Here is a 72,089-nt window from a genome sequence, read left to right as displayed (position 1 = left end):
CCCACAGGGCCTCCTGGCTACTGACAGCACCTCGATGGACCTCCCAGATGGTAGCCTGCAGAAAGTGCAGCCAGGCTCAAAGCAATGTGTCCACGAGAAGCACCAGAATGTCCAGGGGCAGCTCTAGCTCAATGTTGCAGAGTGCTGTGGTGTCCCAAGTGAGGGCAACCAAAGCACGCAGAGACAAAATGCTTTGCTGTCCCTCATCGAGGTAGACAAGCAAGCAGGGAAACCTGAGAACTGGCTGTTCAGGGGGGTCCCTTTAATCACAGACCTCAGATAGCCTCAGGCAGCAGCCTCACACAATAAGTCCTGAACTGGTACCCTGCCGGAACTGGTTCTGGCCAGCCTTAAATGTGATTCAGAGTCCACTCAGTGTGGACGTTCTATTTTAAAATAGCAAAATGCTATTTCGAAATGCATTTTGTGTGTAAACGTGTTGTTTCGAAATAAGGTATTTTGAAATAACACTGTAGTATAGACATACCCTGACTGAATATGAAATCTAGAAACAGAATCAGAAACTGATTTCTGCCCAAAAGGTAGGTATTATAGATGGTCAAAGGTCTGATCTTGCATGGCAAATTATTTGAAATGTAATCTTAATATTGACAATTATTTTCAGGCATGATTTTGTACAGCAGAAAGATTTATGTTGTTATATTGGTGCATTTTTCCTAATTTATGGGCCTGATTCTGGTCCTGGTGCCAAAGTAGTGTAACTCTGGAGAAACTTCAATAAAATCAGCCTAAAGATCAGTGCCTGGTATTGTGAGCAGTTTATGACTTTTAGCAAAAAATTGCCATGAGTTCTATTTGAGCTGAAGTCACATAAAATAATAGCTATCTTGGATCTGGACTTCCAATGCTCCTGTCATCTGAAGAAGTGGGCTGTGCCCTCGAAAGCTCATGTTACCATCTACATGTTTTGTTAGTCTTTAAGGTGCTACTAGTCTATTCGTTGTTTTTTAAGTTTTTCATAATAGCATTGTTAGCCTTTAAGGTGCCACCAGACTCCTTATTGTGTTTACTGTTCTAATCATCAGTCTTTACCTCTTCTAGCAGTGTAGATGCTACCATAGTCTGACTCATGTTCCAGCATCTCCTCCAACTCACACAGCCTCTTACAGATCAACCACATTACATATGGGCCAATAAGTGGTTATTTATTGGTTGGAAGTGTCCAAACTAGCAGTTGCTCATGTCTCATTTTTTTGCTGAGAAACCCCCAACAGAGAACTAATTGCAGTTCTTTGAGATGATATAAAGGGGAAAGACTTGCTTAGTATTCTCATTTCAGCACATTATTTTGTTATTTACATTACATATTGTCTAAATCTTATATAAAACTGAGTTCTGCTCTACATGTTTATTATTGTATGTGACATAATTACAGATGCTAAGATTTGTCAGCCAATCAAATTGTTCCCTTAATCAAATCTGTACGTTATATTATGTGCACGCGCGCGCACACGCACACACACACACACACACACACACACACACACACACACACACACACTCTGCTTTATATCGGTTCATCTGGCCTTTCCAGCATACACTTGCACACAATCTATAATAAAATGTTAATGTTCTTTCTAGTGCGAGTGCCTGGGTGCCTAGGTGACTGGAGCTAGCCTCTAAATCCAGATATAGACATTTAAATAAGGTGTCAATCCAAACTCAGCACCTCTGAAAATCAGGTCACTTCAATTTAGGTGCTTAATCATGGGTTTAGATCACTGGTTTTAAATACCCAGGTTTAAGAATGTTGGCCCTAGTGGTTGGGAACATTGCCATGCTGACAGAGCAAGAGAATGGTCTGTTTACCCATGGAACACCTATGCTATGGGGAGCTTTCCCATGCTGCCTTGTTAGTGATCCATCACCCTCTCCAGGAAAGTGATAGAAATGTAGCCGTGTTAGTCTGGTGTAGCTGAAACAAATAGTGGAAGAAAATTGTCACAACCATATATACCAAAGGATACAATTAAAAAAAATGAACACATATGAAAAGGACAAATCAAATTTCAGAACAGAAGGGGGATGGGGGGGAAGGTAAATGTCTGTGAGCTAATGATATTAGAGGTGATAATTGGGGAAGCTATCTTTGTAATGTGTAAGATAATTAATGTCGTTGTTTAAACTTAGGCGTAAAGTGTCGAATTTAAGCATGAATGACAGTTCAGAGGATTCTCTTTCAAGTGTGGTCGTAAAAGGTCTTTGAAGCAGGATGCAGGTAATCAAGTCGTTGAGACAATGTCCTTTCTGGTTGAAATGGCAAGAAACTTTTCTTTGTGATCCTGTCTAATATCTGTTTTGTGGGCATTGATTCTTTGGTGAAGTGTCTGAGACGTTTGTCCAATGTACATAGCAGACGGACACATTTGGCACATGATAGCATAAATTATATTTCTGGATGAGCAGGAATATGTGTTCTTGATTTTATAACTCACTTGGTTAGGTCCATGCTTAAATTCGACACTTTACGCCTAAGTTTAAACAAAGACATTAATTATCGTACCCATTACAAAGATAGCTTCCCCAATTATCACCTCTAATATCATTAGCTCACAGACATTTACCTTCCCCCCGCATCCCCCTTCTGTTCTGAAATTTGATTTGTCCTTTTCATATGTGTTCATTTTTAAAAATTGTATCCTTTGGTATATATGATTGTGACAATTTTCTTCCACTATTTGATCTGAGGAAGTGGGTCTGGCCCATGAAAGCTCATCACCTGATAAACCATCTTGTTAATCTTTAAAGTGCTACATAGTCCTGTTTTTTGTTCCTCTCCAGGAAACTGAGCCTTTAGGGATGAGAGAATAGTTCAGTCTCTGTGCCCACTCAGACTTTAGCCCCTCTTTTAATCCTTATCTGCTTCCATGGAGGCTTTCAACAGTCACTACGAGGGGAAGTGGCTTGAGACCCCCGTATTAACTACTTACCTAACCTGGGGTTAAAATGGTGACCTGCAGGGCAGGTCCCATTCCCCCAAGCCAGTCATTTCTTATTTTAACCAGTGACTCAGTGCACATTTCAGTCCTTCCTTTCCCTGTCATGTTGTGTCCCACAGCTGACATATGGTTGAACTGATATCCTTCCTCTGTTTCCTTTCTTGTTACTAACTGTCCAGTAGTGTTGCATAAAAGCACCCAACAGGACAGGTCAAGCTGTGTTTCAAGCCTGAGGTCTAGGATTACATCAAATTTTTAACGTTCATCTGTCCTTAACATCAACCAAACACTTCCCGGTTTCAGCCTAGTCATATCGAGAGCAACTGAAATGCCTTTGCTCAAGTGTGCCCTATTCTTACCTCTGATTTTTATGCGTAATTCCTACATGAGATTTCCCACATCCATATACCCTCTGACTGCTAATTGCACATATGGAGCATACATACCTAGAGACCTGCAGTGGCTCCTGAAAATGGGCTACCATGAAAAGCAGAGACATAAAGAACTGGCCCCAAAATTGCAGGTTTTAATTTTCTTATGAAATTTTCCATTCAAATATTTTGACTACCAAAAAAAACCTAATCAAAATTATTCTGTTTTTTCAAAACCTAGAAAGCTGCTTCGATTTTCCTGAATTCTGAGTTTTCAATGATAATTGATTTTTATACAAATAAAACTCATGTGTTTGATTAATGTATTTTTGAACAGCTCTAACTTAAAAGAGGTTTTTATAACAATAAATATATGCAGCAATAATACTTTGGAGTTATCTGTGTGCTTCTGTGGCTCACACTACCACAGTATCTGAGTATCAAGAAGCAATGGGCTTAAACTGCAGCAAAGTAGGTTTAGGTTGGACATTAGGAAAAACTTCCTAACTGTCAGGGGGGTTAAACACTGGAATACATTGCCTAGGGAGGTTGTGGAATCTCCATCACTGGAGATATTTAAGAGAAGGTTAGATAGGCATCTGTCAGGGATGATCTAGTTGGTGCTTGGTCCTGCTCTGAGGGCAGGGGACTGGATTTGATGACCTCTTGAGATCTCTTCCAGTTCTATGATTCTGTCTCACAGATTAATATGTTTATTTGAACATTTCCTTGTTGAGGTATAGAAGACTTTCCATGTCAGAGTGGAACCAATACACAGGAAAGTTAAGTGACATGCCTAAGGTCACTCACAAAACCTATACCAGAGCCGAAACTGAATCCACAGGTCCTCAGTCATGCTCCTTCACAACAGGATCATCCATCATCCTACAGTCTTTTACACTGAGGGTGTATCTAGACTACAGGGATTTTTCAAAAAAAGTGGCCTTTTTTCAAAAAATCTTTACCTGCCTCTAGACTGCTGGCGCATTCTTTTGAAAGTAAATTGAAAGAATGCGGCAGTGTTTTTGACCAGGGAAAACCTTGTTTTACAAGGAATAACGCCTTTTTTTCGAAAGTGCTCTTTCGAAAAAAGGCACTATGTAATACAAACTGTGCTTTTTCGAAAGAGAGCATCCAGACTGCCTAGGTGCTCTCTTTTGAAAAAGCGGCTTGCTTTTTCAAAAGTACTGGTTTCGAAAGAGGCTTGCGGTCTAGATGTAGCCTGAAAGATCCTGTTGCTTGGCCCACTAGCTGACTATGTGCATTACTTTTCCTACCATCCATAATTACTGTTACATTGTGTAGCATCAGAACTGGCAAGACCTGAATTCACTAGTAGCCCTGTTGTTAACAAGGGAATGCCGTTCCCTCTGACAGGATCTTCAGAAGGATGTTGAGGGAAAGTTACAGGGAGCTAATGAGTCTTTCGGAAGTCAAGGAAAACCTGTGGGGTGTGAGCTATTGAGGAGTTGAATGGAGAGCCAATGGCATATCAGTTCTGCAGGAAGGTGGAAAGGACTAAGATTATGTAGGAGCTGCTTTGTGGGGGGAGGGGAAGCTATTGGAAAAACAGTTGTGAGGCAGTTGGAAAGAATAAGGACTAGAGGGGCAGCTGAGTAAGAGTATTGGGAGAGGGGACACGGTCCCAGTAATCCCACTTAGTACTACACCATGTGATGTGCCATCCCCTCATCCCATGAGCAGCAAGCCTCACCAGCATCCCTGCACACAGACAGTGCCAATTAGGTGCACCTGTACAGCTTGCTCTACCAGGAGAGAAGCTTTAAAGAGGTGAAGCTGGTCCTAAAGCAAGGGGAGGAGGGAGAGTTTGTCCAAGAGAAGCTGCTAGAGACTGCTAGGGTGCCCAGCCCAAGACAGTGACAGGCCTTTCCAATCACTTGCTTGGGGCAGACAAACACTGCAGCCCTGAGCAGAGCTCTGGTTGTCTTATCTCTGACATTGCCCCGTAGCTGGATCCGAGGAGCATCATCAGGGGCTCAAAATAATTAGATTCCGAAAGGACCCCAGGAGTGAGCTCAGTGGGGATCAGTGACCATGTCCAGGAGTGGAGGTTCTAGAGGGGGCCCAGGAGCATGAGGCATAAAGAGCTGATGGCCGAGCCCAGGTGAGAGCCACACACGTTCCTGATGGCACACCCTACTGGTAGGGATTGAGTGATTACTGTGAAGTAGCTTTACTTAAGATTACTTCTGAGACCATAATGCTTGGGGATATAACACTAGTGTACTTGGGAACCACTGGCTTGCACACTACATTTCTGGGTATCTAGGACTTTTGAATTCTCGACTGCATTCCCAAGTGGGACTTTTACCAGCCTCCACATTGAAAACGTGGATCCACATGAAACTCAGCACATGGTGGAATAGAATCAGTTCAGAGGCTTTTCCACATCTTATTTAGTGCAGTCCTCCCCCCTGACAGAATAGCATCTGAGCAGTATCTTTAAAAATGGCACTGTGGGGTTCTGTATTTCCTGCGTCTCAATGATTTCCAGCTGAAGTGTGCTCAGTGTTTATGTTTTTTTCAGTGGGCTACCCCTTCATCCTCAGATCCTGGGAGCTGAGAGTCAAACTGGGTCCTTTCCTTACCCGATACCACCACTAGTAATAAAAAGTCCCTGGACCCAATTATGCCTTCAGTGAAACCTCCATGACCCCATTTTCTTCAACTGACATTGTATAAGGACAATTTTGGTGCAATTTATTTACTCAGCAAGGTACTTACATATACGCCTAGCGTTAGGTACATGTATGGTTTCATTGAATTCAATGGCACTACTTACACGCTTAAAGTGAGGCATGTATCTTGCTGAATCAGGGCCTACAAGGGTCAGAGAAGTAAAACCTTATCACTAAAGTCAGCAGATGTGGCTGAATACGCCCCCTCCCCTCCACAGAGCAGATCAGCTGTGTGCTGGCAGGTGTCATTTTTATATGGTCACTTCCAAACTACCACAAACCCATCACATTGTCCATTGTCCCTGAGCTGCACATTATTGTCAGCACCTATCTAAGATGGTGCCATCTGCCTAGTTCTCAATCTATGCCTGCAGCTGATTCATTCTGGGTGGACATCCAGCTCTTCAGCAGGTGTAAATCAGCTATGTGGAGGTCAAAGAAGCCACACTGACTTTAGGGGAGCCAACAGCCTGCGCTAATCCCTGAGCAAATTGATGGGGGCCCAGCTCCACATTCCCAGAAGTCTCAGGAAGAAGGGGCGGGGCCACAGGCAGCCAGCCCTAAGTGCCACCGAGACCGTGGCCCCTCCAGCCATCAAAGCTGCATGGAGTGTGCAGCGTATTGTTCCAGCAGCGATTTAAAGGGCCAGAGCTCTAGCCACTGTTACTGATGCAGTAGCAACAGTGGCAGCCGGGAATCCCTGACCCCTTTGAATTGCCAGATCCCGGGGCAACTGCCCGCTTTCTCTCTTCTCCTCCCACCTCCCCACCATTGGTGGGTCTGACCGACTTACACTGGCAAGGTATCTCACTCCCTTGGAGTTCTATGGTGTTAACTAACTGAATACAGCTTCGTTTTCTTCCAATCCCGAAGGCCTTGTTTTTGTTTCCCAAACTTGGTGCTTGTTCTTGACTGACTTGTTTTAATAAAGTTGTACCTATTCTAATCAGATTTAGACATCAGGGGTGCATCTAGACTGGCAAGATTTTGCACAAAAGCAGCAAAAACTTGCCAGCTGTCTACCTACACTGGCTGCTTGAATTTGAGCAAGAGTACTGACTTTGTAATGTACAAAATCTGTGTTTCTTGTGCAAATACTTTCATGCTCCCGCTCAGGAAAAAGCCCTCTTGTGCAAGAATACTTGTGCAAGAGAGCCAGTGTAGACAGGGAAGAACTGTTATTGCAAAAAAGCCCCGATGGCTAAAATGGCAATCAGGGCTTTCGTCTGCAAAATCGCGTCTGTGCCACTTTTTGCGCAAAAGCATCTGTGCCAAACTAGATGCGCTTTTTTGGAAATACTTTTAACAGAAAAACTTTTCCGTTAAAAGTATTTCCGCAAAATCATGCCAGTCTAGACGCAGCCCAGATATTTGAGGGCCTTGAGCTGCAACTGTATGGCTACGTCTACACTGACATGATTTTCCGGAAATGCTTTTAATGGAAAAGTTTTCCATTAAAAGCATTTTCGGAAATGCGCGTCTAGATTGTCAGGACGCTTTTCCGCAAAAGCACTTTTTGCGGAAAAGCGTCCGTGGCCAATCTAGACGCGCTTTTCCACAAAAAAAACCCGATCTCCATTTTCACAATCGGGGCTTTTTTGCGGAAAACAAATCTCTGCTGTCTACACTGGCCCTTTTGCGCAAAAGTTTTTCAGAAAAAGACTTTTGCCCGAACGGGAGCAGCATAGTATTTCCGCAAAAGCACTGACAATCTTACATGAGATCATCAGTGCCTTTGTGGAAATTCAAGCGGCCAGTGTAGACAGCTGGCAAGTTTTTCCGGAAAAGCGGCTGCTTTTCTGGAAAAAGTGGCCAGTCTAGACACAGCCTATGTGTGTAGAGATCAGACTGTGCCTAGGATCTGCAGGCACCAATGCAACTGGCAAACTGATAGCTGGTGGGGAGAGGGGTAGCCTGTAGAAATGGGAAGAGTAATGATTACAATGAAGCCACACTGGCCTTAGGGGAGCCAACTGCCTGCGATGATCTGTGGGCAAATTGGTAGGGGCCCAGATCCACATTCCCAGAAGTCTCTGGAAGAAAGGGGGGGGGGCTGAGGGCAGCCAGCCCCCCATTCCGCCCAGACTGTGCCACCCAGGCTCATAGAAATGTGAATATTTGAAAACTGTCTTTGAATAACTCCCCTTTTCTCTGTCTCTCCTGTGATTCCTCTCCCACCCTTTAGTCAGCACATAGATACCAATCACTCCCCAAACTTTAGGGGCTGGTCCATGCAGCTGTACAATGCACTGTGTATTGTACACAGAATGCAATACCATTAACCGTCGTGCTGTCACATGACAGCACAGCACTATAAAATGTACTGAGAGGAAGGAGAGGTGCCTCTGGCTTGCTAGCTTTGTTTATATAACCAGAAGCCCCAACCTGGATTTCAGTTTAAGCACGACAAAACAGCCTAGCCACCTTTCTTTTTATCACATTTTTACACATAGTGTTTGCTGGTGGGCTCAATGTGGGGCAGCAGGCACTCTGTAAGGAGAACTGCATTGACAGCATCCACATTTAGAGGACACTAAAAGGAAAACAGACACTCACGCACACTCCTACATGCATACCCTATCCATGCTGCTGCTGATGTTGCTGCTGGGATTGGTCTAAGATGGCACCCTCGTGCCCTGCCACATTCTGTCTCCTTGGAACCGAGGCAGTGTTCTGCTTCTTGTCACTGAGTGGATGATGATTATCTGCACCAGGGTCTCAAGGGTGCTCAAGCTTTGCTGGCAGTCAGGAGCTGAGCTGCTTCAGCTGAAGGATTGTAAAAGCAGTACAAGGCCAAGGAGCCATTACCGGTCACTTGCTACATTCTGCTTGTTGGAGGGGTGCATATGTGTGTGAAAATGATACCTTCCCCTCTTTCTTGTGCCTTCCAAGCCAGTGTACCCTTGTTGAGACATGACAAGGTTATGTCAGTGTGGTCTGAGAATCTATTGATCCTGGCCATCAAAGATTTGTGCAGTAGGCGAGGGATTTGTTGCTTTACATATCATCCCACTCATCTCTTATTAACTCATCCTGTCCCAGACTTGTATCAGCTCCCCTGCAGGCATGAGAAGCAAAGCTGTTTGCAAAACTGGACCATTTCTGTAACAGCTGCTCTCCACACTACAGTTCTGAGCGCGTCAAAATAATTGTGATTCCTGTTATCGCAAAGCTTGGGTGCACAACCCAGCCAGTTACACTGGTGAGGAAAGAGGCCACACTAAGGAAAATGTGACACAAGGCAGTTTTGCCAAAGCAAACCCATGCACTGGAGGGATATCTGAGGAAAGGGCCACTACATGTAAGCCCAAGTTTACAATACATTGCCCCATTCCATTTATGGAAATTTTCCCAGGGCCAAGTACACACACACTTGCATTCTCCCCTACCCCTCTTCTCTGGAGGAGACCTGACTAATGAATACATCTGTGCAGCAAGATATTTATTGACTCTTTTCCCCATGCATAACATTACTTTAAACAAACATGGCACATTGTCAGAGGGACTTTAGCTAGGCTTCTAAGTTTGATTGACCAAAAGTGCACATCCACACTGTTGCGCATGATATGGACATGCCATTTTGCTGAACCAGCATTGTTGTGCTCTCCAAAATTCTTCTTTGTGCAGCGAAATTGAGAGGCACGTGCAAAACCAAGTTCAGAATCTCTCCAAAATATTATTTCCCTAAATAATGAAACAAAGACATTCCATCATATGCTAGGGTATGGCACACTATGCCTCCTTCCATCTGCACTTCTCTGCAGATACGTCTCACTTTGAGCTGGGTGTGCGATTCCCAGTTTGAGGAGCCACACCCCTGCTAGCTCTTAGGGTATGTCTACACGACCACCCTAGTTCGAACTAGGGTGGTTAATGTAGGCAACCGCAGTTGCAAATGAAGCCCGGGATTTGAATTTCCCGAGCTTCATTTGCATATTGCTGGGCGCCGCCATTTTTAAATGTCCGCTAGTTCGGACTCCGTGCCCGCGGCTACACGCGGCTCGAACTAGGTAGTTCGGATTAGGCTTCCTATTCCGAACTACCATTACTCCTCGTGGAATGAGGTATACCGATAGTTCGGAATAGGAAGCCTAATCCGAACTACCTAGTTCGAGCCGCGTGTAGCCACGGGCACGGAGTCCGAACTAGCAGACATTTAAAAATGGCGGCGCCCGGCAATATGCAAATGAAGCCCGGGAAATTCAAATCCTGGGCTTCATTTGCAACTCCGGTTGCCTACATTAACCACCCTAGTTCGAACTAGGGTGGTAATGTAGACATACCCTTACAGAGCTAGCATGCTAAAAATAGAGTATAGCTACATTCCCCTAGTGCAAAGTGTAGATATACCCCTAATCACAGTGGCTTAAGGTAAGACTCCTTTTGGGCCTGCCCCTGCCTCCTTTCATATGAATCACCACAGATCAAATTTCACAATTGTCAACCTGAAATTCTGTTCCAGTTTGTTACGTGGCATATGCAAATTCAGTGGCATCCTGAGACCAGGCAGTGGAAATGTCCAGCCAGTTCATATACTCACACATGCATATGATCAATGGAGATTGGAAGGCTTTTAGTTTTAATTGGGTAACATAATCTAATGAATGTGCTTGAAGTATGTTTTAAGATACAGTTTTCATTGGACCAATGAAAGGAATATATAGAATTTAGAGAGGCCATCTGTACTGAATTTTAAGTTTCCATCACCTTGCCCTAAGTTGCAAGACCTATTAAAAAAAAAGGTTGCTTATATTTTTCCTTAACAAAAAACCTTCATTTTATTAACTCCTTTTGAATTTGAAAATGGCTCAAACATTTCAGATGAATCTTTCTGGAAAAACAAAAGTTTGAGAGCAAGCATGCGAAGCTACAGCCAAAAAGTTAAAAATGTGCTTTAAAATGACAGATTTTTCTTTATAATGGAAATGCCTTAAATATAGGCATTACTACACATATCGGCTGTACTGACACAGATCTTCACACAGATATAATTATTCTATATTACAGACTGGGTTCTGTGCTCTTGTGTTTATATAGGAGAACAACCAGAGTATTGGCAAATGCAATGGAGTAGAGGTGGCAGAGCGATTATAGATTGTAAACTTTTTGAGGCAGGGACCATCTTTTTGTTTCTGTGTTTGTTCAGTGCCACTTGCAGTAGGGCGCTAGTTCATGACTAGGGCTCCTACGTGCAATGGTTATTCACATAATAATGAATAATAAATGTATTAGTGCCAACAGCAAGCATTATAAAAAAAATCTCAATTCAGGCTCCCCAAAATAATGAAGATTAGCTACAAAACACGAAAGTTTTAAAAAATTATGAATGCACATTCTTACAGTATGTCTTTTCGGTTCTGGGTTCCAATGCATACTCTTATGACTCCTGGAGCTGGGGCTTCAAGAAAAATCACCAAATAGTGATAAAGTCATGCAAGTTAGCAACACCTTTAAAAAGGCTTCTACATATTCTCCCTTTACAGGTTCTTATGGTTGTCGATGGTCGGTGCAATTAATGCATCCTACTCGGGAGAGCAGCCTTGCATGCAACTAGTCCCAGACCAAGGGAACAAAACCGCCGGAGTCTTTGCCATGTGTTCTTTAAAGGCAGGTGAGGGTGAAGCCCTTTATAGATAAAGAACGGAAGAAGTGCATGCTTGCAGGACAGAATGCAAATGAAGCTTGGTGAACAGAAAGGGGTAGCATTTTCTGGAGATAACAGCAAGCTGCTGGCGGACTTTAGTAGCAGGGGAGTTGCCTGTGGATCAACTGTTCCTTCTGCAGTGGGTGTCACTGCAGCTGATGTATATTGCTTTACTAAACTACAATAAGCACGGGAATAAATCACTTGGTGGGGGGGGGGGGGGGAATGGTGGGTGTGGATAAGGCACGAACATAAAAAAGGCATGTGGGGAGAAAAAAAAAGCAGCTCTCCTGGCCATATGATTCCCCAACCTCTTTCTGAACCTTGGCTCTTCATTCTCTGCTGTCCTAAAAGCCTCATTTGCTGAGACAGATGAGACCACTTTGTTCAGCCACGAATGTTTCAGGTATTAGCGCACTGACTTTCAACACTTTGGGGCCATATGTTTGAATTCCAACAGGCATTTATGTTTACAGTGTGACTCCAGATCTTTCTTGTAATGGCTTTGAGGGACAGTTGTGTAGTGTTAGGGAGAATGGTTGCCTCAGGAGAGAGAAAAAAATGCATCTGGGCTCTGTATTGTAATGGGTAGTGCTTGGCTCTTCTGCTGTCTGACCCGTGGCCCTCAAATCCCAGAACTCCTATTTGAAACTGAACCAAAGGAGGGTCAGTGCTAGTGTGGTTTCAAATACTAGCTGAGTTTTTAGCCCTGCTGCAAAGGCGTAGAAAAGCCTTTCTTGCTACATTTTAAGAGGCTAGAAAACAATTTTTGTTGATTCTTCTGGACAGTTAACTTGCTTTGTTTAAACGTTTGGCTGCCTCCCTGGCATCTTTTAAATGACTCAGTGCCTGTATTCAAAGTGCATAAACCTCTTTCAAGACAGCAGATTATGGTACATATAATACAAGTAGAAATTTGAGGTCATTAGCATGAAAGAAAGAGAAGCTCGGTGAAGATGGCATATTACACAAAGGGCCCCATCCTGAAAGTGTTGCCTAGCCAGAACTCTTCCTGGTGCCCATTGGGATTTGGGTGTATGCATGTATGTGCAAGGAATTTAGAAGTGGAATCCCAAAAGAACCATGAATCCCCAATTCTGGTTACATGCCCATGCAGTCCCATTGACTTCAATGGAATTGTTTGCGTGAAATGGGCCTGCTCTGGTGATTAACTGCTCCCTACTGGGAGCAAGGGGTTCTCAATCTGGCCCTTTATTTTATGTGTAAAAACCCATCAAATCTCATCCTTTGACAGAAGATTTTATGAGCTCCCTGAACTCAGCATGTTTAATGACCTTTGAGAAGTATAACCCTTTTCTAAATACAGCCCACATACATATAGGCTCATCTGTTTGAAGGAGTTTCACTTCTATCTAATATTTTCATTTCCCTTTTACCTTCTCACTCACTGCTTTTTCAGACTACCTTTCTATATGAAGAGCTATTCTTCTTCAGCAGGCTCCTCTCACTTCTTCAGCATGGTATTTATGATCTCGCTGTTTTAATGAGAGCACAATCAATAACTATGGAGAGGTGCTGAAGACATTACAAAGGAAATAACCCTTAACAAGTCAAATCCAGATGAGGTGCAAAATGAATGGACCAAAGGATTAAAGTATTTACAACAAAATATTAGAAACACATGCAGAATTAGTGTTCACAGTGATAAATATTTTACTTTTTACAAGTCCATATTTTTTTTAAAAACTTTCATCTTTTGTTTTAGGGTATTATAATAATCCTGGGATTTTTCACAGTGACACAGGTATATTTTCACAGCTTTTTTAATCAGAAAAATTAATGTGATTTTGTTAGTTTGGAAATAGATTGTTGGCAAAAGTTTTATGAAAGCATGATATGTAGAAAGATGGAAATCCTCAATATTATATAGTTTGCATGCTATTTTAAATTCACTGAATTCCCCTTTTCCCTCACCATTTGTAATTGTGCAAATTAATTTAGAAACTATTGGCCTTTTTATTAGAATCTGTTTTCTTATGAATTGAGCAGTAGCTGTTTTTAAATTCTTTGTAAATTAGTAGTAAAATAGCTGTCATGGGGGAAATTGCAATAGTTGTTTTGTTTTTAATAATGTATTTGCATAAGAAAAAGATAAAATAAATATGATTGGCTTGCTTTAAAAACCTTTACACTTGTTGGCTTAATTACTGTATTTCTGATTATGTAGTTTAATGGGCGATTATAAAATTTTCATCTTTTTTTCCTCTCAAACTATTTCTCTCTCTAGGTATCAATACTATGATACAAATAGTCCAATATATATTCAACATATTATAGAGAGATGTATAATAAAGGTGTTTGGGTAAAAATAACTTATACCAATGGATATAATGTAAAAGAGCTCTTTGATAAGTAAATAAAGAATAATGCTGGTGGGGAAACAAAAATATATAATAAAAAGGAAAGACATGAAATAATAGGGAGGCAGAAACAAAAGAGATTAAGTAAAGTCCTGGTTTGCCACTGTTTGCCTTGCAAAGACAGAGGCTGATTTTTTTAAAAATATCTGTGGATTAATGTGAACTTTAATACTGAAGCAGTGTGTGTTTACTGCTGGTGACCACAAGACATAAATCTTGCTAGCACAATATACAATGCAAGGCAGCCCCTAGTTTTTTTTTTCCCAGTCTCAATTTGTGTGCAAGTGTGTGTTAAGTGCCGTTGAAAAATAGTGACCTTTAATAAAGGATCGTATCCTGAGACTATTTTCCCAGACACACAGTGACCTTTCAAACCAGACTGGGGTGAGGGGGTGTGGAGTTTGGACTTTGAACCGGCCAGTTCCCGCTGTGTTCCTCTGTTTGCCAGGCTACTTTTTATTGTGTCACAAGGGAGCGTTCTGTATGCAAAGCAGGCTGAGCTGCCAGCCTGAACCTTTGCAAATCAATTTGTCTGTGAAGGCGAGTCCACTGGAGTGAAAGATGGTATAGCAGGACAAACTGCACCTCTCTTTGTGACATCATCGCTTGTGGCACTCCTGTCACTCACATCAACCCTAAAGGGCTATTAGAAATAGGAAGGTTTTTTAACCCTTACCGGCCAACATAATCTTAATGAAAAAGGGAGTTATTTACAGAGCACAATGCGTTGAAGGTTTTTGTGAGTGTGTGTGTTTGTTTTTTCATGTGGGTGTTTCCCTCCTTTGCACCATCTCATTTACATTAGCAGAATAGCTTCTTCTTACTGCTACAGTATCTGCCCCTCAAATTACAGCATCAAAGATTTTTTAAATCAGTGCCACCTGGAAGCCTCCATCTCTGAGCAACCATCATCTCAACTGTCTTATGTGCAATAAGAATAGAAATCCACAATAATATATGGATCACCAAGAATTTGCCTACATGTAGAGGTTTCCTAAGGGTTAATGTTAACTGATTTCCCCAGGCTGCTCAGACAGCCACAACTCCATATTAATCAGTATCTGAAAATGCTAGAAAAGACAGACACATGCAATCACATTGGGCCCTTTTTGTTAAACTTTTTAAGATGGCCCTCCCAAAGATATGGAAATCCTGCATTGTTCACAAAATAGTAGCTAGATCAATTCCTATGTAAGCAATTCATCATTTTTATACTTTACAGAAGGACAGGGAGCAAAGTTTGACCTACTGACTGATTACAGTCTCTCTGTGCACAGCCCTATGCTGGGAAGGTCCTAAACTTTTTACCTGCCTGGAGAGAAAGTTGTGGTGCATCTCCTCACTATCTTCTAATTTGCTTCCTGCACATCAAATGCCTTCCTTGAACCAACCTATAAAGCCAATACCCTCTCTATTTTCATATATCGCCTCAAGAACCTCTCCTGCCATGAGGCCTATGAGAAACTAACCAAGCAATAATGGCCAGGTTGAGGGACAGTGAGGAACAGTTGATAGTTACTTTAAAATGTGAGTGTATGTTGCATTATTAATACTACCTGTGTTTGCAGTGGTGTCCAACCAATACTGGGTCCCCACCCTGTTGTCTTAGGCACTGTGCACACTCGGTGTTGTGGACAGTGCCTGCTTTGGAGAAAATACAATCTAGTTTTATTCTTCTCCATCCCCCTTCATAGTTGTTTGACTTCTTAGGCCTATTTCCTGTGAGGACTGAATCACATGTATAACTTGACATCACTGGGGCTACTCGCTCACATAACATTTACATATGCTTAAGTCTTTGGTGGACCAGGGCTTTGCACTGCAAACTTTAGGGATAGGGTTGCATTTTATTTTTGTGGATATCACTTAATTCATGGTGAGTGTCTCCCTATTACTACTAATAGTGTCATACCTATCAACCAAAAATTGCTTGGAGACTACCAAATTGATAGGCATTCTTAATGCTATGGCAACATGTTGTGGAAAATTGTAGCATACTTACATATTTATGTATTGCACATAGGAACTGTATAGATTAGCTGTATGGCAGGCAGCCATGAGAACCTCTCCTCATGCAATTAATTTGCATGTAGTTTCTTTCTTATACATGATCACAAAATGTGTCACAGGGAGAGAAAACAAGAGAGCACTGGACACTGGACATACATGTTTTAAGAGGCAGGTCCTGCTGTAGAGACTTTAAAGTCTAAGACCAGATGTAACAAATAAATAGGCATTTGTGGGAGAAAGAAAGGAGAATGTAGTACTAAGTAATATTTGGTTACTTATATCTTTTCACTTCAGTGAGTGCAAGCCCCATTGAAACTATGGGGGGTTTGATCCATGGGACATAGAACAGATTTTGACTCCAGCAGATCACTTGTGAGTTGGGGCTGGCAACAGCTCAGAAGCCAGAGGAAGCAGAGGATGCGGGTGGTATAGTGATATTTCCATTTTTATTTTTTGGAAAAAGAAAATAGGTTAGACACAGGATTCTGGATTGCTTAAAGAATTTGTATATTAGAAAGACCACAAAAAGAATTTACAATAGTCAAGATAGGAAGTAATTATTGTCTAGATAGAGCGTGCAGCCAAGGCAGGGTCAAGGCAAGCATGAGTTTCGTCAATGATCTGAAAGTGTTGACAAGCAGATTTATGTGCAAGGGAGAGAGGAGAGGAAAAAGAAAGCTTGAAGTCAAGGATGGCTCCAAGATTTTTGGCCTTGGGAGGAGGAAGAAGGTAAGAGTCAAGGAAAGTGCTAGTATATTCAAAGAACTGATTTTATAATTATTTTCTGGAATTTTAAATAATACAGTAAATGGAAAAAAGAGGCTATCTCCTCTGTTCTGACAATGGAGTGCAAATGGTTTACAAATAGTGGATTCAGTGTTCAATGGGTTATATAGAGCCATGTTGGGATTTAGATGTGTGGAATGAAGAATTATTTATTGAGATTTACCAAATCTGAGTATTTTATACAGGTCATGCTTCTTACTAAGGTGAGCTAGAAACGTGAGCCATGGTCACATGAATGTGTTTTTACCATGAGAATTTTTTATGGCTGTATTCTGGAAGCCTCAAGAAGACACTGCTGCAGTCAGGTGAATTGTGTTTCCATTAGTTGCCTAATTAGCAGGCTTTTCTGAGATGGACTATATTTTTTATATCCTTTGTCCAATCAAACTTGGAGGAGGATATGCTGGATTTCCATTGTAGAGTAATTCTATATTTGGCTAGAAGTGCTGGCTTACAATCCTCATGCGGTATTTATCTTTGGGGCAGACAGGCATTAGAATTCAAGGGAAAGTTCAGTTTCACCATCTTGTTCACCTGATTCACATATGATCTACCTCTTGCCAAAATTTCCTGTATTAATGTGGGGTATTTTATATGTAATCTTTTTGAATAAGTGTATGTCCCTGATTGGACAAGACACTAATATATAGACCCATGTTGAAATCAGTCATATTACTCACATGCTTAAAGTTAAGTTCATGCTTAAATAACTTGCTCAATCAGGGCCCATATGTTAATCAAGTCAAACAAGTAAAATGTTCTTGTCAGTCCCCTGCTGTTTTGGTGTTTTGAGTCTGTTCATTGCAATATTAGAATAGATAGGCTGCACTGATGCTGCTCATGCTCTTTCTTGTGCCACCAACATGTCTCAGGCTATATTTGGAGGGACCAGTCTAAGATACAGAGCCACCATGCCCACGCAGTCCCTGGTCTTTTTGTTCAGACTGCTTACAGCAATGCCAGTCAGTCCCAACTGAAACGACGTCACTCTCATGAGGATAGCTTGTTCTCTGGGATCTAAACAGAGTATAGAAATTACATGGTTGGCATAGATGAAATCTCCTCCTGAGACAGAAGAAGGTAGGGTGTACATGCTACAGCGTGCACACTGAGCCATTAAAAGGGTTAGTAAGTAAGTATGGATGGCAGTATTTTCAGTATGCTAATGAAACTAAATTTTATTTTTTCTGTCACTGCCCATGAGTCATGGAGGATCATGACTCAATTTCTAAAAGAGAAGAGAACATATATGAGTTGTATCTACAACCCAAACTGGACAGTCACGGAATAATGCTTATAGGCTGAGGGAAGCAACCAACAGAAATGATATAGATGTGACTAGTTAGTGGGGTGTGTCAAACAATTGCTTTTTATTGTATCTCCGGCTTCTTCTTCATTCCCATTTAGACGTAACCCTCAAGAGCGCTTATAGTCTGCACTTGACATGTAGGTTCCCTTCCCTTTTTTCTCACTTGGACCTTCTCATAGTTATTCACACCTTAGGGTATTGCATTTCACCCTAGTGGGAATTAATCTTCAAACCATTGGGAATTGCTAGTGAGGGAAGAATGTGACAGTCAGCATTGAAACAGTGTTAAAACCAGAGAGCAAATTAATTGAGTTGATCAGAAAATTATTTCCCCTCCAACCCTGTGGAAAATTTTTATGAAAATGAGAAAAAAATCAGTTTTCATCTAAATGGTCAATGAAAAATTTTGATTTTTCAGTGAAAAACCAAAAGCTGCTTTTTTTTCCAGCTAAAGCTAAAAAAATATTGCCCCCAAACTTCTTATTTGAAAACAAAACTTTTGACTGGGAAATTCTACCATGGGTTCTCATGAGAGTTGCAGCCGAGGGGAATATGTCTCTCTCCTCCTCCATGGGCTTACAGGTCAGATTATCCCTCTTCCCCTCATAAACAGACATGGTTCCTTTTTTGATCTGCTAGTTCAGCCTTTTCTATAATGAGACTGACAACTTTGTACACAAGCCTTTAGGTGAGTGTTTGGAGATTTGCTGCTGCATTGGAATGAATATTTCATAAACAGTTTAATTCATTTTTGAACTAAAGTCCTAATCGATGTTCACATAAATTGCATTCAATCATCAAAACACAACTTCTGTCACCAGTGAGTCAGGCATGGCAATATCTTATGTTTAGGGGAATGGGCAGGTGACGTGGAATAGCCTTGTTACAGACTATTCTTGCTGATGCTCTTTGTGTAGCCGCTTCCAATAGATGGAAAGCTGCCGTCTTTATGCTGTCAGCTTCTGTTGCCACTTTTGGCCAGGATGAACTGGGTTAATTTCAGTTCTCTCCAACTCCTATAAATGAAACTATATTTGGGTAAGTGCAATAAACAAAGCTCTCTGGTGCTGGTGTCTTGAAGGAGCTGAAAAAGACTCAGATGTTAAGCAGGATCTTGCACTCCAGCTGCAACACTAAATGCTGTAAGGTACATGCATGGGAAATCAAATGTTATGAGAGATTAGGATTTTAATTTCTTTGGCCAAACTAAATATATTTATTGAAGGAAAACTAGATGGAAAGAGATACAGGCATACCTGAAGCCAAGGAAAGGCTGGCTTATACATTGGAGTAATTGTTCCAAAACAGTTCATCCACGTGCACAGTTTTGACTGGATCCTGTAATACTGACAATGTAGGCGAGAGCTCTGTATCACCTTAGTAAGTACTGGTTGTATAGTCTAACGTTCTTTGGGGGATAAGGGGCTGCTTTTCAGTAAGGCACTCAAGGGTACTTAGGATTCCAAAACAATCTATAATAGGCGCTGTTACTGGTAATTTTTTCACTTGGGCACCTTCCTTATTTTATTCCCTTTGGACTCTTTTGGACACACTTAAACCCCTGGATACATCCCAGCAAGGATCACACCAAATTATTGGAGTGAGGATACTAGCTTTTGTAACTTAAATGCGAGTGATGCAGTAAGTGTGTTGCCTATTTCTACTCTTCTCTTCTGGGCCAGGGCAGGCTCTCAGCTAGTCAATAAAGAAGCTGGGTGGGATCACTGAAGAGATAATCTTTAGGGGAACACAGGTCAGCCATTCCAGGAGAAGAATAGAGGATGTCATCTGGAGCTGGCCTACCTCAAGCCCAACTGCAAAATGGACCAGGAAAAAGGGAGAAGCAATCACTGTAGTACACTGGGAGGGACCCCAGTTGGAAATGTTGGAGACATTTCAATGGAACCATTTTCATCAGAATATGCAGTTCCATCAAAATCAAAATGCTCTGTGAGATAGGTTGATTTTGATGGAATTTCATTTGGAAGAAAACAGTCCTGAAAATAGTCCTGAAAACATTCCTCTTCTTAACATTTTTAGAATGAAATGTTTTCCTTTTTCATTTTGAAAAGACTTTTTATTTCTTATGCTCTTATCTGCTATAATAGAATACAAAATGGAAAGTAAAAACTGTTGAAACAGAAAGTTTTGATACCCACAATAATATTTCCCCCCAGATTTTTCCTTTGTGGAGAATTTTGAAATTCTGGAGTTTTGTTCTGATTCAGGACACATCCACATTTCAAAATCCCAGAATCCTTCATGAAACAGAGCTTCTGTTCTCTATGTAGTTCTCGTTTAATGTTTGAAGCACCTACAGTTGATATGGTCACTTGATATGCTCCTACTCTCCCTCTGGGGGGCGGGAGGGGAAGAGAGAGAGACAAAGAGAGTGTGTGTGTGCAAGTGCATTTTAGAGGTCCAGTTACAAAATCACATTGTTTTTCTTTGTACAAGTTCTAGAAATTTTGGAGACAGAGTTGGCCATTCCCCGGAGTCTTCATTTGGTGATTGAATTCTGCCTACTTATGGAAGCATGACCAGGAATGACAGTGTTTTCATTGGCAAACTTCTTGAGGCACATCCTACTTCAGCATTATTTGGAGTGAAAGGCTTTAAGAACAGTAGAATGAATTACATATATCACAGTATGTTCATGTGGTCACAGTGGCCCAGCTGTAGCCTGAGTTCATTTGCTATAGAGCAAGGAGGAGCTCTGTGGCTGAAAGATTCTGCGTTGTTTTTCTAGCTATGAATGGGATCACACTCTTTCCTGCATTCCCCCCATTCCCTTCTTTCCCCTTCCCTTAGCTCTGGTCTACACTAGGGAATTAGCGTTAATGTGGACGTGTCGATGCAGCTATTTTGAAATAACAATTTCTCAGAGTAATTTGAAGTAATTACTCCCCACTGCTTCCTGGGACTCTAAGATGAGGTAGTGTGTCCACAATAATGGAGCCTGCTTCAGATTAATTTCAAGGCTCCCCGATAGTAGGGACACACTATTTCGATTTTGTTATTTCAGGAGTTATTATTTCAAATTTAGTTATTGTGAAAAAATTTCCTAGTGTAGACATGCCCTTACTTAGCCTAGAGGCACATTTTCCTGTCTGGTTATCTGCTTATCTTCACATGTTTTATAATGTGAACATCATAAAAATCTTTGTATAATATTTGAGTCTGTGGAATGTTAGATCTTATTACTACTTTGTTACCTCAACCCTTTTGCTCTTGCTGATCTGTTCTTTCTTTCTTTCTTGCACCGTTTCTCTGGAATAACGGCCATTATTCCAGAAAAATAATACTAGTGTCCACACAGCAACTGCGTTATTTCAAAAGAAAATTGAAATTATGGAGGGCTTTTTCAGATGTTGGTAAACCTCATTCCATGAGGAATAATGCCTCTTCTGAAAAAGCTTTTTTGGAAGAGGGTGTGTGTGGACGCTCTACTGCTGCTATGTTGAAATAGCTCCTCACCAGGGCCATTCTAAAATTATTCTTCCCCAGTGCCTCCTGGGGCTCTAAATTGTGATAGTGCATCCATATTATGGTAGCCTGCCTCAGACTAATTTTGAGGTTTCCCTGTAGTGTGGATACTCTATTTCGAAATAAGATATCTTCTGGAATAGCTTTTTCAGAAAGAAGCTTGCAGTGTAGATGTATCCTAAGTTAAGCTTTGGACCTCATTTTGCTTCCTCCTAATAAACAAAGTCACAGTCTGCCTAAAATCACAGTGAACATGTCTCTGTATTCATTTCTTACTGAAGGATGTTTTCAAGAGCTGAATTCTAGCACTAGATGGGATGCAAGGGTATAGGAAAGAGATATTGTATAATTGAAATTGTATTTTTAATTTGCTTATAAAACAAACACCTATTTTTGTCTATGCTTATATGTCTAGTTTAAAAGGATAGTGTACAGCAAGAAAACAATTGTGACCTCTGTGTTCAAGTTTATGGCTACCTTTCAAAAGGAAAGAAATGAAAGCAATGGAATTGTGAGACAAACTGCCAAGATTATATTAAGCAGAAAAAGTCCCAAAGATGATATTATTGTGAGTTGTATGAAATGTTTAATATGTATTCAAATAGAAACTCCAAGCTGAAGTTATAAGGAAAATGACTTACTTAGTGGGCTGAAGTTGATACTTTGAAGCATTATGCATTTCCTGTACTCCTCTCAGAAGCCCTGGCAAATCAGTTAAAGGCTTGTGACTGTTTCTTTGTTTCTTTATTTCTCTTTGAAAAAAAATCACATGAAAGTTTCTTTTTCCTCTCCTGCCATCCCATAGGAATACAAGGGGTTAAAGCTGGAATTTACAGAAACAAGTAAAGTTAATAATAGCCATTGTGAACCTGAGAGAGCAAGAGTGAAGTTATCAGCAAATCAATGAACAAAAATTGGTTATTTGAAGGATTAAAAGGATCTAACAATTCTCTCCCAACCCTCCTCCAAATATGATGCCTGGTATAGAAAAGAAAGGTATTAAAGCAAAGTAATTGTGTTAACAGTGCAGAAGTCTTTTCTCTCTTTCTGTCTCTGTTTAGAACTTCCTGGTTGGTCAGGCCTGGGCTTAAAAAGGGAACTGTTCATGTCCAGACGCATTACAGGCTTCTGGCAAAATAGCCCAAGCTCACGAAAATTTACACATTTCCTGGCACCCAGCCTAGTGTACTAGTAGAACTTGGCTTGGATTTTCTTTCAGTTAGAAAAGCCACTTTTTGGCGGGAGTTGGGGTGGCAAGTTCCCTGTGCAGGGTCACAGCAGCAGACATAAATAACAGTTTGGGTACAGAGAGCAATTCCTATAATTATATCTGTCAGATGACTTATAATCAGCATATTTAGCACAGCCTGTTACTCTCCAGTTTTTCTTTGTGTACAGTGGGTGTTGCTAACATTAATGCGAAATAGCACCTTGATAAAAATCTGGTTGTTGCTATGATAATGATGATGTGGGGAACCTTTAAGGAGTTTTTAGGGGTGCATTTCTCAGCATGCCTTGCCATGTACAAAAAGATCCAAGTTGGCTTCTGGATTTACCTTTTATTTTGAGCCGGTCATGGTCCAGAAACAAAAAGGCTGGGAAAGATGGGATCATCCTTTATGATTCATGATGAAGCTTTCCTTGAAGAGAAGGTGCATGGGTCATGGGTGAACAGCTGGCTCAGGGAAACTTTCCCCCCAGTTTTGCCCCTTCCACACCTGCTGGAGTCCAACCTCCACTGTGTCTGCTCGCCCCTGCCCCCATGGCCCTGGAGTGTTGTGTGGCTGAGCAGTGCAGCCCCAGAGTGCCAGGTAGTTCTGCAGTGTGACCCCCACTTCTCCAGTCCTGGAACACTGCCTGGCCTAGCCTCCCTAGCCACAGTGCCAGGAGGGCAGGCAGTGTGGCATCAGCACCAGCTGGGGCCATGATGGCACTGGGGAGCCAGTCACGGTGGCCACCCACAGAGAAAGAAGCCAGAGGGGGACCGAATGCAGGCAGAGCTCCACCTGGCTCTTTGGGAGGGGGGCTCAGCCTCCCCTATTATACCTGCCACCCAGGCTGAGGTATGATTCTGAATTTCTGGCACAAGCTAAAGACCTTTTCTCTCCTCTGCCTCTTTAAAGCACGACTGAAAGTAGCCTCCTGCCAGTCAACAAACTGTGTGTCATTTCCTTCCCTCTGTGAGTCTCACTCTTTCCACAGCACAGACTTTCAAATTAACATTTTCAGTTCATTAAAGATATTTTTGAAAACATTTAGTTCTGTAATATCAGGAGCTCATCTGGAACTGATCAAACTCATGCTGGAAATGAACAATATTAAAATCTCTTCCTTTCAAAAGCATGCTCTAGGCTCACACGGCTGCTGCTTGCTCATATCAAGCATACCCTTTTCTTATGCGGCGGAAGTTTCGAATGGTGTTAAAACTGATTTCTTCTTCCTCCAATAGCAGAAAATGTCCAAGGGAATAAGGTTGCTATTTTAATATTCAGATAACGGTTTTGATGGCTCTCTTTAGAATGAGGCTCCTGTCCACCTATGTGCCTCTTAAACAACATGCGGGATAACTTACTACCAAAGGAATAGGGAAGGAGCTGTGCTCATAATATGCTGATGTCCTGTAGGATTTTGCTGGCTGGAACTTCAACATGCTAAGAGAAAGATTGAGCTTTAACTTTACTTTCCCCTAAGTTCCATTGGCTTCTTCTGAGGTAGGAACAGGGTTTTGGGTCCCATATAGGTTCTCTGTGTGGAAGTAGATCTAGACTGTATCACTATCTCCACATCCAGTATTGCTGCTCTTTGGGCTCCTCCTTACTGTGAGAAGTGTCATAGACATAATTTCTTTTAAAAGGTCATGAGATACATTTAAATATCATCTTTCACATCCAAAATGGAATCACTTTACCCACTGCAGAAATGCAGTCATCTCGGAAATGAAAAGTAGCAGTTGTCTAACAGCACATATGAACATGGCATTACAATGTTCAAGAATTAGTAGTGAGCCCAAGCTGCAAAGTCTGGAGCTGGAATTTGAACTTCAGGCCAGCTGCAGAGTTCAAATCTAGACTTAAATGCTCCTAAAGTTTGCAGGCTAAGGAGCTAAATTGGGGTTTAACTCAGGCCTATCTCCAGCAGAGAGTGAAGAATAATATATGAATAGATTGGCAAAATTATTTTTTTATAATTTCAATGGGTAATTTCAAAGTTTATTTTTAAGCATTTTTAAAGATTTGTATCTTTAAATGTTTGCAGTTTTGCAAAATTATGGCCTTCAAATTTTTTATTGATTTACATTTTCATAGTTGTGGGAAATTATGTCTGTAGGGGATTGACAATAATTATGTAATGACAGTAATCAATTATTATAGATGGAACTGTTTTTTCATCAGTTTGTGTATATGATAACATTGATGTTTACGGACATGTATTGAAATTAACCCTTCAAAGCTTACTTTCACAGTTAAAACTGCAGAGTGGATTTTAGATAGCATGTAATTATATAGGATGAATCTTAGCTAGGACACCAGGATTAAAACCATTTCTTTCATGAAATGTGCAAAGGAATCTTTAACAGCCATGCTATCTTCAGTGACCACGCAGGGTCAGAGCTTTGGACTTACATCTCATCTCAAAGATGGTACCTGGTTCACAGATTCAGTGCTGACTCTAGGGGAGTCTTTTATATCCAAGCACCCAGAATTATTTAGGTGAAAATCACAAAAGGGATTTTTACTGGGCAAAGATTTTTGTATGACACTCTTATTCCATTTATTGTTATTTCATGTTATACATTTTGAAAAGTACTTTATTTAATTGCAAAGGGAACACGTAGCAGGAGGACAATGTATTTTATTGACAATGAATACATAGTTATCATCATGTAGACTAAATTCTCAAACTCTTTGGGGTAGAGACCATGTACTTATACAGCATCTAGCACATGGGACTCTGTTGCTGATTGGGCCCTAGGGCTGCTACTGTAATATAAATTCTACGCATCTCTCTCTCTCTCTCTTTCTAAAAAGGTTTTTATATTGAGCCCATCACTGTAATACCCGAGTGCCTCTTTATTAAGAATGTGAAACACAAATTTACAAGACTTAGGGCACGTCTATCTTAGCAGAAGATCAGTGCTCCAGAGGCCAATATTCTGGCATTCGATTTAGCGAGTCTAGGATAGACCCATAAATCAAACACTGAGGGAAGAGAGCACCAGTATCTTGTACTCCTCCTTTTGTGAGGTGTAAGGGAAACCAACAGGAGTGTTTGCTCCTGTCGGTCTCCTGCAATGTAGACTTCACCAAGACTCAGCTTACGGTAAGTTGACTCCAGCTACATATTTTACGTAGCTGGAATTGTGTACCTTAAACTGACCTGTCTGGTCTAAAGTAGACCAGGACTTACTCACATAGGGTATGTCTACACTACAAAGTTAGTTCAAACTAACGTCCGTTAGTTCGAACTAACTTTCATAGGCTCTACACTAGCGCTCCGTTAGTTCGAACTTAATTCGAACTAACGGAGCGCTTAGTTCGAACTAGGTAATCCTCTTTCCACGAGCATTAAGCCTAGTTCGAACTTACTAGTTCGAATTAAGGGCTGTGTAGACCCTTAATTCAAACTAGTGGGAGGCTAGCCCTCCCCAGGTTTCCCTGGTGGCCACTCTGGCCAACACCAGGGAAACTCGTATGCCCCCCTCCTGGCCCCGGAGCCCTTAAAGGGGCACAGGCTGGCTATGGTGCCTGTGCCAGGTGCAAGCCTGCCAGCACCCAGGTAGCAGACCCTGCACCTGGCACGGCTCGAGCCAGCCACCCAATGCCCCCCAGCCCTCCCCCTCTTCCCGAGACCAGGCTGGCGGCTCACGGGAGCTTGCTCGGGACCACAAGAGGCGGGCACCCGCCTGGGCTAGTGCGGACATCGTGGACCTCATCCACGACCTCCGCACTAGGCACAGGAAAGTGGCCGGCTAGGGCAGGAGAGCTGCCAGCCTGGCCACCCAGGAGCAGGTGTGCATGAAAATCAAGGGGGTCCACTGAGACCCCCGACCCTGAGCCCTGAGCTTACAATGGCCGTCCTGGGTCAGACCAAAGGTCCATCTAGCCTAGTAGCCTGTCTGCCGACAGCGGCCAACCCTAGCGACCTTGGAGGGGATGGACCGAAGACAGTGACCATGCCATTTGTCTCGTGCCATCCCTCTCCAGCCTTCCACAAACCTTGGGCAGGGACACCACTCCTACCCCTTGGCTAATACCACTCCATGGACCCAACCTCCATGACTTGATCTCACGTCCCTTTAAACTCTGTTCCAGTTCTAGCCTTCACAGCCTCCTGCAGCAAGGAGTTCCACAGGTTGACTCTTTGCTTTGTGAAGAACAACTTTCTGTTACTAGTTTGAAGCCTGCTACCCATTCCTTTCCTTTGGTGTCCTCTAGTCCTTCTTTATGGGAACTAATGAAGAACTTTTCTGTATGCACCCTCTCCACCCAAATCCTGCTTTTAGAGACCTCTATCCTGTCTCCCCTCTGTCTCCTCTTTTCTAAGCTGAAAAGTCCCAGTCTCTTTAGCCTCTCTTCATATGGGACCTGTTCCCAACCCCTGATCATTTTAGTTGCCCTCCCCTCTCCCAGCCTCTCTCTTCCCCTCTCCCACCTCCTTTTCCCAGTCTCCCCCAGTTTTCTTCAATAAAGACAGATTCCATTTTGGAAGACATGTTATCTTTAGTTTGTACATCAAGAAGAGGGGCTAGGGAAGGGTAAGTGGAAGGAGGTGAGGGAGGAATGGGGTACGAGCCCCCGATGGGGAGGACTGGGCTGGCTCTGCGGGCTTCTGGGGGTGGAAGCTCTCCTGCAGCCCCCCAATTGCTCCCTCTCACCAGATGGCAGCCTGCGGCAAGTGCAGCCGGGCTGATGGCCGAGTGGTGTGATGTGCCCAGTGTGGGTAGTCAGGCAATCCAAGCCAGGACTGCTTTGCAAGCGGGGCACCCCTGAGAACTGTCTGTCCGGGGTAGAGGTCGGGTCCCTTTAAGCGCAGCCCTGGGCTAGCCTGAGGCAGCATCTCCACGCTCTAAGTCCTCCTCTGATGCCCTGCCGGCACTGCTTCCGGCCATCCTTAAGCCTGGTTCAGGGTCCACTTAATGTGGACATGCTAGTTCGAATTAGCAAAACGCTAATTCGAACTAGTTTTTAGTTCTAGACACGTTAGTTCGAATTAGCGCTGTAGTGTAGACATACCCATAGATAGTTCACTAACACACAACACACTCGTGTACTTGAGAGCAAGGGGACTAGTCAGGGGAACTGTATATGTGTAAAGGTTGAATGGATTTTATTGCTAGCTTGTGAGAGCTGTGGGGCAGAAAACCCTTTCTATTTTTTGTTCAAATTCATCTGTCCGTTGACATGCACTGTAGAAGCGACAAAGAATATTTCTTAGCAGCCGCATGGTATTCTTCTCTGCTCACTTCCCTCAATACACTGTTAATGAACAAACAGCAAAGACGGAAAACCCACAGAGGGAGCTGCTCTCTCAAGGTTGGGGTGGAGAGAGATAGGGAAATTTCAAACTAGGTCTAGACCAGGCTTTCTTCCTGAGGGTTGATTGCTTTTCTAATCCAAACACAAGTCTCTGTTTTAGACCCACATCAACACAAATGCAGAATAGAGGAACCTGACTCACTGTTCTAGTCCCTGGGGGGAAGCAGGAGTCGGACCTAGATATTTAAGCAGTAGAGGGTGAATGAAGAAACATTTATATGGGTTTAGGGACATTTTATATTATACAGTGGAAGACATTCTGCCGGGGCAGATTGAGAAGCTCTCACTCACAGCAATGAGCATTTACTCACCAAAGGTTTCTGTGGGATTATATGCATGAGTAAGCACTCACCACTATAACGGCTCCCCAATGTGTGTAACTGATACACTTGGGCAAGTACCTTGCCCATCACCTTCTGGATTCAAGTCCCCAATTAGATGTCAAATTAAAATCAGTTTGGTAGCTCCAAGTGCCCTTGCTCTTTGCAATATACATAAATATCCATCTATGTCGGGTATTTCTAAGACACCTATTTCTGTGGTACTCATTAGGCTGTAGAGACCCCCTGGGAGAATATAAATTCAGAACAGCAGCAGAAGGAGGCTGTGGTTCAAGCTATATGGGGGAGGGATAGCTCAGTGGTTTGAGCATTAGCCTGCTAAACCTAGGGTTGTGAGTTCAATCCTTGTGGAGGCCATTTGGGGCAAGAATTCATCAGGGGTGGTACTTGGTCCTGCTGTGAAGGCAGGGGACTAGACTTGATGACTGTTCAAGGTCCCTTCCAGTTCTAGGAGATAGGCAATCTCCATTAATTTTTTATTTTTTTTTAAATTTTATATAGGGGTGGAATTAAGAGGAAAATATTGTAACTGAATGAAGTTGCCAACATGGAGGAAAATTCTTGTTTCTACTCCACACAAAGGTTCAAGCAGCAGAGAGTCTCCGCCAGGAACGCTGTACCCCCACGTGCTTTATGAATCAGAGTTATCTGCATGGCAGCTCCCTGCATTAGGTAATGGCCCATCAGGTCTTGCACAGTATAGCTCCACTGGGACCAAAACCCCATGCTGGGGGTTTGTACAAAGTACTTCATCCCATGCTCTGCACTAGTAGGAGTAATACTCCTTTTCCTGGCCAAGCTACTGCTGCACAATGCCAGTACCTGTACAACCTCTGCTCCTGAGCAGTTCACTAGCTGTGTCCTCTTCTGTGGGATCCAGCCCCAGGAGAATGCATGCCAAGTGACTAGTCTCATCTGGTTTTTCTCCACTTGCGCATAATGCAGCCCAGCTGAAACTTGAACTGAAAGCCGGTGGGCAGAGAATTTTCTGTATCTCTAAAAATCAATCAGATAGAGCTGTGGAAATACGGCCTGTATATTTGATATAGCAAAAGTATGTTGACGAACTAAATAGTGAGTGCAATTGGCTCTAATTTGCTCCTGTGGTCAGGCTAAACTGCCTATATACTATTTATGGGACCTTCCCTTTGATAGTCTCTGTGGATGCGCTGAACAAGGGTGAGCTTTGAGTTATACACTGAAGGTGTTTGTCCCACAAGTGCAAGTGTCTAATTAGATCTGACACAGCAGAGGCATTTCCCTAACATTTATGCTACTGTCTTTCAAACTTCAGAAAGACAGTCTTGTGGGAGGCGCAACAAACAATGTCAGAGACAACATAAAATTCTCCATTAGCCACGACACACAGGAAAAAAAATTGCATGACTTTTATTAGGCACACTAAAAGTGAAAGCAGAAGGGTGGGGCTGGATTTGTCGATCTTTGCTTGTAGGAAGAAATAAAATGGCTCATTTAAATTCTTAAGAACTGCATAGGAGGCAGAAGACACAATGAGGATCTTAGAGAAGAAAGGCCATCAGCTGAACAAACTAATCACATGGTAATCAAAGAGGAGTTATGCAGTGCCTACTGAGAAGTACTTTAGAAGAAGTTCCAGCTAGGCACAGTAAAGACACTATCAAGTGACATCTTCAATAAATTATAGATTAAATAAATAGGAACAAAGGAACATGTAGTAAAAGGGAAAAATGACTTAAAGACATTCCTAAACTGTACATGCTCTGAATTTGTGCTGCCATATAGTACTTCAGAACTGCCTTGGCTCCTTGAAGAAGAAACTTAACAGACCTGTCACCATTTAGGCTGGTCTTAAAAATCACAAATGCATGCATGTGTTGTTTTCCTCATATGCATACCTTGCCTGCTGCAGGCATGTTCTAAGTGCATTGCCCACAGTGGAGTGGCACGCTTGGAAGTTTTGGTCATGTGGCTATTCAAACCTTCAAGAAAGTAAGAACTGAACAGAACTGAGCCAAAGGGGAAACCAATCCACTGGGACTGAAACTAGAGTACTAATCAAAAGCCTTCTCTCTTTCCCATCCTGATTTGGTAGTTGCCATGAAAGTCCAGTAAGTTACAGTATACTGGGATATGATTTAAAAGCATGCCAAATAATAATAACAGAGTAATAGAAATATGACTCAATAATTAAATGTGTGTAGCATTTCTCATCTTTAATGTACTATACAAACATTAACTAAGTCTCACAACACATGAGCTAAGCATGTGAGTTTTGTGATTCACATTTTTACAGATGAATGACTTGTGATCAATTTGCAAATAAAAATGAAATAAAACAGTATTTGCAATAAGCAGGCAACATACCACTAGATTACAATGGTAGATGGGAACAAAGTCTGCAGATGATTAAAGCTAAGCTTAGTGACATTGTTTGTTTTGCTTCCTATGTCCCAAATAAAAATTGACGATGATAATAAAACACGGAAGAAACAAAAGTGTTTTGAGCCTAGATGCATTTGTGAATTCCAGGCCCGTATGCAGGGGTGTGAAAGCACCCGCACGGTCCCCTAAGTAAGCATGCTCCTGCCGGCCAGGGGAAGGCAGGAACAGCACACTTCCTGAGCCTCCCTCCCCCATGCTCTGACCAGCCAGGGGAAGGCTGGCTCTGATTTCCCCACTTACTTGGGGGGATAAGGGAGTGCATTCACACCCTTGTGATCCACATTTACAAAAGAGCACCCCCTCCTCCCACAGTAATTCCTGCCTGTGGGCCTGAATTCTTTAAACATCTCTGGTGAATTCTTTAAACTTCTTGACTTCAATGAAAGTACACCACTGAGGAAATTGGCCTAAAGGAATACTTACCTCTGCAGAGAGACTGAAGACAGGGTACGAATTAAGGCCTATGCAACCAACACCCCCAGCTATCTCCGAGATACTACTGAATTCCTAAGGAAACTACAAAACATCGATAACCTCCCCGATAACACCATCCTTGCCACCATGAACATAGAAGCTCTATACACCAACATCCCACATGAAGATGGATTACAAGCAATTAGAAACACTATCCCAGAGGACACCACTGCCAATCTGACAGCAGACCTATGTAACTTTGTTCTCACCCACAATTATTTCCAGTTTGAGAACAACTTATACCTCCAGATCAGCAGCACAGCCATGGGTACACGCATGGCCCCACAGTATGCTAATATCTTTATGGCTGACTTAGGACAACGTTTCCTCAACTCCCGTCCCCTTTTACCACTTCTCTTCTTACACTACATCGATGACATCTTTATGATCTGGACGCATGGCCAAGAAACACTGGAGACATTCCACAGGTATTTTAACAACCTACACCACACCATCAATCTCAGCCTGGACCATTCTACATGAGAGATCCATTTCCTGGACACCACAGTATAAATCAGCACTGGAAAATTAGACACCACTCTCTACAGAAAACCCATTGACTCATATAGTTACCTACATGCCTCCAGCTCCCATCCAGAACACACTATACGATCTATCATCTATAGCCAAGCCCTTCGATACAACCACATCTGCTCTAATCCCACTGACAGAGACCAGAAACTTCAGGATCTCTACCAAGCATTTATAAACCTCAGCTACCCACCCGGAGAAATAAAAAAGCAAACTGAAAGAGCCAAACGAATACCTAGAAACCATCTATTTCAAGACAGACCCAAGAAAACCAACAATAGAATACCACTTGTCATCACCTATAGCCCCCAACTTAAACCTGTCCAACACATTATCAATAAACTACAGCCTATACTGGAACAGGATACTAAACTCGAAGAGTCTCTGGGAGACAGACCCATAGTCTCTTATAGACAACCACCTAGCCTCAAGATGATGCTTACCAACAACCACAGAACATACGACACTAATAACAACCCTGGTACCTTCCCTTGCAACAAACCCCATTGCCAGCTTTGTCCACATATTCACTCTGCTGATACTATTATTGGACCTAACCAAGTTAGTTATAAGATCAAGAACACACATTCCTGCTCATCCAAAAATATAATTTATGCTATTATGTGCTGAAAGTGTCCGTCTGCTATGTACATTGGACAAACGTCTCAGACACTTCGCCAAAGAATCAATGCACACAAAACAGATATTAGACAGGATAACAAAGAAAAAACAATTTCTTGCCATTTCAACCAAAAAGGACATTGTCTCAATGACTTGATTACCTGCATCCTGCTTCAAAGACTTTTTAAGACCACACTTGAAAGAGAAGCCTCTGAACTGTCATTCATGCTTAAATTCGACACTTTACACCTAAGCTTAAACAAAGACATCAATTATCTTACCCATTACAAAAATAGCTTCTCCAATTACCCCATTACAAAGATAGCCTCTAATATCATTAGCTCACAGACATTTACCTTCCCCCCCATTCCCCTTCTGTTCTGAAATTTGATTTGTCCTTTTCATATGTGTTCATTTTTTTAATTGTATCCTTTGGTATATATGGTTGTGACAATTTTCTTCCACTATTTGATCTGAGGAAGTGGGTCTGGCCCATGAAAGCTCATCACCTAATAAACTATCTTGTTAGTCTTTAAAGTGCTACACAGTCCTGTTTTTTGTTTCAGCTACACCAGACTAACATGGCTACATTTCTATCACTATTCTACCTTTTCAGAAGTAACTAATGATTTTGAGTGCCCAATTTGAAACACCTTAAAGAAGCTTAATTTTCAGTGGACAGGCACACTGACTCTTAAGGAAGCTGGGCAAGCCAAGCATTGAGACACACGAAATTGCTGGTTTAAAGGATGTAGTTGTAAGCCACAAAAGAATACTTAATGGGTAGAGGGAGAAAAAATGGGCTATGTAATGATATTTGCATACTTTGCAGGGATATTTCCAATTTAGATGGAGGTAAACTCCATGGCTGTGTTTGGACTGGCAAGTTTTTCCGCAAAATCATCTGCTTTTGCAGAAAAACTTGCCAGCTATCTACACTGGCCACTTGAATTTCCGCAAGAACACTGACGATCTCATGTAAGATCGTCAGTGTTCTTGCGGAAATACTATGCTGCTCCCGTTCGGGCAAAAGCCCTTTTGCGCAAATCATTTGCGCAAGAGGGCCAGTGTAGACAGCACAGTACTGTTTTGCACAAAAAAGCCCCGATCGGGGCTTTTTTGCGCCAAAGCACGTCTAGATTTGCCCGGACGCTTTTCCGCAAAAAGTGCTTTTGCGGAAAAGCGTCCGTGCCTATCTAGATGCTCTTTTCCGAAAATGTTTTTAACAGAAAACGTTTCCGTTAAAAGCATTTCCGGAAAATCATGCCAGTGTAGACGTAGCCCCTCACTGTAGGAATCCCTGACTTCAAAGGACAGCATACCTGGGAGTCACATCTTAGCATCATACATAGGTCCGGATACCAACCAGGGATCTGATAGAAAAGCCTAGCGCTGTGGATATTGATTTCTGCTGCTCCTTCTTGTGTGTCTACCTGTATTGTCACTGGGGAAGTCTTCAGCAAAGAGCATTTTACTCAAACAAGCAGTATGCGGTTGAACCAGTGTCAGCTTTAGAAAATGAGTTATTCTGATCCAGATTGTTTTACTATCAGTACCTAAACTATATTTTCAAATCAATCAGTCTATATAGAAAGATCCTTCTGTTAAAAATTCATTGCTTGCAAAATTTCATTGTAGAAAAGGCAAATCAAAGTGAGGAACCTGAGCATTAACATCTGTTGCTTCTGCTTTTTTTTTTAAATTCTCATTTCTGATTTAAAAAATGAAGGCCTACAAATTATTTATACTTTTGAAAGGAAAGAAAGCAACTCCACCTCCACATTCAGGTCAACTATAAACTGATAGCAGATTCTTGTGGCTGAGTTATAAATCCTTGGAAATAGAAAGAATAGAGGGATCCTAATGGGAGCTGTGACACAACCTTAACTGCAGTATAATGTTGCAAATACATTGTTATTGTAATAGCAACCCTCTTTTATAATAGGCTGGGTGCTTGACCCAGACCTGTTGCTTTCACTTTCTTCCTTAGCTATCACTATGAGCTTTGTCACTCTTCTCCACAAACCAGGACTCTAGGGAAAACATTGTAGTTGATTGGCATAGATAGTTGCACCTCCATTTGATTCTTTCATCTCTGATTGGCTTTATAACAGGTGTTCTTCCTTGCAGTGGAAGAATTGCCAGAATGTAAGTTGTTTTAGGGGTTTTTTGTGTGGCATTCTTAGTAGGGTATCTGCTGGTTTACTTGAGCTGGCAAAAACTGGAATAATTTGTGATGGTCAAACCCTGAAAAGTTCAGAATTCAGGTTCAGTAAAAGAACTATGTGAAAATTTGGATCCGTATCCAAAGCCCTAGGTATGCATAATCAGTCTGGAAACCTCAGTGTTGTCAAGTCTTGTGATTGTAGTTTTTCTTCAAGTCCCAGCTCCTGGTTATATGAGAATCTCACTTTTTTATTTTTGTTTTTTTAAATTAAGTTCCTAGTTGTCATGGCTGTAGAATATATGTTGGAAACCTGAATGTTAGGAAAGCAGTCTAGAAGACAAATACTCCCCAGTTCCAAAGTTATTTTTAAAAAATCCTGAATTTTAAATAAATCTAATGGGGGGAGGCGGTGTCTGATGGATGTTTTTGATCTCTTGGAGTTGCCAATAATGAAGTCTCTATCACAATTTCCAGAAAACAGAGATCTACATTTAGGTCTGCTGGAGCTGCTAGATATTCAACACTTTTGAAAATCCTCAATCTAGCAAAGCACATCAACACATCATTGGAATCATTCAGCTGCTTAAAGCTAAGCATATGCTTAAAAGTACTTTATGTCATGTCAGAGCCCTTTTAGGTGTCTACATACAAATTTTTAGAGAGTAACTTGAGGTGTCTCTTGTTTGAGAGTCTTGACCCTTATAAAAGGGTATCATCAGCTGGCATGTTGAACATTTTACAAGTTCTTTATTCTTGGTATCTGAGCACTGTTCAGTTGAAGAAATACTATCCTGTTGTCAGTTTTGTTGTATAGTTCCTTTTTGGAGGCGCTGTTGCAAGCAGCAGGGAGGTCTACTTTCTGCCTTAATCAAACTAGGATCAATTCTTGGGGCACAAATGTTTTGGCCAACATTCCTGAAAGAGGGGATTATTGGCATCCATATAACTGCTTCTCTTGAAGGAATAGTGTAAATAAATTTGGTTGAATGAAGAAAACACCCAAACTCCACATCACTGACTATCTTTAAGCATGAGTGGTCCCAAAACAATGGGACAGTTCCTGTGTGTAAACATGTGCTCAAGCTCCTTGCTGAATCATCAGGTGAATGAACATTATTCTTAGCATATGGGCTCCAGTTTGAGTGCCTGCAATTACAGAGTCAAACTTGCTTTCCACAAATATTATGTAATATTTGCCCACATTTACTGCTCCTCAGAACATTCATGCTTGCTAAATCGTTAGCTAGAAAGTGAACACAAAAGAGGGGAGAACCACTGTCAAAGCAAATTCACTAAAAATGTGTGCGAATATTTATGGAATATGGCTGGAAATGGCAAACCGCAGCCAATAAGAGCTGTGAGGTTCTGTGGCTACGGCTACTTAGATAAACAAAGTGCTGTGGGCCTGTTAGCAGCTTACCCGGGTGGGCCCATAACCCAATTTTGAAAACCCTTGGCTTATATTACAAGAGAATTTAGAACAAAACTGAGATCAGGGTTCCATTATTCTAGGTGCTATACAGATGCCTAATAAGTGAACGTCACTGCCTCAGGGGGCTTATAATCTATAAAACAGAATTATCCCGATTTTACAGATGGGGGAATCATGGCACAGAGAGAGGAAGGGCATGTCTATGCAGCCCCAAACAGCAAGTTTCCCAGCCTGGTTTGACAGATACAAGTTAGCAGAGCTCCTGCTAGCACCTAAAAATGACTGTATAACCAGTGCTTTGAAGTTGGGTGTGGCCGAAGCTCTGGTGAGTTATTTTGAAAATCTAGCCCAGTGAATCACACTTACAGCTTCTACACTGGTGAGCCTTTACCCAGATACATTCTTCCACTGGCTTCCAGGGACCTACATGTGTGAGAAAGCACTAAATGGTGACAGTAAGGTTTGAAGGCAGCAAGTATGGAAGGCCTGATTTGAGCTCCCTCATACCAATTTTGCACTGGTGTAATAATGCTGTTGACGTCATTGGAGTGACTCCTGATTTATATGAGTGTAACTTGAGATAGCAGCCATACAAGCTTTAACAAGCGTCCCTGCCAGAAGTAGTGAACATACTGCAGTTCTGGCAATGATTTTTAAAGACGACGTGGGGGCTGCAGGTACTCTGCAGCTATCAGCATTTGGTCCCATAGCTGCTGAGTGCCTCCTTACAGGATGGGTACACGACCAACTAGCATAGACATAAGCCTCAGCTTATACGGATATAGAATATATACAGGGCGCACAGCTCCTGCCAGCAGTATTCAGCGTCTGTCAGGGTCAGGCACCCTGATACAGAATCAGGCTTGAGAGCAGTAGCTTTGGCTTCCAGATAATCTAGTCTGCCCACTAGCTAACAAATACAAACAAGTACTCTTCAAAGCACACAGTGCACTGTTGTTTAACTTAGGGCAGGTTTGGGTACTTCAAGTAGAGAGACAGTTACACAGCTCTCTTAGAATCAACTAGGGTTTTTTACACTGCTTTCTTCAGTCCTCTTATCCTTAATCATCTGTGTATCTCGTTGCCCTAATTTGTTCTCATTTTGAATGTCTCCATTCCCTTTAATTAAGATCTTTCTTGGCAGCTTCTTTAAGAAAAAAAGGCTTTGAGGTAAAGAATCTGTCTGTGTAATGAAAGAGGGTGGAACCAGAGAGGTGAGGTTAGATATGTTCTTGGCAAAAGCTGCAACTAGAAGAAAGATGGCTCCTCCTATGGCTTCAGGACCCCAGCAAAGCACTTGTGTGCCATTCCCCTCTCTTTGTAGGAAAGCACACTTGCTTTCCAGGTGGATTTTCCTAAGCCCTTGTAGCTCCAAAACTGCCATGTATAAGTACCTTAAAACCGGAATCAGTCCCGCTATTTGAAGAAATGTCTTTTGTTGACATTTAATTCACTATTTTTAATAAGTTGCTGCATTAGGGATTTGATCTCACAAGTTGTCGATGCCTTCAACTTCCATGGACTTCAATTGACCCGTTGACCGTTGAGATCAATGAGTGTCAAGGAAAGTCAGCGTCTAGGAGGAAGTGGTTAGCTTCTTACAGCACCTTAGAAATTAGAGAAGGGCTCGTGCCGCACTTGCTCTAAATTCAGACTACACAAAAATGTAGTGATTTGTGGATCAAGCTGTCTTGTATTGCCCATTCTAAAGACATGGTCCAGCTGGATCATTCACCTCAGGATTTTAATTTATTTACCATCTGGGGTTTTACACAGGCAAGTCCAGGTGCAGCCTCACAGAAGATCATGTAATAGAAGCCATGGTAAACTTTCATTGAAGGTGCCAATTTGAAACTTCAGATATGGGCACAGAAGTGTAACTTTGAGTTGTGAAAATTACCTTCCTAAATTCACCTGTGAGTTGAATATTAGAAACCATGTATCTGCCCTGATGCTATCATACTGGAGATGAAGTGCCAAGTGTGATACAATTAGTGAGTGAGATAATGTCACTTCCATGGGGGTTGGGGAGAGCGGATACTAGAGACAAAGGAAAAATTGCCAACTGAAGTGAAATTTTCTTCAAACATTTAATGCAATGTCTTGTCTGCCAGGTATTGAAGGGCACAGCCTCATAGCTGGTCAAGTTGTTACTCTATTAGTCATAAAGATTTAATTATGATCCCTTATTTGACTAGAGACTGTAAAAGGAGACTTGATGTTAGTATTTACCCCCTCCTCTGTAAAAGGATGACCAGTTTTGAATGATGATAATAGCTGTACTCTTGGTTAAGGCTAACCTCCCTGAAATTTTCAGGACCACTAATTTGTGGTTACTCCAGCATTAGAATAGACTCAGTGGTGGTGGCCTTTAGATTGACAATGCAGTAAAAGTTTAACGCTGCAACTGCTTCAGAGCCAAAGAAAGAGAGAAGATTGAAACCTAAAGGTTAGCATGAAATGCACTTTACTGTTATCTATGAGAACAAATGAGTTAAAAAAATTTCAAATACCAGAATACCCTACAGGGAGGAGATATAACTATTAAAGGGCTGTTATAGCTGCAATAAATGTAGGAACAATAAAAATAAATTGATGAAGTAAATGTCAGTGCTGTTCCCCTGAGCTGCCCCCACACCTTTGTCCAAAAGTAGAACATCTCCAATTACAGAGGGTGGAATCAGCCTTCAATGACAATATGACAAGGACAGAACATAGAACACTGGCACAGAGAACACAATTATGCACAGCCTTGAAAAATTGTATCATAGTACAATGTATGGAAGAAATCAATTAATGATGCAGGGCCTCCACTTCTGTCTAATAATCCAGTAAAAGAAGAATAAAAAACCTGTGTGCATCAAAAAGGGGAAGGGAAAAAAAGATGACCCATAAGTGAAAGTCCGCATAATAGCAGGGGTCAACATTTGCACTGTTTAAACCACCCGAAACATTCTTCTTTTCCAATATTATTTTAAAAACCATTGATTTTTGTTAAAAAAGGTATTTAAATGAAATCTATTCCTTCTTTGTTTAAATAGTCCAGTGAAAAAGAGAATTCTTTCATGAAAAGGCCACAGGCACAAAAAGGAGACAGCTCCAATCCAAAGCCATCAGCTGAAGGGTAAAGGCAAAATTTGGGAGTAAACACAGTAGACAGCAGAAGACAATTTATCTTGTGCAATTTACAACAGGTGCTAAACATTACGAAAACTAGAGCTATTAAGCAATCAAATTAAGCTATAATTAACATAAGAAAACTGTACAGGAATTCTAATTAATTCATATCTGAACATGTCCATGATATCCTCTAACAGCTTTGCTTTGCAAAAAGCTACCACCCCCTCATAAAAAAAAAAATCACACAGGCCACAAACCAAAATAACCCTGAGAGTGCACAGGAAATGACAAATATTGATGGTTTTTTTATTCTCTATATTGATCAAACCCTTTATGTTACCTTAATATAGAATGCTTTAATTTGGTGACCATACTTTGGGAGGGTAGGAAGAAAAGGTTCCTCTTTCACTTGATGATTAGATTCAGGTAAGACATGAAAAGTATGATGAGGTCTTTCTCTTCTTCCTCCACCACATACCATGATTCTTCAGTATTCTGCAGTCTGATCGCATTCTTCTTGCTACAATGCCCGATTCTTAGTCCTGCATCTCTTCCTTCCTAGTGCAGTCACATCTCTCGGTAATCCCTCTTCCAGCTGTTCCTCACCCATACTCATCTCTCCTCCCATATCCTTCAGCTTCCCTTGCTCTGACCCTCTTCACATACCTCTTAGTTCGTAGCTCATGGAAGCTCCAAGATTCTGTGACATTTGAAGAGAGAAGTAAACCCATCCAGACAGGACCATCCTTAGGATTTATGGGGACTCCAGGCACTATTATTAAACTGGTGCCTCTATGCCCTGTGGTAGCCAGGGGAGGACGTGGTTTTTTAGAGCTGTGATTTTTATAATCTTCAGCAATGCACTAATGAAATATTTTTAAAGCAAATTTTAAATGAAGGTCCTGTAGAATAACACAGTAAATTCAGAAACTGACAGTATGTACCCGGGGCTTGGCAAATGCCTGTTAAATGGCTTCATTACCACTTGAATGTCTCTTTCACAGGTTCTGCTAATAGGTCTGGCAGGCTTTTTCACTTTTAAGTTAACTAGATCCTCTTTAAAGGAAGCAGACCCACAGAACAGGGATAGGGAAGAGGTGAGTGGGTGGACAATCAGACCCAGTGGTGCCTCAACTTTTCAGGAGTCCTACGCAACTATGCATTCTGCGTATGGGTAAGGACAGTTCTGTTGCCAGATTTGCTTGGACCCTGAGATTGATTTTTGCAAGTTGAATGCACTGCCTCATTGTTTCCATCTTCTCACGGTCTGTTTGGTGAAGAGGCAGGATTAAACAGGACCTGATGCAGGCCAGTGGGGGTGTTCTATTGTTTTCGAAAGGATGTTCCAGAGTGTAGAGACAGTTTCACCTACTGCCATCTCTAGCATGTACTGTGGCCACGTTAGTGGTAGGAGCTTGGAAGAACACAGCTGCGATGGTGGGTTGCTAAATAGTTAAATTGCTGTTTTCCCTCCCCTTGCACTTCTAAAACTTGCTGAAGAGCAAGCACAATTTGGAGAGTGTGGTCCCCATTCCAGGTGAATAGTTAATGATTCTTTTTGAGCCTGATTGGGGGAGGGGAAAATTTTGAGTAATAGTTCAATATCAATCATCTGGTCAATTAAACACAGTGAGCAGGCCAAAGAGCAGATGGGAAAGAAATAAGACATGAACACATTAGAAATAACATTAGAAGGAATATTGTGGTAAAAGAATAATGTCTGTGTCAAGTGAGTTTAGAAGGCACTGATGGTACATAAAGGAGGTCTAAAAGAAAGACAGCAAGACCAATCCTGCAAGGTACTCAGCACCTTCAATTTCCACTGAAGTTGGGACCAGAAGGGCTGTGTCTAGACTGGCATGATTTTCCGGAAATGCTTTTAACGGAAAAGTTTTCCGTTAAAAGCATTTTCGGAACAGAGCGTCTAGATTGGTACAGACGCTTTTCTGCAAAAGCACTTTTTGCGGAAAAGCGTCTGTGGCCAATCTAGACGCGCTTTTGCGCAAAAAAGCCCCGATCGCCATTTTTGCGATCGGGGCTTTTTTGTGGAAAACAAATCTCAACTGACTTTTGCCTGAATGGGAGCAGCATAGTATTTCTGCAAAAAGCACTGATTTCTTACAGTAGGAAGTCAGTGCTTTTGCGGAAATTCAAGCGGCCAGTGTAGATAGCTGGCAAGTTTTTCCAGAAAAGCGGCTAATTTTCCAGAAAAACTGGCCAGTCTAGACACAGCTACGGTGTTTAGTGCCTCACAGGATCAAGCTTAGAGAGAGTCTGAAAGAAGACAGACTTCAGAGAATAAGGCAAAGACCTGGCAGCTGAGAGAGCCTCAGAGAGGTCCTGACAGGAGAAGCCTCAAGTCAAGGAGCACTGCCAAGGGGTTCAGCCCCATGAGATCTATCTGTCCTAGATGCAGAGTGTATGAGAGTGTTTTACATTTTAGTCTTCCACGCTGCCAGATATAAATGTCTCAGCTTCGAAAGACATGTTTTAATTGCATTCTGAATAATTTCTAGACCTGCCTCATTCTGTTTGGCTTGCTGCCAGGCTCATACATAAACAGCCTCCTCAAAGCTTGAGAACATTAGCTCTCAAGGTTTTTGTCATTCACCTGGCAAGCTTGCTCTTCATAGCGAACCTGTGTGCATCCCTAATGCTGGTCTTGAAGAGTGAACCTGAAGAAAACGTTAAGGGGTCCAGACTCTCATTGATGCACAGTGAATTTCAGTGGGTTACGTGCATTAATGTTAATGGAGGAAAATTGGAACCCAGTGTGGAGCCAGCTGGAAATGTGAAATTTTGCATGAAAGGGAAGGCTCCAACTGAGCTGCTGAAATGAAACATTGTGTTCAGAACTAACTCACACCATCAGAAATCATGATCTCATTTGGAGCAGGGTTGTTATTTTGAGAAGTAGGGTGTTAGTGGAACTTGGGACTGACTCCACCAGTGACAGGTATAACTGGAAGTGGTAGAGGAGGAGAGGAGAGCAGTGAGACTATGGATTATGCATTTTTTACATTTTTCCACTCCAAAACAATGAAAAGATGAGCACAAGCAAATGTCCCCAAAGAGCAATTTGTTTTCCTTCCCAGAATATCTCCATGTCCCTGCTGAAGACATGAGAATTCCCATTTCCACTTTTCCACCTTTGGGGATTATGTGTCATGAAAGGAAAAGAGTAAGGGAGAGATATGCTAGATGCCATATGGCAGAAGGCATGAGTACAAGAGTGGGAGAAGCTCATGAAGGAGGTGGTTAGTGGTACAGCTTGAGCTGAGCCCAGAGGAGGGAAAAGATGTTTCCTTACTCACCACCTGCTTGTGCTAGATGAGCTCCCCTCATTTAAAAATATGGAAATAATGTGGCATACTTAGATTATACTGTACTTAGATTATTTAGGTAAAGCCTAGACGGTGACTGTAAATATACTCCAGAGCAAGAGGTGATGTGTGAGCTTCACAAACCCAGGGTAGCCCCAGGAAATGTTATGACTCAGAGAAACTTATCTGAGTCACAATTTCATCACTGCTTCCTCCTTCCTCTTGGTGCTCAGTGATTTGCTGCTGGCCTATTTGCACAACAGGTTCTGATACCCCTCTCCTCCCAGCACAGCTATGGAATCAAGACTAACCACTCCCCTCCACTCGGTACATACCCCACCTGCTTTCTCTGTGGTGGGGAAAAGAAGTGGGCTGATAGCTTCACTTATTCCTGAGTGCCTAGACCCTAAGTGGCCCGCCATGGTTTGAAAGGGGAGTTCTTACTCCTGTGCACAGGCATGTTGTCCAAAGAAGAATCTAGCCCTTAATGAACCATTAGACTTATTCTCTTCTTGATTCTGCAGGCACAAATTCTCTGAATTGTGAGAACCATTAAGGGAGTCCAGAGTAACCTCCCCATACTTTGTATCCCACTCAGAACCATAAAACTCCTGCTTTCAAGTGCTACTTGGTTTTCACTAACATCCCATTGAGAACTAATAAAAACTTTCATGTTTCCAAAAAAACAAATACTTGCTGACACTTGCGTCCTGAAATAATGTACCCTTTCAACACAACAGGATTGATTTGAGCTGGAATGGATTTATTAGACTCCGACTTTGAGAATTTACATGTTTTGCATTTTGCTTAACGTAAAACAAAGGTTGTTGCTGGGAGTAAATATATCACTCACCGTTGATCTTGTGTTTCCTTTGAACTCAGTGTTATAAGATGGCCACAGAATTGATGCTCCCATTCTAAGTTCACATCTACCACCCCTCAGTGATGAAAGTTCCAACATACTGTAGCGACTTTGACTTGTTTCCATTGGAGAGCCCTCCCATTACACCCATTATTGTAGGTAGTGTTTTTATGATGAGAGGTAAACAAGAGCTCCTGGTCACTTGAGAGAATGAATCTCCCCTTTCTCACAAATCTTTGTTTAACTAGAGGTGGGATGGGCAATTGGTGGAAGCTGATGGGTTGGTGAGGAGAAGAGGTAGGGCAGGGTACTAGCAGAGTGGAGGGATAAGCAGCAAGAGAGAAGTTTCAATGTGTGTTGGGACAAGCAAGAAGGTAGGGGGAAGAGAAAGAGAAGTAAAAGTTAAAGGAAGAATGAAACCTTGTAGTAATATGGGGCACAGAAAGGGTAGCTCGTGCCATGAGAATGAAGTAGAGAGGCAGGAGTAGCAGGTTCAAAGGCAGGGAGGAAGCTGATGAGGTGGGTGGCAGGTTGGGAGAGGAATGCAAGAGGGTGTCCTGCTGTCCAACAGAAGCTGAGGCAGCTGCCAGCTGGTAGAGGAGGTGGGAGTGGGTGGGTTGGAGGAGCTTTGTGTACCAGCAGGCAGGAAGAAGCAACATGTTGGTCAGCGGGTGTGGGGATGGTGAAAGGAAGGAGCGATTGGTGGGGGGAAGAGGAGAGAGCCAGTTAGAGGAGGGAGCTGCTTTTCACTCAACTGATAAAATCAAATGGTCACAAAGCTCTGGAGAGCTGCAAATCCATTGATCTTGAAGCAGTTCCAGTTGAAACAATGTCAGCCTTTAAATATACAGAGTCACAAGAAATGGCATGACCCAGTCTGGCATGAGCTGAGCTGCTTGAAAACATTGCAGCAACTTTGTTTTTTTCTGTCTGAAAATGCTGTTTTGTTGAAACTGAAATGTTATGCAGAAACATATTGGTTTTTACTGTCTTTTCATCACCAGGGTTCTCAAGTTCAAGATGGAATTTCTGGTGAATTTCAGTAGAGAGTGGTTAGGATACTTGGCTGTCACATGGGACACAGAGGGTCACATTGCTGCTTTGCTTGGTTCAGAGCTGTCTCTTTCTCCAGTCCAATGATGTTTCTTTAGACAAAGTGCAACAGCCCTAACAGGAGAGATTGACAGAGATGGAAAGAGAGTCCACTAGTTAGAGTACTCACCTGGGACGCGAGAGTCTTTGTTTGCTGGAATGTGAATGGGGGCTTTAACCTGGATCTCCCAGCTATATGTCCTGACCACCCAGATATTCTGGGGTGGCAAATGCTTTCTCTCATTTTTTGGTGAAAATTTTCAAAAGTCTGAAATTTGTTTCCATTCCATATCATGATGACAGTGTCTCGTCATTTCAACATCTCCTTGTCATCATGATATGGAATTCAGCATTTTCCATGAAGCAGAATTCTTGTTTTCTGGCAGCCCTATATGTGGGTGGCAGAGACCATGTGATGAACTGTTCCTTCCTTCACAGACATGCTGCCGGAAGGGATGAAAGAGCCTAGTGAGTTATTAGAAAGCTTATGCTGTGTGCAAGACCTCCCAAAAAAGCAAGACTTCAAGCCTCCACTTGCATTTCCATGTGCTTAACGCCAGCCATATCCAGTGCATCCTTAAAGTGGCAAACCAGAAAGAAGGGAATTTCTCATGTTTATTCACTACCTTAGTAAAATTCCAGCTAAGAAATTAAACTTTGCCTGCCTGATTTCTCAAGATTATCCACAGTTAAGACGCTCATGCAGGGTTAGTGTGCAGTGAAAATAAATAGGTAAATAGCTATAAAATTCCAACGTCACTCCAATTATAGTTTCTGCATCGGGTGAAATATTTTCTGCACACACCAGGTCTGATTCCGACCACATTTACATCACTTTTACACTGGAGTAGTTCCACTGACTTTAATGGTAGTTACTTCTGATTTGTACCGGCATAAATGATAAGTTCAGTCCCGTTAAAAGGTTTGGGGATCTTACTAGGTAAATGCCTCTGTTAGGTGTATAACATCAGAGTAGTTAGACATGAAAAAAATAAATTACATAACCTTGTCAATTCCAGATCCAATAATTTATTATTATTCTAATAACAAATGTTCTGCAACAATGCAGGAAAGGGGAGTATATGCAAAGGGGAGCCTGATACTTCTTTTTAAACTCATCATGCGACATACATAATACACAACAAGGCCTTTCCACCAAAATTACAGTCCCTTGTCTTGTCCATAGATTGTAAAGTAGTCAGGGCCAGGATCAGGTCTTACTCTGCGTAAGTGCTGTATGTCTGGCGTTATATCGATCTGCAAACATTTATACACGCTTAACTTTATGCATGTGGACATCCTACTCACATTTGCAAGATCAGATTCTAAATGGTTAGTACTAATTAACAATTAATTAATTATTCTCACTAGACACTGATGCTAACCTCTTGCTGGTAGCTGGACTCCCAACAACATGAGTTAAGAGCATAACATCAGCTTTAAATTGGCCTATCCCTTTCTTTCAATGACTGGTGTCATACAAATTGAATGCTATTACATTTATTTATTGATTGATTTGCCAATGAATTCCACCCCCCTCCTCGCTTTCTTCAAACACATAGTTTTCAAATTTGTGTTTGTAAATTGCATGTGATTTTGGTGCTCGTCAAAGAGAGTGATTAATAGTATGGGCAAGAGCCAAGCCTACGGAGAACAGGCACTGTACAAAGCTTTCCCACACAGCTCTGTGCCAATACCCTTCAGTTTTGACCTGTAATACGCTGCTATCCCAGACCTGGGCCTCTCTTGAGCAAAGACTGCTAATTGTACTGAAGTGTATGCTGGTTGTGTGATCTGGACAAATGTCCACTGGGGACTCCGCTGAGATCACATTGCTTCTATTTTCAGCTCCTATTAATTTATAAAAGACCAAATAGATTTTTGATAATTAAAATAAAACATAAGCTGCTCCTGGGTTGACGTTTTCTCTGCCAAGAATCAACTGAGGTATGAATCCCTGAATAGAGGGCTTTTTAATGGGAACAAATTACAGGCTCTATGGAGATAAATAGCCTCACTCCAGTTATCTAGCCATGTAAGTCTTAACTATTTAGATATTGGAGTTTATTATTAGCTCCTTAATATTATTTTACTGTTACCTGTGATTTCAATTATATTTTTCCACTAACTAGTATAAGGCCTTCCTCCCTCATCCCTTTCAGCTTCAGATTTTCAGAAGCTCCAGAATAAATTTCTAATGTTGGCCTAATTGTTCTTGCAATTTTTCTGTCCTTTTTCTCAAAAATTGGCCATGTCCAGGACTATTTATTTGTGTGTGTGTGCGTGTGCATGCACATGTGTGTGTGTGTATAGGAGAAGTAAGGTAGGGGACAGGAGAGGAAATGGTGACTTTAGAGACCTGAAAATTACCTCCCTATGTTATTCCCAATTCAGCAGTCCATGTCTATTTAGCAAATCACTTAAGCACATGTTTTTGACTAATTTGAAACATGCTTTGCTGAACAAGGAAGAATACTCCGCACACACTTACATGCTTTGCTGGACTGGAGCATGGATCCTTCCACATTCAGTTCCTCATTGGCCTTGCTTCCCTGCTGGCTAAGAACACTCCAGTGCTATGAATGAAAAGAACAACATGAGGCTCTGTCTTCATGCCAGGGGCTGAGCAAACTGACCTGGCTGGGTAGGTGGAGGTGTTTCCAGAATATCCAGTAAGGTGAGTACTTGTTGGCACCCTCTGTGGCTAGGCTATAAGGGTATTTAAGTAACAAAGCCTCATAGGCTACAGTTAGACTACAAACCTCTTTTGAAAGAATCTTTCAAAAAAGCCTCTTTTGAAAGAAAGCATCTAGACTGCAACCACTTCTTTCAAAAAAGCAAGCTGCGTTTTCGAAAGACACACCCAGGCAGTCTGGATGCTTTCTTTCAAAAAAGCCTTGTTTGCATTCAAGAATGCCTTTTTTCAAAAGACCGTTCTTCCTTGTAAAATGAGGCTTACCGCGGTTGAAAAAACTGCCACGTTCTTTCCATTTAATTTTGAAAGAACGCGGTGGCAGTCTAGATGCAGAGGACACTCATAAATTTGTTACACAGAAGCATATAAGCCATTTTTAATGCCATCTCTGGATGTGCTTCTTCCCATTAGCGTATAGTACCTCCTGGAATGTTGTTACTGGGCTGCAAACACTGATTTGCTTGTCTTGGAGTTTCAGCCCAGATGGAAAATATTTTGATGTTGAAGCTTCTGGGGCCTGATCATGTCACCTCACTTCTTTAGTGCCCTCAGCAGCTTGAAATGCTGTTTGACAGCAGGATTGGCAATGCCCACTCTATCTACCTCTGGAAGAGGCACTGCTCAATTAGCCTACTTAGCACTGGTATTACAATTGACAGGTACCCCCCTTCTTTTTCTGTTATAAACTATGAGGGTCCCCCCCCCCTACTCTGCTCAGCTGAGGAAGTGGCTTTGGCCCACAAAAGCTCATGATACTATGTATGTGTATTTGTTAGTCTCTAAGGTGCCACAGGACTACTCATTGTTGGTGTATAGTTGGAGCTGCTTCCAGAAGAATAGGTTGGTGTTAGAGATTTCATGGAATGGGAAGTAAACTAGAACGTGAAGGGATACTGGAAGCCCATTAAGAGGTAAAAGGACAGTACTAAAGAGGAGGGGCATGATACCTCAGCTGGGCAGTCTGATACCTCAGCTAGGCAATCGTAGCATTTTAGCCATGATATGTTTGATACCTGGTAGTGTATTAAGATGCCCCAATCTTGTCCCAGTGTAGCATCAGGCAAGGGAAAGTGCAGCTTCAATGGTTCTATCACTTCAAATGCCCAAGTAATTTTAGGAGATGGTTATATATGGTTTTAACGAACATGCAACACCTTTACTGAAAGTAAAATACCTTATTCTATGCAGAGGTCTTTCAAGGCTCAGTAGGATAACTCTGCTGAAACATCTGAAATAGATGACAAAGGGCCTCATCCTGAAAGAAATCAGAAAGCCTACTCTACAGACACGCACAAATCCCACCACGCTGGGGGGAAAGGACACCAAGCACAGGCAGGAATTGAAGCAATTAATCCTTTACTTAAAGAATAATAAGCAGCCAGATTTTACACACTGAAAGTGGGAACAAGGTAAAAGGGGTTAAAAACTAAAAAGCAAGGACAGCAGACACCAATTAACACAATGCTAATTGACAATTTCCCCAAGCCTCCATGAAACATGCCAGACCTATTTCCCCAATTACTAATTAAATCAAACTGCACACACAATACTAATTTCCCCAACTTAGGGAGCTCAGTAGACAAATAAAATGTGGAACTAACTTAAACATGTCGTCAAAGTGCAGGGGAAAATAGTGAATTAAATTTTAACAAGAATAAACTTTTGCACTGGATGAATATGTTAAATGTCTGGCTTGTTAAAAGAAAGCTTGAGAGACCTCAGCAGTCCAGTTCCACTTCCAATTACACACACTCAGGTCATAATCACAAACTAATACACAACAGTCTCCTATAATGCATGCTCTCTCCCTCTGGGGAAGCAACCACCACCCACCATGGAAGCAATGTATAAATTATGCTGTTTAAAAATTATAAAACACCATCTTAATTGCAATGAAAAACAAAGGAAGAACTTTTCTTTATAACAGTCCCCATGGTCTTTCAGCCAGTGTCTGGCTCTGAAAAATAGAAAGCAGCCACTTAATCACACAGCTCTGAGCAGAGGCAGCCCACACCGGCTGGCTCTCAGATTTCTTGCAGCCTCCCCCATGTCCTCCCCTCTTTCACTAACCCTCTGGCCTTCTTTCTTCCTCTTCTCCTATAGGTGTATACTCCAGCCCTTTTTATCACAGTTTCAACTGTGCTCCATTCAAGAGCTGACATAACCCTTTGGGGTAGCCAAGCAATGGAGCCAGAGTCTAATCTAAGGAATGCTTGTGTAAACAGAATTACTCTGGATTTATACCAATGTAATTGAGATCAGAATCTAGAACACCAGTCATCATCTACTGAAACCTAGGGCTTTAGCCAGTCGCAACACTCTGATTTAACATGATGCACTCTGTTGGATGTGTGAAATTATATACATCCTGGTTAAAAATATTGTACAAGGCTTGCTTTCTCTGCTTCTGATTACCAAGAACATTTTCCTCAAAAACAATCAGAAAAAGGGCGCTGTATTTTATATTCAATAAAATAGAGATAAAAACCAGACAACTTGCATCGTCTGGTCAAAGTGTGTGCTCAGTGATATAATTTCTGGCCAGAAATGGGGGACGAAGGGGGAAATGTGAACACGGTAAAATATTTTATACTGTAAGATATGCCCATTTCTAAGCTGAGGCTCACAGATACAATTAAAGACAGGTAAGCTACTTTGCATTAAACATTTTCAAGGCTTACCTTTTGACTGACGCAGGAGATGCTTTATCACTAAGGAGGCTGCTTATCTGTCCTTGTTCTCACTCAGGACAAAGGCAGGCCTGGGGAGTTCATTGTTGCAGGCTGATCAAGGCAACTCTGTAAAAGAGGAGGACAACTCAAAGTCTTCTAGTTCACTGTGATTTATCATAATCACTGACCCCTCCCCCAATGTGAAATAAGAATGAAATAGCAATGGGATAGGTTAATGCTGATAATTAAAGAGAGTTTAAATGTGAGACTGAACTATGCATGTGGGTGGCTGGAATGGTTGTTTGATGTGAAAGTCAATGAGTGAATTATTCAAAGAGAGTGATTTTCAAATGATAATTTTAGATTTTGCATAACTGATTTTGATTTATTTTAGCAGCACCCAGTAGACAAGAAGTTATCAGCACTTTAATTATATGCTTCTCTTTTCCAGGGATACACATATATGGCCATTAAAAATTCCCTTCAGACCCAGATTTAGGGTGAACAGAGTCAGTTCATAAGCATTTTGTGTCCCACTCTCATTTCAAAAGTGCACACAGTTTGGATTGGCTTTTCAGATTCTGCTGGGGATGAACGTTAAAGAAAGAAGGGTATGTCTACACTAGCCCCCTAGTTCGAACTAGGGAGGCTAATGTAGGCATTCGAAGTTGCAAATGAAGCCCGGGATTTAAATATCCCGGGCTTCATTTGCATCTTCCCGGGCGCCGCCATTTTTAAACCCCCTTAGTCCGAACTCCGTGCCCGCGGCTACACGTGGCACGGAGTAGGTAGTTCGAATTAGGATTTCTAATTCAAACTCCCGGTACACCTCATTCCATGAGGATTAACGGTAGTTCGAATTAGAAATCCTAATTCGAACTACCTACTCTGTGCTGTGTGTAGCTGCAGGCACGGAGTTCGGACTAAGGGGGTTTAAAAATGGCGGCGCCCGGGAAGATGCAAATGAAGCCCGGGATATTTAAATGCTGGGCTTCATTTGCAACTTCGAATGCCTACATTAGCCTCCCTAGTTCGAACTAGGGGGCTACTGTAGACATACCCAAAGAGAACTGTAGCCATCACTTGTTGGTGCTCATATGTAAACAAAAAAAGTTTTGATTTCAAACAAAATATCTTTGCAAGAAATTAATCTATCACATGGTCTTTAGGGTAAATATATTTCTGGATACATTAAACTACTTAGGAACACTTGCTTATTGTGATGTTACCCTGTGTGTGAGATTCTTGGCAATTCACTTGACTCCCCTGTGAAAATATCTTAAGAACTTGGTAGCATTCTTTCTTTATTGCCAATTTTTCCCAGTCTTTTCTGTGAATGATTTCACTGCATTCATATGATTATTTGTATAATTTACAAACCCATTTTTTTCTCACAGAGTTGTTACACAGAAGCACATAAACCATTATATATATATATATATATATATATATATAAAGAAACACAGGTGTCCCTTGAAAGTAGGGTGAATGAGGACTTCAAATCAATATCGCTATATACTACATAATGCAATAGTGCAAGCAATAACAAGAGTAAAGGGTAAAGAATCAGGGACAAATTCAGTTACACCGATGTGAATCTGTAACAACTACATAAATACAGGGTCTGTCCCAAAGCCCATTGTAGTCAATGGGCCTATAACTCCTCCCACTTCCAGGATATTGGAGGATTGGGCCAAAAGAAATCTGATTAGGTTCAATAAAGACAAGTGCAGAGTCCTGAACTTGGGATGGAAGAATCCCAAGCACTGCTACAAGCTGGGGATTGACTGGCTAAGCAGCAGTTCTGCAGAAAAGGACTTGGGGATTACAGTGGATGAGAATCTGAATATGAGTCAACAGTGTACCCTTGAAGCCAAGAAGGCTAATGGCATATTAGGGTGCATTTGTAGGAGCATTGCCAGCAGATCTAGGGTGATTATTCCCATTTATTCGGCACTGGTGAGTCCACATCTGGAGTATTACATCCAATTCTGGGCACCCTCATTACAGAAAGGATGTGGAGTCATTGGAGAGGGTCCAATGGAGGGGAACAAAAATTATTAGGGGGCTGGAGCACATGACTTTTGAGGAGAAGCAGTGGTCTCAAGTTGCAGTGGGGAAGGTCTAGATTGGATATTAGGAAAAACTATTTCACTTGGTGGGTGGTGAAGCACTGGAATGGGTTATGTAGGGAGGTCATGGAATCTTCATCCCTAGAGTTTTTTAAATCCTGGCTTGACAAAGCCCTGGCTGGTAGGATTTAGTTGGGGTTGGTCCTGCTTTTAGCAGGGGATTGGATTCAATGACCTCCTGAGGTCTCTTTTAACTCTCTGATTCCATGATTCTATAATATTGGTTTGAATGCAGACCAGGTCTTTCATGAACATTGCTACCAGCTGATAGAGATTTCAAGGCATATATACTGCATGGGAGATGAATTGGTATTCTTTCCTCTGTGCAGATTGGGCCCACTCCTACATATACATAAATCATTTCATATATGGTACCATTTAGTGCTTTTGTTGGCAGTCTCATTAAAAAATCCAAAGAACAAATGCTAATTGTAACACAATGGTCCACACAAAACAGAGTGAAGGTGGGAGAAACTTGCACCAGTGCAGACTACAAAGTTGGGTCAACATGTTACGTCAATGTAAAGCCATGACAATTCGTGTTTTTGTTCATGCACATGCACACTTGGTTCCTTGCATTGACGCAGTGCTGATGCCATGGGTAGGTACTCCCGCCTGCCACTTGGCATTTTGGAAATTTTTGGCAATGGATGGTGGAACAGAAAAGAGTTGTGCAACAGTGACTGGGAGCAAAAGGTCAAGTCACCATCATGCGACTTTCCCTAATGCCATCCATATCCCATAACTTTCATATCTTTTTAAAAAATCACACAAATCTGTATGGCACTTCAGGCTGTTTGCCATCTTTGAAAGAGGCCTGGTGCTTGCAGGGCTCCGCTCTCTTGTCACAAATCTTGCAAACACTCAAAAGATTCTCCTTTATTTGCAGAGCTGTAGGAAGAACCAGAGAAATGGAGGACAGATTGCTTAGGGATAGTATGAGAAAAACAATTGAAAGTAGTTGATAGTGTTCATAAAGTAGATGCAAATGGTGAGCGCTGCTTCTGGGCCCAAGAAATAAGCACTGAGTGGTGGGGGGTCACACCATAAGGTCATTTTGGGACAGTGAGGAGGGACTGCAGAAATTTTGGATGCAAAAGACCACATTCCTGGATCTGTGTGCTAAGATCACTCCAACACATGAACACCAGCATGAGAACTGCACCGACAGCTGAGAAGCAAATGGTAGTTGATCTGTGGAAACTTGCTGTGCCAGATTGCTACTGGTCAATGGGAAATCATTCTGAAGCTGGCAAATCCACAGTGATGGTGGTTGTACAAGTGTGTGGGGCCACAAATGGACTCCTGCAATGCAAGATTCTGATTCGTGGCAGTGAGCAGGACCCGGTGGATGCATTTGCAGGAACAGAGTTCCTGAACGGCCGTGAAGTGATAGATGGCACCCTTTGCTATTTTGGCACTAGCCGCCCTTGCCACAGAGTAGATCAATAGAAAAGGCTTACACAATGCCAGCATTGGTGGATCATTGGGGTCGCTGCCACAGATAAATTAGGCAGATGTATTCTACTAACAGTCACGATGAAAAGTGAAAGAAAGATTTCAGAACTCCTTTTACTTGTTCCTATAAACATTTAAAATCAGATACGGTCATTTGACACTTCACCTTTGGTGTGCCTCTGCGCAGCACTGCTCTCCAGTTCCAGCCACAGTGAGTTGTGGCTGGCCAGAGGCAAATAAAAAGGGGGGAGGGGAGCAGGTGAAAATGAAAGGGGAATTGTATGGTTGCATGAAACAATAACATTTTGGCCCCTAATTCCATGGGTATGAGTATTGGTGGAGGTTTTAGCTGATACCTCATTCCTGAGGGTTACAGGCACTGAGAGCAGAGCTGCTGCTGGCGTTCCAAAGCCTCTTGAGCCCCCAGTGCTTCTAGCCTGTTTATTGCAACGCTGCCTCAGAGTGAGAACATGCCATACCTTGGAAGAACAACTGAGGCTGCCATCTCTAGAAACTTTCAGGAGAGGATTACAGCGTACCTCCATGAAAGTTCCATCAAGGTCTCTCAGGTAGATACATGGGACATCCCTATGTACATAAACAAATTGTTCCAAATGGCCTCTCCTGCCTTACCCTACAGAGAAATGAAAAGCAGATAACGTCTCCCTGTGTGCTGTGCCTCTACCTCTTCTTGTGTGAGGAAACGTGAAAAGTTGATAGGGATTCCTGCTGATTTGGGGTGGCACTGGGCATCAACTTTACTTATCAGTATTTTAAGGAAAAAATGCATTCACCCCTTAACCCAAGGTTCCTTCCTCTTTGTCAGGCTCATATGTGCTTGACTAGTGGAACTGGCTAGACTGCAGTGGAGTCTTGAACTCCTCCTGGCTCACAGCTGATCTACCCCCTCCTCCCAGCCAAGTGCTTCCTTTCCTTTCCTTTCCTTCCTCCACTGTTGGTCTGCAGGGTATGGGTAGGCATTGCATGGCAGTTCAGAGCAGCCCATTGCAAAAGCAGCAGGACTATGGATCACTATTGGATCAATTGCTGGCATCCCTGTGGTACCCCTGCCCCAGTTCCTTCTTTTTCATGTGGCCCTGCTGCTGATCCTTGTCATATCCCTTCACCTAGGCAAGCTGATGGAGGGTAGGGCAAAAGGGGAACCACTAGAGCCTTGAGCAGCACATGCCATAGATTGGGTGGCGCTGCAGGGCTGGTGGTGGTGAGGGGAAGCTAGCCCAAGTCCTGCCCCTTCCACTCAAGGACCCACCCCTTATGGGAGCACGGAGCAACCCCTCGACCTGGCCCAAAGGACCAGCAATTCTGTTGGCCCCCTTCCTTTACCTGTATCTCCCATGCAATCTTTATATTGGCATCCTCATTTCTACAACTATGTGGACCTGAGCCTGCAAAGCATTTTGTCCCCAGAGACCTACAAGATCCAGTCCCAACTTTTCTTCTCCAGGGTGTCGAATGTGTGGAGCCAGCACGGTCAGTTAAACACTTGCTCACATCAAGGGAGAGATGCTAAGTGCACTTGCCAAGCTGGGCACTCAGAAAAAAAAATATGAGAGGACTCTAAAGAAGGGTGTGGTTGTCTTTCTTTCTCCATGATGCCGAGGCAGTGGAGTTCACAATTGTGAACACAGTGGTCATTATCAGGCATTGTGGGTCAGCTGATGGATGACTGGTAGCTGTCAACTTCAGTAGGTCGACCATGCCTCAACATCCTTTGGAGAGGTGTTATTTACTTTGTCATTGTAATAGGGTGATTGTGTCACCTGGAAACAAATTTGCATGTAGACATATGCACCAATAGGTTGACACAAGATTGTTTACGTTGACCTAACTGATGTAGACAAGGCCTAAATGTGTGACAGAAAAATGATTAGTGGTACAGACAATATTGAAAGTATATTAAGGACAGGATTTCCAAAAGTACTATTGTCTTCAAATGCCCATTAACTTCAGTGAGTGCAGGGGCCAGGGCAGCTCTCAATTCTTGAAAATCTCAGTTTTAAAGTACTGTTTATGTACATAAACGAGCCCTCACTTTTCCAAGTCATTTTGACCATACCTACAAAGAAGTAACCTATAAAGCTGGCAAAAAAGAATGTGATTACAGTTAGCACTGGGTGAACTTTCAAACGCTTAGGGAATTTGGTCCTAAGTTCTCAAAGCCTTGGCTATTTGTTTATATGAACCTTATTGGAACCCATTTACCCTGAAAAAATCAGGCTGTAGATTTTCCCGGATGAGACTATCTCATGGGATTCCTAGGTACTTTCTGTTTCAGAACATTCTAGAAATACTGCAAAGACACTCTGGGGTATTTTGGTAATTGTGCTCTTAACAACAAACAGGAACTAGTGGATGGTCTGAGTGACAAATTTAAGATCTGAATGGTCGGTTTTTAGTACAAACTGATGATAGGGATGGATGCTAGTTGTAAAATCCTAATCCAGACAGACGTCCACAAAGTTCAAGGTATGTATTTGGATCTGTGGTTTTGTTTCAGGAACATTTTTACCAAGAAGTAAAATAGAAAACAACTGAAAATAGTTCTGGGCCCTTATTCTTCCACATTTACTCTGCAAATCTGCCAATCCCCTCCCCCCTTCGATTTTAGGCTCAGATTGTAAACCCTTTACACATGCTGGTATTGTTATTCACACAAAGGATCCCATTGAACCCAATGAGGCGATTCATGAGCCCATGAGTAGGGGGTTCACAGTCTTGCCCAATGGGACAATTTGCAGCATGAAATGTTACATGGCACAAGTTAGCTTGGCATTTTTTGAGCCCCGGAAAGTGCTTTGGCTTGGGTTAAGTTTGAAAGATGGGTGAGGGAAGTTCAGGTTGATTTTTATTCCACCCTTACCAACTCATGCACCTGGCCGCTCGAAAGTCCTGAATGCCAACCCCTCTGTTCTGAGTCCTACACTGCAGCCGGCTTGTCCCAAGGGCCGAGAACCGAGGAGGATTTATTGCTGTGTCTGCAGTTTGCATCTCTCTTAGGGGCCTCTCCTACAGTTGGTCTTCATGCCCCAGAGACAGCGTTTCCTCTTCCTCCTTTCTGCTCTGATGGGCAGGTGCCCCTGAACTCCCCTGTGGCTGTAACTGCTCATCACAGACAGCAAAAGGGGAGGAAGAGGCCACACTTCCCCATCCATCCTCACTCACAGCAACAGTCCCTAACTCTGTCCCCCAGGGGAAGGAAAGAAGAGAAAAAAAGAGGGAGAGGGAAGGCAAGAGAGTGGCAGCCACTGCCAGAAAAGAGAAAGAAAGGTTTCAGAAAGCCTGAGGGGGCAAAGAGCTAGAGTGAGCAGAGGACAAAAGGGGTGAGCCATGTGGAGAGGAGTCACAGGATTCCAAAGGGAAAAAAAAGAGGGAAGGGGAGAGACAGGAAAGACTTAGATATGTCTTCATTGAGAATGCTCTGCACCTGGATCTGAGCACTTGGGTTAGCCTAGCTCTGATGGAAGCAGCCCCATCTAGTTACTGCGTCTTCCTCACCAGGGTCGTGCTCCCCCATGAGTTCCAAAGGGCACGCCCCATGCGCCTTTGTGCTGTGCTAAGCCGAGCTTCTGTGCAATTCTTTCCCAGGGAAGGGTGGGAGAACTTCTCTGTCTGTCTTTCCAGGCCCATAGGCGAATTGTGGGGAGGTGTTGGAGGACTCTGTGTGAATTAGGTGCAAAATGAGAGGGGTACTAGCTTGAGCCTAGCCTAGGCTGAAAGTACCATTAAACATGAGTGGGCAGGATGTAGATGTGGAAAAGAGGTGGGAGCAGCTCCCAAGTAAGAGCCCAAGTTAACTCTGCATGAAGACAAGCCCTTAAGGAGAAGATTAAAGGGAAGTGGGTGTGAGTTTCAAGGTCTATTGAAGAGGAGACCGTCCTTCCCCATACCACTGGAGACAGCCACAGGGTATGTCTACACTACAGCGCTAATTCGAACTAACTTAGTTCGAATTAGTTAATTCGAACTAAGCTAATTCGAACTAACGCGTCTAGAACTAAAAACTAGTTTGAATTAGCGTTTTGCTAATTCGAACTAGCGCGTCCACACTGATTGGACGCAGGGGGGCATTTAAGGGCAGCTGAAACCGGTTCTGGCAGGGCATCAGGTCAGTAGTTGCTTTGTGTGGCTGCTGTCTGAGGCTATCTGAGGCTCGAGCTTAAAGGGACCCCCCCGGACAGCTGGTTCTCAGCTTTTCCTGCTTGCTTGCCAACCTCGCCGAGGGACAGCAATCTGTGCCTGTCTGTGTCGGTGCTTCCCTTCGGGGACGCCGCCGCAGGTGGCAACATGGAGCCACAGCTCGCCCTGCACCTTCTGGTGCATTTTCTGGACTTGCTGCTGCAAGCCTGCCACCAATGGCTCGAGGCTGCCTGGAACCTCCTGGTGCACATCAGCCCCCTGCCTCTCCGCCTGGCCGCCTTGGGGGCCGTGGAGGAGCTGCGGCAGCGCCCCGGCACCGGCGTGACCCGCCGCGTCTGGCGTCTGGACACCAGCACCGACTGGTGGGACCGCATCGTCCTGGAGCGCTGGGAGGACCGACAGTGGACCCAGAACTTCAGGATGAGGAAGGACACCTTCCTGGAGCTCTGCGAGTGGCTCGCCCCTGCCCCGCGCAGAAGGGACACTCGCATGAGGCCCGCCATCCCCCTCCAGAAGCGGGTGGCCATCGCCCTCTGGAAGCTCTCCACGCCGGACAGCTACCAATCCGTCGGGAACCAGTTCGGCGTGGGGAGATCCACCGTTGGAGCGGTGCTCATGCAGGTATGGCACTCGTCGGCCACCGAGCCGGGGGGAGGAGGGCTGCGAGGAGGGGATAGGCCGCCCCAGGGACAAAGGGGGGGCAGGAGGAGGCGAAAGCGCCCCGCACTGGAGGGGTTGGTCTGTCCCGGCCGTACTACACGCCACCAGGGGGGTTGCTTCTGGGAGAGGGGCGCGGGGCACTGCCAGGGCACGAACGCTCCCAGCCACCCGGGCGCCCCACTGATTGGCGCTTTGCTGTGTCTCTCTCCGCAGGTGGTCAAGGCCATCAACTGGGTGCTGCTCCGCAGGGTGGTCCGCCTCGCCGACCCGGATGCCGTCATCCGGGGGTTCGGCGCTCTCGGCTTCCCCAACTGCGGGGGGGCCATCGATGGGATGCACATCCCCATCCGTGCCCCAGAACACCAGGCGTCCTGGTACATCAACTGCAAGGGGTACTTCTCCATCCTCCTGCAGGCCGTGTGTGACCACCGGGGCCAGTTCACGGACACTAATGTGGGCTGGTCCGGCAAAGCACACGACACCCGGGTGTACCGCAACTCCTCCGTGTGCCAGCGGCTGCAGGCCAGGACCTTCTTCCCCGACCGCCACATCAGGGTTGGGGACGTGGACATGCCCGTGTGCCTGGTGGGAGATGCCACTTACCCACTGCAGCCATGGCTGATGAAGCCCTACACGGGGCACCTCAATCCCTCCTGCCAGGCCTTCAATGCCAGGCTGACCAGGGCCCCCATCGTGGTGGAGGGGGCCTTCGGGCGACTGAAAGCCCGCTTTCAATGCCTCCTCACCCATCTGGACCTGGCCGAGCACAACATCCCTCCCATGGTGGCAGCATGTTGTTTGCTCCACAATTTGTGTGAGCGAAAGGGGGAGGCTTTCCTGCCAGCCTGGATGGCTGAGGCTGACCGCATGGCTGGACACTACGGTCAGCCCCGCACCGCCGCCATCCAGGAAGCCCAGCGGGGGGCCGTCCAGATCCGGGAAGCCCTGCGGGAGAGCTTCCTGGTGGAGGAGGAGGACTGACCTCTCCCTTGCATGCCCCACTGGGGCCTTCTTCCACCCTATTCCCCTTCCCCTTTCCCCTCCCTACCTACTGTAAAATAAAGACACCTGTTTTTCAAACAAAAACGTATGTTTATTTCACATAACTGGGGTGGGGGAAGGGAGGAATGAGATGGGAGGGGGAAACCTGGGATGAGGGAGCTGGAAGGGGAGGGAAGGGAGGAAGGGAAAGGAAAGCTCAGGTGGCTGCCTCTCCCGTCTCGCCACAGTGCGGGTCCGGGGGCGTCGGTGGGAAATGGTTGTGGAGGGGGGGGGCAGGAGGGACGGGGGGTGTGGGGGAAGCAGGAGCAGAAGCAGGAGGGGGAGCAGGGGGAGCAGGGGGAGCAGAGGGAGCAGGAGGAGCAGGAGGAGCAGCAGGGGGAGCAGGAGCAGGAGGGAGAGGAATTGGGAAGCTGTTGAGCAGGCTCTGTAGGTGGCCTCGCAAGGCATGGCCCTGCTCCTCCAGGGCCTCCAAACTCCTCCGGTGCAGCCTCAGGTCCTCCTGGACCCAGTGGTCCTGGGTGCGGAGCTGGTGATCCAGGAACCGGAGGTGCCGCCTCTGGTACTCCTCCTCATTCCTGGCTCTCCTGCTTGCCCGGGCATGGGCAGCTGCTGCAGGCGGGGTGGTGCGCCCTGCAGGCCCAGGTGCTGCTGCTGTGGTGCAACAAGACCAGCAGTCAATTACCCCAGGGGCCCAGGTGTGTGAAACCCAGCTCCCCTCTGCAAGGCCAGGGCCCCTGCAGGATCCCCAGCTGCTGCTCCGTGGTGGGCAAGGCCCAGGCGCATGGTCCCGGGGCTCCCTCTCGCCCCAGCCCCCGTACACATAAGGGGAGCACGATGGTACTCACAGGTGGACGCCTCCCCGGCCTCCCTCGGACGACACAGGCGAGAGGCTCTGTGGGGTGCCTCGGGGGTTCTGGGTCCTGGGCAGGCTGCTGGCAGGCTCCTGGCTCTCGGAGCCTTCCTCCTCCGTCTCCTGGAGAGGTCCCTCTGCTCCGGGGTCTATCACGGACCAGGGGGCAGGGACGGCATGAGCCCCCAGGAGGCGGTCCAGGGCGTGGAAGTGGGGGCAGGCCTCCGGGTCGGCCCCTGGCAGGCAGGCCCGGGAGTAGGACTGCCGCAGATCTTTGATCTTGCAGCGCACCTGCTCCCAGCTGCACTGGTGGCTCCTGGCGGCCAGGCTGTCAGCCATGCAGCTGTAGACGGCCACGTTCCTGTGGCTAGTGCGGAGATCGTGGACATTGGAGGTTTCCCCCCAAACCTTGATGAGGTCCACAATCTCCGCACTTGACCAAGCGGGCGCCCACCTTTTGCGTCCCCGGGCAGGCTCCTGGGAGCCGCCAGGCTGGTCCTGGGGAGCAGTGGAGGGCTGGGTGTCCTCGGGTGGCTAGCTCATGGTGTGGCAGGTGCAGGGTGTGCTGCCACGGGTGCTGGCAGCCTTGCAACTGCCCCAAACTGTGTAGCCAGCCCGTGGCCCTTTAAGTGCTCCGGGGCCGGGAAGGGGGCATACGAGTTTCCTTGGTGTTGGCCAGAGTGGCCACCAGGGAAACCTGGGAAGGGCTAGCCTCCTACTAGTTCGAATTAAGGGTCTACACAGCCCTTAATTCGAACTAGCTAGTTCAAACTAGGCTTAATCCTCGTAAAATGAGGTTTACCTAGTTCGAACTAAGCGTTCTGTTAGTTCGAATTAAGTTCGAACTAACGGAGCGCTAGTGTAGCGCCTATGAAAGTTAGTTCGAACTAACATCCGTTAGTTCGAACTAACTTTGTAGTGTAGACATACCCACAGAGAGTAGGCATCTTGTTAAGAAAGGGGGGCCACGATGACAGAGGAGTGTATGCTCTCGTAGTACATTTTTACACACAAAGAGGAGCTGCCCAAATGCCCTATCAGTTTTGAGGCTATGAAATTCATACTGGTCCAAATCTGCAGGTATGCTGAGCACCTGCCATTGCCTCTCATTTCACTGGAAGCTGCCAGTATCTTACAGTTGCAGGATTTGGCCTATAAACAAATGGCAATCTGAAATTCACCAAAATGGACACATAAGCTCTCTTATTGTAGGCTCTGGTGCCAACCGTAAACTTCTCCCTAATTGCATTTGGGGAATTGTCCGTTGTGAGTGTTGGCATTGCCATAGTTAAGTGTTCTTGCAGTTTGTAATGTGTTTGCCCAAACCTGCTTCTCTGGTTCCGAAGGCCTTAAAAAAAACATTTAACGATTGATACCATTCCAGTAGTGCTGGCAGGCCCCATCAAGATTGTGTTGGTTTCTGTATATACGTATAATAAGACACAGACCCTGTCCCAATCAGTTTGCGGTCTAAATAGGCAAAACAGAGGCTGAACGAAAAGAAATAATACCCTCATTTCGCAAATGTAGATGAGGTGCAGTGAGATTAAGTGGCGTAAGGTCTCAGAAAAAGTCCTTACGTAGCTGTGAACTGAACTCAGACCTACAGAATACCAGCCTAGCGTCTTAACCACATGATTATCCATCCTTTTCAAGATGTATGTGTAACCCTTCTGCCATGGAGCACCACCAGCAGCCAGGGCCAGGTTCAATATCTGTTCCTCTTTATCCATCCAATACAGAAATGGCTCAAGTCCCCATTCACACAACACCACTGGGCACCTTGGGGAGGCAATGCACAGAGTCAGAGTGTAGAAAAGAAACCTTTAATGAAAAGGGGAGGGAAGTAGTATGGCATTAATTTGAGAAAACACCACAAACAAAATTCATAACCAAATCCATAAGTAACAGTCCCAGCCCAAGTAGGTGGGGCAATGTCCTTTTCCTCTCAGGTTCCTAAGTCCAGCAAAGTAAATGTCCCCTTCACATGCCCAACTATTCTCTGCATCCCACTCACAGTTGCAGTGAGTGGGACATTGGTCAGGGTAGACCCAGTGTTCAGAGGTGCATCTGCTGAGCTCACATCCTTTCCTGAGCGCAGGGGGAGGCATCTTACTCACTCTGTTGGTCACTTGCTATCCACGTGCTTACTGCTCTGTGCCACCACCTTGCTGGCCATTCATCTCACCTCGCTGCCACTGCTCTGCTGGCCACTCATCATACCTTCTGCTGGCTTGTGGTGGATTTGGCTCTGGGCTAAACCTAGTGATTTCAGCTCTTGGCCCAAAGCACAGTCCAGCCACAAGAGTAAATAATAAAAAGATCCCCTATTGAGTCTCCTCTAGTTTTATCATTAGAAGTGTGTGTGTGGGAACAGGAGAGAAATAGATTGAACCAGTCTTGCAGCTCAATCCTGGAGGTCATACAACCTGCTGATTCAGACCCCTGTCTTTCCCCCCCAATTAACTTCATAGAGTTTTGGCAGAGGAAGCCTTGTCCATCCAATGTTCTTTACACTGACAGTTTCTCTCCTTTGAACTGAGTTAAACATAATCTGACTTTTCTGCATTCCTCCAATAACTGCAAGCACTGGTGATCATATCTCACAATTACTGCATTTAATATTAACAGTTTGTGATCCCACAACAGCCAAATTGGTTACAATCGGCAAAATACCTTCTAACAGTTGAATATCTAGCAGGCCTAAGCAAACTGAATGAACTCTATTTAAATAACTACACCCAGGATTTCTTTCCTGTTCCAGCTAGCTATAATGGAAGCTTTGTTCAGACTCTGCTTACATATGTACCTTCCCCTCTTAAAGGGAATGTTATGATTAAAAGCTGGAGAGGACATAGAATGTAGTTGCTCACAAAGTGTAAAAAGAGTGAGAGATGTAAAAAGTACAGTACATAAATAGGCAGAGAGCTTCATTAATGTCTATTGACTTGGCTAAGGTAGCCGCACATGGTATAATTAAGGCTCTCCCTTCGTTGTATGGATGACAACTAATTTTAATAGAGATCTGTAGTTACTAGGGTTGGAAAATAGTGCAGAATGCTTATGGGAACCACTTCAGCCTATCTGTTCACACTGGTTCTTTTTATTGAAGGGTCCTAATGACTTTACAAACTGTACAAGGAGTAAATATTATTATCGTCATTTTATAGTTGAGGGACTGACGCCAGGGAGGTTACGTGATTTATTCAGGGCCACGCAGTGTGCTAGAGACAGAGTGGGGGCTAGAATTCAGTATTCCTGATTCCCAGGCCTGTGATCTAACCATTACCCTCCCCTTCCCCCGAATCATAAAGAAACATAATTACATTACTGCCTTTCATGTCACATTAGTGAAAATGGATACTAGTATGATGCTTATTAATATAATATGATGGGGAATTGCTAATACAATTAGACTTTCACATTTTATTAGTACCAGAGTGAGAATATACGTCGAAGAACAGCTCACTTTAGCAATGCCTGAGAGCAAGGAAGAAACTAGTGCATATTTCTTTATTTATGAAACAGAAAGAAGCCCAAGCACAGTACATGTAAGCACATAGTAATTGGGGCAGATTTTTAATGTTCACTAACAATTTCCAGTGCACAGTTTGTCACCCACAGCTAATAGCAGATTTAAGATATGAGCAGGGATGGGGAGGCAGTTTTTGGTCATTAAGGTGCAGTTATATTCCTTGTAGACTGGGTGCATTACTCTCCCTTTCAAAGGGAACATGATTAGGTGACCAACTGCCATATCTTATCCATGTTACCTAAAAAGTGAAGGGATGAATGAGATATAGAAAGGTGGGAGTGCCACTAACAGTGGTGCAAACTCATCAGAAATGGACTTGTGAGTGTTGAAAGCTTGGTCATTTTACCTCTCTTATCTATAAGGAAAAATTCACACACCCGAAAAAGGCCTGAGGTCTTTTAAGTTAGGTCTGTTTACTTACAGGAGTAACTCGTTCTTCAGTGGGACTACTCCTGTTGGTTATTGTTCTCTAGAGGGACAATTGTGCAATGCAGCACTTATTCATTTCTTATGATGTGGGTCTTAATTAGGATCAAAAGTTTATATGCATGTCACACTCTTTAAAGTATCTAGACAGATCCCCCATATATTTTTGCCCCTTTATTTGCCTCTATATCCACAATGCATTTTCCTATTGTGTTTAAAACCACCAGGCACAAGTTCTGCAGCTTATGTATTGAAATAGTTATCACAGTTCAATCCACTATAACAAACAATACTGATTATATAGCAGGGATATATTTTGTAATTATAATGTGCTTCAAACTTCTTTGACTGACATGCAGCATATTTAAACAGGGATGATCAAAAATTATGTTCACAGCACTGTCCTTGTCTTCATTTCTGTAGCACAAAAGCTTGCCTCAGTGGGTAGCAGAGACCAGTCAGCCTGGCAGCTGTGCCTAGATGGGATTCAGTTTCATAGAAAAATCCTGCTTTTAAATCAAAGGCAAGTCAGTTTGGAGGAAGATGTACCTTGTGGAAATAAATAAAAGAGGGCTCACAGTATCGTCAGCTGGCCGTACTAAATCAATAATGCAAGTGGTCCATCTTGTACACCCATTCAGCTTTTTATTTATTCTGTTGTAAGATGTAAGAACACCTGCCTGGCAGCCCAGTCCAGTAATAAGAGCCCTTGGAGTGAGATGTCCAAGATAGTGAAATAGTCTTGGACTGCACTCCAAGCCCTCTCTGATGCTTCCCTGGCTGTGTGCCTGTGTAAGGCCTGGAGATGTTAATGTCCTATACCTTCAGATCATATCAATTTGCATCCATTATTTTGCCAAGCAGGGACACCTGGACCGAATGCTCTGTTTTCGTTCAATGGCCCCAGCTTATAAAACAAAACCAACAAAGAGCACGTACTTACGTTTTAGTATTCTTCTGGAGCTCCTAATAGGGATTTGAGAGCGCTGAAGCACTGTGAGAACACTCTAGGAAAAAGGATGCATTTTTTAATCATCTTCTTTGTTTACAAAGTGGCAACATTCATTCTTGAATCAAAGCAACAGTCTCCAAGTAGAAAAGTCTTCTGTTTGTTTTAGTCGGCAACCTGCTACTGCCTTAAGTCTCAGTGAAACTTAGCACAAAATAAACTTTCTCTCATCTAAATGATGAAAATGATTTTGTACTCGTGGTGATCATTAGAGATAAGAATATCTTTTGGAAAAGTATTACTGCATTAGGTAGATGAGCCAAAACTAGCTACCCAGCAATAGAAGTGGGAGATTAAATTAGACCAAGACAAACTCTGTCTTCAGTTAACATGCAACCTGTAATATGCAATATGCTGTGTTACAGGTCACATTTCATATGGGATTGCTTAATTAGCTTTGCATTTTAAGTATATTACCACATAAGCTGTAGGCTCTAAAGTACCTAATGGAAGTATTATATAGCCTGCTCTTGCTTTGTAGACAGAATTCAGATCATGTTTATTATTTAAGACAAACATGTGAATTCCAAGTTGCTGAACTTTTGATCAGACATTGTTTTTCTAAAGAGAGACTTTTTGTCTTATTCCAGGGCTTTCTGCCTCTGAAATATTATCTATCATAAAAATGATCATAGGACTTGAGTCTACTACATCAGTCAGCTGCAGTTTTTAAATACATTGGGTAGGTTGATGATGTTGTCTTTTTTAAACTAAGGAAGAACTTGGTGCATTGAAAAAAAAATAGTTATTCCTCCCCGAGTAAGGCATTGAGAAACAGCACCAAATATTGATGTAAAGTTGGACAGAACAGAAGTCTCTTCTGGTTGAATATTTCAATTGGAAATACTTTAAGCAAAAAAAAAAAAAAAATGAAATTCATTAGGTAACCTAGAGTTAAGAAATGTATTAGATGATATATTACTATCCTGTGTTAATAGTTGTTATTATAAAAATAATTACATATGGGGTTTACATTTATATCAGATTCCACTAATAAGTATAAAAAAATCACCTACAATCACTTATTCACCCCATATATATATATATATATATACACACACACACACACACACACACACACACACACACACACAGAGTTTGGTGTATAATACTTTGTACACATAAAACGTATTTTATCTGAGGACTACAAAGAACTTCACAAATATTAATTAACTGCCAAAACACTCCTGTGAAACTGTAAGTATTCTTGTCATCTGTATTTTACAGAGGGGAAATTGAGGCATAAATGAAGACAAGTCCACAGAAAGGGGGAATGATCAATGAGGGTATGTCTACACTACCACCCTAGTTCGAACTAGGGTGGTTAATGTAGTCATACGAACTTGCAAATGAAGCCCGGGATTTGAATATCCCGGGCTTCATTTGCATGTTGCCGGGCGCCACCATTTTTAATGGTCCGCTAGTGCGGACTCCGTGCCCGCGGCTACACGCGGCATGAACTAGGTAGTTCGGAATAGGAAGCCTAGTCCGAACTACCTAGTTCGTGCCGCGTGTAGCCGCGGGCACGGAGTCCGCACTAGTGGACATTTAAAAATGGCGTCGGCCGGCAACGTGCAAATGAAGCCCAGGAAATTCATATCCCAGGCTTCATTTGCAAGTTCGTATGACTACATTAACCACCCTAGTTCGAACTAGGGTGGTAGTGTAGACATACCCTGAGTGATCTAAGGTCAAATAGGTAAATGAATGACAAAAGCTAGGAATAGAATCCAAGGGCCCAATGACTGAATCTGTTGTGATTACGCAGTTCACACTGAAGTCAATGGAATTTGTGTGTGTACAATCTATGGCATACCAGGGCTTTTGGTTCCCAGTCCTGCACTCCAAACCACTATGCTGCTTACCTTATTCTGCAGTAATATACAAACACAGCCTATAAAGGGGTTAGGAAATCTAGTCCCAGTGAATTTAATTGGGATTTGAAAGCCTAAAACCATTTGGCTCCTATCTCAGACATTATGATCAAAGAAATATATCAAAGGTGGTAGAAAGTGTCAAGTCTAATGAGTAAAATATTATTTTTGGTGTGCCTAATGTTCTATTGTGTATTGCTCTTGCTTATGACTCAACCTTTTAAAATAAATAGAATATTTATATCTGCTATTTCCTTAAACTTCCAGGTCTAACTATGAAAAGAAAATGATCTCTAAGTAGTTCAATGTGTGGACCTTTTATAAATCAAACTATGAAAATAAGTGTGGTGAAACAACGATCATATGAATGTTTGCAGCCCATTTTTAAAATGTAAACCATTCTTCCTCGATCATTTAAAATGAACTACAAATGTGCATGATGAAGGATGGATACATAGAATGAACAAATACTATTGTTTTGTAAATTTTGTTATTCTATATCAGTTATGCTATATAATATCTTCTCACTCAACTCTATCATCTCATTATTTCTCCTCTTGATGCCATCTTTCATGACCTTATACATGCTTTCAGCATGTTGGTCCTTGCTTAAGCAGGCTGCTGGTCTTGTTACGTTCTTTCATGTGGCTAAACACAAAGTAACAGCTTCAACTGAAAGGTTCCCTTGGCTGTCTACCTGATTCCTCAATAGGGAGATATGGAAACAACTCAAGCACAAAACAACATCTTTCCCCGACTTCGTAGTCAACTTTACTTTGTGTAGCTCTGTAGGCACTGCAAATGGAGAAAGGTATTTTCTACAGAGGGCTTCATCATTTCAGGCGCTGAGCATCCTCAGTTTTAAAGGGACTTAAGGGCACTCAGCACCTCTTGCGACTTATCTACAAGAACTAAATAGAGACAAAATAAAAACCACATATTCCTATTGATTTAGAGTAATAACAATGATTAACATTTCTCATCTTTGAAGTGCTTTACAAATACAGAGTCATTAATTCACACAAGACCTTTATGAAAGAAAGTACTACCCCCCTATTTACACATTGGAGCACGAAAGCAGGGAAAACTATGCAGTTTTTTTTCAAGCCAGAGTGGGATTTGGTATCAGAAGTAGGTTCAGGGAAGAGGGGTTTATGATGTTCTGTGCTCAAACCACTTGGCTACACAGTTTTCTGACCTCACCACAGTATTTTCAGTACTATTAGTAGACGACATGCTTTTGATACTCATGTGATTTTGTAAAGAGGAATGCAGGAAACAGACATTTTGTATGAGACACATTCCTACTTAAAATCTGCAAGATATGGCTCATAAATCCAAAGTTACCCCGCTCAAACTAAGGTACCATTTAAAAGAAACATTTTTGCCATGTGTGGGGATGTGTTAATTCCCTGAAAAGGTTAAGTACAGCTTCTTCATGCACGTGGAGGAGTGTGAACCATGTTTTAACTGTGCTCCTGAACTGTGCTACAGTCTCGGACCTAGGGTTGCCAGATGATTTAACCAAAAATGCCAACACCCCTCACCAAAAAACAAAAAAAACAAACAAACAAAAAAAACCACCGGGGAAAAAATTCTGTTGAGAAAAAGAAGGGGAAGACCAAAGTTGTTGTGTGAAAAAAAAGACCCTGAGAGTTGTTAAGCAAAAAAAACAAACAAACAAAAAAAAACAGCGTAGCCCCTTTAAGAAATGCTTGTGAGGCTTTTTGGCCCGTCTGCCATCTTGTCTCCCTTCTCCGGCTGGACAGCTCCCCTGTGGAACCTGGTAAGCACCTGGGATTTTCGCCTCCTGGCCAGGAAAAAATCAGAAAATATCGGGCATTTTAGGTGTTCAGTATTTTCTGATTTTTTTTTCCAGACAGGAGGCGAAAATACCAAACTGTCCGGGTCAACACTGGACACCTGGCAACCCTACTCGAACCTTATCCGGCCAATAGCAAATTTCAGGAATTTGTTTAATATGTAGGTCATGTCCATCTTGCAGGATTTCCGAACTATGTAGAGGGGCTACCAAATTGTAACTGAGGCCTCCAATAAGAGAAATTGTAGCTAAAACCTAAGAGGATGAAAGATGATAAAAAAAAAGTAATGTCGGCGTAAGCCACCTGGCTTAGTCCTGGGCCCCACCTATGCTCAGGTCCGTAAACAAATGCCTAGTGGTGACCTTCAAGCCCAGCCCTCAAGTACAGGGTAGGGCCGACAGACATATCACTCAAGAGGCTCTAGGTACACTCAGGCCCTGGTGCAGGGCAGAGCAGTCAAACAAACAGTAGTTCACAGTTTAAGTAAGCCCATGACCTGGTACAGGGCAGACAAACAAACAGTAGATCACTGGCAATGGAGGGGGAGACTGCCAGCCAGTGTATGGGGTGGCAAGAGGGATGCAGGCCCTCCCTACTCCATCGTGTACTGGCCCAGGGCCCTAACAGTGGCAGGGATGACTGCCCCTGGGGTCAGCAGGGACCCAGCCCACAGCACACTGACTCACTCAAACTTAATAAGGTCAACCTGACTGTCATTGGCTTCCCCTGGGTCACTTCCAAACTCCCCCTTGGAGTATACCTGGCTCCACCAAGATAGCAGGTTCTCAGGGTCATTGGGGTCTGAAATCTCAGGCAATGTCAGAAGGGTTTCCTCATCAGTCTGGGAGCCTGGTAGTCCAGGCCAGTCCTCGGTCTCTGCCAAGTCCTCAGTGGTCTCCTAGCTCAAGAGCTCCAGGCAGGCCTCTGCTTCCTCCAGAGACTGGGATCTTACTGAGCTCCTGGGCTAGGCTTTTATACTACTTGACCTGCCCTTTGGCTTCTGGGGAGTTAAAGAGGCAGCACCAGGCTCTGCCCACCCGGGCTCAGAGAGGGGCTCCTCCCCCTCTGAGCCACCCCTGTTCACTACAGTCAGAAAGAAAAGTGCAAATAGCAGATACTGGGAATGTTTCCCGGATACCCAGATATTTTGGTAAGGAAAGGATGGATCATAGAATCAGGACCGTAGGACTGGAAGGAAACTTGAGACATAGATGTCAATTCTGTGGGTGCTCCAGACCTGGAGCCCCTATGGAAAAAACTAGTCGGTATTCAGCTTTGCCAATTAGCTCCTCCCTTTCCCGCCCAGTGCCTTCTACCCACCTGTGATCAGCTATTCAGAGATGTGCAATAAGTCCTAAGGATGGGGGAGGGGCAGGGACAGGGGCAGGAAGAGGCAGGGAAGGAGCTGAGTGGGCAGGCATTCATTGAGGTCCGAGCTTGGAGTGGAGCGTGTGGTCGAGCACCACCATGAACTCAGAAAGTCAGTATCTCTGCTTCTAGAGGTCATCTAGTCCAGTCCCCTGCTCTCATAGCAGGACTAAATATTATCTAGACTATTCCTGACAAGTGCTTGTCTAACCTGTTCTTAAAAAGCTTCAGTGATGGAGATTCCACAACCTCCCTTGGCAATTTATTCCATTGCTTAAGCACTCTGACAGGGTGAAATATAAATGCTTTTTTTGCTTCTACAGCATCTTCCTTCTGAGAATAAAAAAAGGCCTTTATATGCATTAATGAAATCTCACACCACCTCTGTAAGGTTATTATTTATAATTTATTTTGCCTTAGCACCTTGAGGCCTTGGCTAGATTGAGACCCTATTATACTAGCCACTATTCACAATCTGGTAAATGATAGTTCTTGCCCCCATGAGCTCACAGTCTGAAGAATAAAAGGTAGGCATGTTGTATTACCCACTCGTAACTGATGGAGAAACGGAAGCTGAGGCCAAAATGTTCAAATTTATTTGCCTTCAAGTTCAGCATTCAAAACCATATTAGGTGCCTAAATAAGCAGCCTGATTTTCAGAGGTTCTGTGCACCTACCCTTTCCACTTACTTGAAAATCCTGGGCAGGAAATTTGTGGTAAAGCCAGAAATAGAGGCCATATTTCAATGCCAACACCTTAGGTAAAGGACCATCTTAAGATCATTGTCATGAAAAATGGAAAAGATGTCTTAGATCATCATCTGCCTCTTTGCAACAAAGGGTTATAATTCCCTATGAGGCTCAAGACATTATACAGATTCTACCATTTATCTTAGCTAAAAATGGTTCTTTCTTTAAAACTTATTTTCGGTGTCTATCTGCAAATGTCCTTGTCTGGCAAAAAGTCTTGTTACATTCCTTGGCTTTTCCTTTTATTTCTCTAAGGGTCTGATTCTGGCCAACTGAAAATCATGTTGGCTTTCTAAATAAATTCTTCATTTTTACGTAACTTACCCAAAGTGGGGCAGAGCCAGCAGCATGGCATTTTCACACTGCTGTCCACACAATTTAAGCAGTGTTTTATCACAGAGGGCAAGTCCCAGAACAGAGCATAAATAAATAGATGATTTTAGAGTACTGTAGATCTTTGAACAAAATGCAAGAAAGGCCCCTTGTTTTGAAAGAGTAGCATGAGCTTCAGCAACAATGAGTCTTGAAGTCTGATGAAAAGCTCAGATGCTTTGAGGCTGTGTTTGTTGGGTGAACTTTATTTATATTTGGCACAAATGCTTTCATGTGTGATGCCAGCAACTGCCAGGGTACATGGACATAGCTGAATAAAGCTTATCTGGGTTGATACAGGGAAATATTGAATCAGTCTGAAAACTGCCATATTCAATCCATGTTTAGCTTTCTAAGTTAGCCTCGTTTCTACAAGAAAAACCTCTTTTAAAAAGCAGAAGGACCCTACACAGATTGTAAATACAGATGGCACCCTTGCTACTTTTTCCACAGTTATGGAAAACTGCAAATCAGATTCCCAAACTGTTTAGTGTCTTTCTAATCTCAAAGGGTTTTTTTTTCTCTGAGAATGCCCTAGCTTTAGGACATTCATCACTACCAGCTAGAAAAATCCTTTCTCAAATCACCCTTTGTGAATAGCAATTAATTCTATAAGAAACTGTGAAATTTGCCTGCACTGGAAGAACAACAAAGCAAACAAACAACAAACTAAACATCTTTCCCGAAAATCAATATGTAACAATGTGATTTGGAAAGAACAAAGAGCTGCCAACTC

General features: G+C 43.2%; 1 long non-coding RNA gene across 2 annotated transcripts; it reads right to left on the bottom strand.

The window, feature by feature from the left end:
* Positions 1-45,622: 45,622 nt before the first annotated feature.
* Positions 45,623-69,754, bottom strand: LOC142828066 (uncharacterized). 2 transcript variants are annotated; one of them, XR_012903001.1, is made up of 6 exons: positions 69,624-69,754; positions 65,101-65,164; positions 49,946-50,062; positions 48,439-48,519; positions 47,061-47,145; positions 45,623-45,826 (listed from the first exon to the last, which is right to left on the bottom strand). It is a non-coding gene; the product is annotated as an uncharacterized LOC142828066 (long non-coding RNA). The 2 variants fall into 2 exon arrangements; XR_012903002.1 differs by lacking the exon at positions 69,624-69,754 and having other exon boundaries at positions 65,101-65,236.
* Between the last annotated feature and the right edge of the window lie 2,335 nt (positions 69,755-72,089).

Source organism: Pelodiscus sinensis, chromosome 3 (genome assembly GCF_049634645.1).
Source record: "Pelodiscus sinensis isolate JC-2024 chromosome 3, ASM4963464v1, whole genome shotgun sequence".
Lineage (NCBI taxonomy): Eukaryota > Metazoa > Chordata > Testudines > Trionychidae > Pelodiscus > Pelodiscus sinensis.
This window is presented reverse-complemented; position numbering and strand designations above follow the sequence as displayed.